The sequence below is a fragment of the Parasteatoda tepidariorum genome, chromosome 8 (assembly GCF_982258835.1).
Source record: "Parasteatoda tepidariorum strain Cologne lab strain chromosome 8, Ptep-v5.0, whole genome shotgun sequence".
Taxonomy (NCBI): Eukaryota; Metazoa; Arthropoda; class Arachnida; order Araneae; family Theridiidae; genus Parasteatoda; species Parasteatoda tepidariorum.
The window spans coordinates 27,441,322-27,505,687 of NC_141762.1; the positions used below are offsets into that span (position 1 = coordinate 27,441,322).

At 32.1% G+C, this 64,366-nt stretch overlaps 76 non-coding genes and 1 pseudogene across 77 annotated transcripts; 38 read left to right on the forward strand and 39 right to left on the reverse strand.

The window, feature by feature from the left end:
* Positions 1-10,163: 10,163 nt before the first annotated feature.
* Positions 10,164-10,236, forward strand: TRNAP-CGG (transfer RNA proline (anticodon CGG)). Its single transcript has one exon. It is a non-coding gene; the product is annotated as a tRNA-Pro (tRNA).
* Positions 10,237-12,465: 2,229 nt separating this feature from the next.
* On the forward strand, positions 12,466-12,538 carry TRNAT-CGU (transfer RNA threonine (anticodon CGU)). Its single transcript has one exon. It is a non-coding gene; the product is annotated as a tRNA-Thr (tRNA).
* A 240-nt stretch (positions 12,539-12,778) lies between these two features.
* On the forward strand, positions 12,779-12,851 carry TRNAT-CGU (transfer RNA threonine (anticodon CGU)). The gene has a single exon. It is a non-coding gene; the product is annotated as a tRNA-Thr (tRNA).
* Positions 12,852-13,090: 239 nt separating this feature from the next.
* On the forward strand, positions 13,091-13,163 carry TRNAT-CGU (transfer RNA threonine (anticodon CGU)). The gene has a single exon. It is a non-coding gene; the product is annotated as a tRNA-Thr (tRNA).
* Positions 13,164-13,403: 240 nt separating this feature from the next.
* On the forward strand, positions 13,404-13,476 carry TRNAT-CGU (transfer RNA threonine (anticodon CGU)). The gene has a single exon. It is a non-coding gene; the product is annotated as a tRNA-Thr (tRNA).
* Positions 13,477-13,716: 240 nt separating this feature from the next.
* TRNAT-CGU (transfer RNA threonine (anticodon CGU)) lies at positions 13,717-13,789 on the forward strand. Its single transcript has one exon. It is a non-coding gene; the product is annotated as a tRNA-Thr (tRNA).
* Positions 13,790-14,029: 240 nt separating this feature from the next.
* TRNAT-CGU (transfer RNA threonine (anticodon CGU)) lies at positions 14,030-14,102 on the forward strand. Its single transcript has one exon. It is a non-coding gene; the product is annotated as a tRNA-Thr (tRNA).
* Positions 14,103-14,341: 239 nt separating this feature from the next.
* Positions 14,342-14,414, forward strand: TRNAT-CGU (transfer RNA threonine (anticodon CGU)). Its single transcript has one exon. It is a non-coding gene; the product is annotated as a tRNA-Thr (tRNA).
* Positions 14,415-14,654: 240 nt separating this feature from the next.
* Positions 14,655-14,727, forward strand: TRNAT-CGU (transfer RNA threonine (anticodon CGU)). Its single transcript has one exon. It is a non-coding gene; the product is annotated as a tRNA-Thr (tRNA).
* Positions 14,728-14,966: 239 nt separating this feature from the next.
* TRNAT-CGU (transfer RNA threonine (anticodon CGU)) lies at positions 14,967-15,039 on the forward strand. Its single transcript has one exon. It is a non-coding gene; the product is annotated as a tRNA-Thr (tRNA).
* A 240-nt stretch (positions 15,040-15,279) lies between these two features.
* TRNAT-CGU (transfer RNA threonine (anticodon CGU)) lies at positions 15,280-15,352 on the forward strand. Its single transcript has one exon. It is a non-coding gene; the product is annotated as a tRNA-Thr (tRNA).
* A 240-nt stretch (positions 15,353-15,592) lies between these two features.
* Positions 15,593-15,665, forward strand: TRNAT-CGU (transfer RNA threonine (anticodon CGU)). Its single transcript has one exon. It is a non-coding gene; the product is annotated as a tRNA-Thr (tRNA).
* A 239-nt stretch (positions 15,666-15,904) lies between these two features.
* TRNAT-CGU (transfer RNA threonine (anticodon CGU)) lies at positions 15,905-15,977 on the forward strand. Its single transcript has one exon. It is a non-coding gene; the product is annotated as a tRNA-Thr (tRNA).
* A 240-nt stretch (positions 15,978-16,217) lies between these two features.
* Positions 16,218-16,290, forward strand: TRNAT-CGU (transfer RNA threonine (anticodon CGU)). The gene has a single exon. It is a non-coding gene; the product is annotated as a tRNA-Thr (tRNA).
* Positions 16,291-16,529: 239 nt separating this feature from the next.
* TRNAT-CGU (transfer RNA threonine (anticodon CGU)) lies at positions 16,530-16,602 on the forward strand. The gene has a single exon. It is a non-coding gene; the product is annotated as a tRNA-Thr (tRNA).
* A 240-nt stretch (positions 16,603-16,842) lies between these two features.
* Positions 16,843-16,915, forward strand: TRNAT-CGU (transfer RNA threonine (anticodon CGU)). The gene has a single exon. It is a non-coding gene; the product is annotated as a tRNA-Thr (tRNA).
* Positions 16,916-17,155: 240 nt separating this feature from the next.
* TRNAT-CGU (transfer RNA threonine (anticodon CGU)) lies at positions 17,156-17,228 on the forward strand. The gene has a single exon. It is a non-coding gene; the product is annotated as a tRNA-Thr (tRNA).
* Positions 17,229-17,467: 239 nt separating this feature from the next.
* Positions 17,468-17,540, forward strand: TRNAT-CGU (transfer RNA threonine (anticodon CGU)). The gene has a single exon. It is a non-coding gene; the product is annotated as a tRNA-Thr (tRNA).
* Positions 17,541-17,779: 239 nt separating this feature from the next.
* On the forward strand, positions 17,780-17,852 carry TRNAT-CGU (transfer RNA threonine (anticodon CGU)). The gene has a single exon. It is a non-coding gene; the product is annotated as a tRNA-Thr (tRNA).
* Positions 17,853-18,091: 239 nt separating this feature from the next.
* On the forward strand, positions 18,092-18,164 carry TRNAT-CGU (transfer RNA threonine (anticodon CGU)). Its single transcript has one exon. It is a non-coding gene; the product is annotated as a tRNA-Thr (tRNA).
* Positions 18,165-18,404: 240 nt separating this feature from the next.
* TRNAT-CGU (transfer RNA threonine (anticodon CGU)) lies at positions 18,405-18,477 on the forward strand. Its single transcript has one exon. It is a non-coding gene; the product is annotated as a tRNA-Thr (tRNA).
* A 240-nt stretch (positions 18,478-18,717) lies between these two features.
* On the forward strand, positions 18,718-18,790 carry TRNAT-CGU (transfer RNA threonine (anticodon CGU)). Its single transcript has one exon. It is a non-coding gene; the product is annotated as a tRNA-Thr (tRNA).
* Positions 18,791-19,029: 239 nt separating this feature from the next.
* On the forward strand, positions 19,030-19,102 carry TRNAT-CGU (transfer RNA threonine (anticodon CGU)). The gene has a single exon. It is a non-coding gene; the product is annotated as a tRNA-Thr (tRNA).
* Positions 19,103-19,342: 240 nt separating this feature from the next.
* Positions 19,343-19,415, forward strand: TRNAT-CGU (transfer RNA threonine (anticodon CGU)). The gene has a single exon. It is a non-coding gene; the product is annotated as a tRNA-Thr (tRNA).
* A 239-nt stretch (positions 19,416-19,654) lies between these two features.
* TRNAT-CGU (transfer RNA threonine (anticodon CGU)) lies at positions 19,655-19,727 on the forward strand. The gene has a single exon. It is a non-coding gene; the product is annotated as a tRNA-Thr (tRNA).
* A 240-nt stretch (positions 19,728-19,967) lies between these two features.
* Positions 19,968-20,040, forward strand: TRNAT-CGU (transfer RNA threonine (anticodon CGU)). Its single transcript has one exon. It is a non-coding gene; the product is annotated as a tRNA-Thr (tRNA).
* Positions 20,041-20,280: 240 nt separating this feature from the next.
* On the forward strand, positions 20,281-20,353 carry TRNAT-CGU (transfer RNA threonine (anticodon CGU)). Its single transcript has one exon. It is a non-coding gene; the product is annotated as a tRNA-Thr (tRNA).
* Positions 20,354-20,593: 240 nt separating this feature from the next.
* On the forward strand, positions 20,594-20,666 carry TRNAT-CGU (transfer RNA threonine (anticodon CGU)). Its single transcript has one exon. It is a non-coding gene; the product is annotated as a tRNA-Thr (tRNA).
* A 240-nt stretch (positions 20,667-20,906) lies between these two features.
* On the forward strand, positions 20,907-20,979 carry TRNAT-CGU (transfer RNA threonine (anticodon CGU)). Its single transcript has one exon. It is a non-coding gene; the product is annotated as a tRNA-Thr (tRNA).
* A 240-nt stretch (positions 20,980-21,219) lies between these two features.
* On the forward strand, positions 21,220-21,292 carry TRNAT-CGU (transfer RNA threonine (anticodon CGU)). Its single transcript has one exon. It is a non-coding gene; the product is annotated as a tRNA-Thr (tRNA).
* Positions 21,293-21,532: 240 nt separating this feature from the next.
* On the forward strand, positions 21,533-21,605 carry TRNAT-CGU (transfer RNA threonine (anticodon CGU)). The gene has a single exon. It is a non-coding gene; the product is annotated as a tRNA-Thr (tRNA).
* A 240-nt stretch (positions 21,606-21,845) lies between these two features.
* On the forward strand, positions 21,846-21,918 carry TRNAT-CGU (transfer RNA threonine (anticodon CGU)). Its single transcript has one exon. It is a non-coding gene; the product is annotated as a tRNA-Thr (tRNA).
* A 240-nt stretch (positions 21,919-22,158) lies between these two features.
* TRNAT-CGU (transfer RNA threonine (anticodon CGU)) lies at positions 22,159-22,231 on the forward strand. Its single transcript has one exon. It is a non-coding gene; the product is annotated as a tRNA-Thr (tRNA).
* A 240-nt stretch (positions 22,232-22,471) lies between these two features.
* TRNAT-CGU (transfer RNA threonine (anticodon CGU)) lies at positions 22,472-22,544 on the forward strand. Its single transcript has one exon. It is a non-coding gene; the product is annotated as a tRNA-Thr (tRNA).
* Positions 22,545-22,784: 240 nt separating this feature from the next.
* On the forward strand, positions 22,785-22,857 carry TRNAT-CGU (transfer RNA threonine (anticodon CGU)). Its single transcript has one exon. It is a non-coding gene; the product is annotated as a tRNA-Thr (tRNA).
* Positions 22,858-23,098: 241 nt separating this feature from the next.
* On the forward strand, positions 23,099-23,171 carry TRNAT-CGU (transfer RNA threonine (anticodon CGU)). The gene has a single exon. It is a non-coding gene; the product is annotated as a tRNA-Thr (tRNA).
* A 240-nt stretch (positions 23,172-23,411) lies between these two features.
* Positions 23,412-23,484, forward strand: TRNAT-CGU (transfer RNA threonine (anticodon CGU)). The gene has a single exon. It is a non-coding gene; the product is annotated as a tRNA-Thr (tRNA).
* Positions 23,485-24,993: 1,509 nt separating this feature from the next.
* Positions 24,994-25,066, reverse strand: TRNAT-CGU (transfer RNA threonine (anticodon CGU)). Its single transcript has one exon. It is a non-coding gene; the product is annotated as a tRNA-Thr (tRNA).
* A 1,171-nt stretch (positions 25,067-26,237) lies between these two features.
* On the reverse strand, positions 26,238-26,310 carry TRNAT-CGU (transfer RNA threonine (anticodon CGU)). The gene has a single exon. It is a non-coding gene; the product is annotated as a tRNA-Thr (tRNA).
* A 240-nt stretch (positions 26,311-26,550) lies between these two features.
* On the reverse strand, positions 26,551-26,623 carry TRNAT-CGU (transfer RNA threonine (anticodon CGU)). The gene has a single exon. It is a non-coding gene; the product is annotated as a tRNA-Thr (tRNA).
* A 240-nt stretch (positions 26,624-26,863) lies between these two features.
* On the reverse strand, positions 26,864-26,936 carry TRNAT-CGU (transfer RNA threonine (anticodon CGU)). The gene has a single exon. It is a non-coding gene; the product is annotated as a tRNA-Thr (tRNA).
* Positions 26,937-27,176: 240 nt separating this feature from the next.
* Positions 27,177-27,249, reverse strand: TRNAT-CGU (transfer RNA threonine (anticodon CGU)). The gene has a single exon. It is a non-coding gene; the product is annotated as a tRNA-Thr (tRNA).
* A 240-nt stretch (positions 27,250-27,489) lies between these two features.
* On the reverse strand, positions 27,490-27,562 carry TRNAT-CGU (transfer RNA threonine (anticodon CGU)). The gene has a single exon. It is a non-coding gene; the product is annotated as a tRNA-Thr (tRNA).
* A 240-nt stretch (positions 27,563-27,802) lies between these two features.
* On the reverse strand, positions 27,803-27,875 carry TRNAT-CGU (transfer RNA threonine (anticodon CGU)). The gene has a single exon. It is a non-coding gene; the product is annotated as a tRNA-Thr (tRNA).
* Positions 27,876-28,115: 240 nt separating this feature from the next.
* On the reverse strand, positions 28,116-28,188 carry TRNAT-CGU (transfer RNA threonine (anticodon CGU)). Its single transcript has one exon. It is a non-coding gene; the product is annotated as a tRNA-Thr (tRNA).
* A 242-nt stretch (positions 28,189-28,430) lies between these two features.
* TRNAT-CGU (transfer RNA threonine (anticodon CGU)) lies at positions 28,431-28,503 on the reverse strand. The gene has a single exon. It is a non-coding gene; the product is annotated as a tRNA-Thr (tRNA).
* A 240-nt stretch (positions 28,504-28,743) lies between these two features.
* TRNAT-CGU (transfer RNA threonine (anticodon CGU)) lies at positions 28,744-28,816 on the reverse strand. Its single transcript has one exon. It is a non-coding gene; the product is annotated as a tRNA-Thr (tRNA).
* A 240-nt stretch (positions 28,817-29,056) lies between these two features.
* On the reverse strand, positions 29,057-29,129 carry TRNAT-CGU (transfer RNA threonine (anticodon CGU)). Its single transcript has one exon. It is a non-coding gene; the product is annotated as a tRNA-Thr (tRNA).
* A 240-nt stretch (positions 29,130-29,369) lies between these two features.
* On the reverse strand, positions 29,370-29,442 carry TRNAT-CGU (transfer RNA threonine (anticodon CGU)). The gene has a single exon. It is a non-coding gene; the product is annotated as a tRNA-Thr (tRNA).
* Positions 29,443-29,682: 240 nt separating this feature from the next.
* On the reverse strand, positions 29,683-29,755 carry TRNAT-CGU (transfer RNA threonine (anticodon CGU)). The gene has a single exon. It is a non-coding gene; the product is annotated as a tRNA-Thr (tRNA).
* A 240-nt stretch (positions 29,756-29,995) lies between these two features.
* TRNAT-CGU (transfer RNA threonine (anticodon CGU)) lies at positions 29,996-30,068 on the reverse strand. The gene has a single exon. It is a non-coding gene; the product is annotated as a tRNA-Thr (tRNA).
* Positions 30,069-30,308: 240 nt separating this feature from the next.
* Positions 30,309-30,381, reverse strand: TRNAT-CGU (transfer RNA threonine (anticodon CGU)). Its single transcript has one exon. It is a non-coding gene; the product is annotated as a tRNA-Thr (tRNA).
* Positions 30,382-30,621: 240 nt separating this feature from the next.
* TRNAT-CGU (transfer RNA threonine (anticodon CGU)) lies at positions 30,622-30,694 on the reverse strand. The gene has a single exon. It is a non-coding gene; the product is annotated as a tRNA-Thr (tRNA).
* A 240-nt stretch (positions 30,695-30,934) lies between these two features.
* On the reverse strand, positions 30,935-31,007 carry TRNAT-CGU (transfer RNA threonine (anticodon CGU)). Its single transcript has one exon. It is a non-coding gene; the product is annotated as a tRNA-Thr (tRNA).
* A 240-nt stretch (positions 31,008-31,247) lies between these two features.
* TRNAT-CGU (transfer RNA threonine (anticodon CGU)) lies at positions 31,248-31,320 on the reverse strand. The gene has a single exon. It is a non-coding gene; the product is annotated as a tRNA-Thr (tRNA).
* A 240-nt stretch (positions 31,321-31,560) lies between these two features.
* Positions 31,561-31,633, reverse strand: TRNAT-CGU (transfer RNA threonine (anticodon CGU)). The gene has a single exon. It is a non-coding gene; the product is annotated as a tRNA-Thr (tRNA).
* Positions 31,634-31,873: 240 nt separating this feature from the next.
* Positions 31,874-31,946, reverse strand: TRNAT-CGU (transfer RNA threonine (anticodon CGU)). The gene has a single exon. It is a non-coding gene; the product is annotated as a tRNA-Thr (tRNA).
* Positions 31,947-32,186: 240 nt separating this feature from the next.
* TRNAT-CGU (transfer RNA threonine (anticodon CGU)) lies at positions 32,187-32,259 on the reverse strand. Its single transcript has one exon. It is a non-coding gene; the product is annotated as a tRNA-Thr (tRNA).
* A 240-nt stretch (positions 32,260-32,499) lies between these two features.
* TRNAT-CGU (transfer RNA threonine (anticodon CGU)) lies at positions 32,500-32,572 on the reverse strand. Its single transcript has one exon. It is a non-coding gene; the product is annotated as a tRNA-Thr (tRNA).
* Positions 32,573-32,812: 240 nt separating this feature from the next.
* On the reverse strand, positions 32,813-32,885 carry TRNAT-CGU (transfer RNA threonine (anticodon CGU)). Its single transcript has one exon. It is a non-coding gene; the product is annotated as a tRNA-Thr (tRNA).
* Positions 32,886-33,125: 240 nt separating this feature from the next.
* TRNAT-CGU (transfer RNA threonine (anticodon CGU)) lies at positions 33,126-33,198 on the reverse strand. The gene has a single exon. It is a non-coding gene; the product is annotated as a tRNA-Thr (tRNA).
* A 240-nt stretch (positions 33,199-33,438) lies between these two features.
* Positions 33,439-33,511, reverse strand: TRNAT-CGU (transfer RNA threonine (anticodon CGU)). The gene has a single exon. It is a non-coding gene; the product is annotated as a tRNA-Thr (tRNA).
* A 240-nt stretch (positions 33,512-33,751) lies between these two features.
* TRNAT-CGU (transfer RNA threonine (anticodon CGU)) lies at positions 33,752-33,824 on the reverse strand. The gene has a single exon. It is a non-coding gene; the product is annotated as a tRNA-Thr (tRNA).
* Positions 33,825-34,064: 240 nt separating this feature from the next.
* On the reverse strand, positions 34,065-34,137 carry TRNAT-CGU (transfer RNA threonine (anticodon CGU)). The gene has a single exon. It is a non-coding gene; the product is annotated as a tRNA-Thr (tRNA).
* Positions 34,138-34,377: 240 nt separating this feature from the next.
* On the reverse strand, positions 34,378-34,450 carry TRNAT-CGU (transfer RNA threonine (anticodon CGU)). The gene has a single exon. It is a non-coding gene; the product is annotated as a tRNA-Thr (tRNA).
* Positions 34,451-34,690: 240 nt separating this feature from the next.
* Positions 34,691-34,763, reverse strand: TRNAT-CGU (transfer RNA threonine (anticodon CGU)). Its single transcript has one exon. It is a non-coding gene; the product is annotated as a tRNA-Thr (tRNA).
* Positions 34,764-35,003: 240 nt separating this feature from the next.
* Positions 35,004-35,076, reverse strand: TRNAT-CGU (transfer RNA threonine (anticodon CGU)). Its single transcript has one exon. It is a non-coding gene; the product is annotated as a tRNA-Thr (tRNA).
* A 240-nt stretch (positions 35,077-35,316) lies between these two features.
* TRNAT-CGU (transfer RNA threonine (anticodon CGU)) lies at positions 35,317-35,389 on the reverse strand. The gene has a single exon. It is a non-coding gene; the product is annotated as a tRNA-Thr (tRNA).
* A 240-nt stretch (positions 35,390-35,629) lies between these two features.
* Positions 35,630-35,702, reverse strand: TRNAT-CGU (transfer RNA threonine (anticodon CGU)). Its single transcript has one exon. It is a non-coding gene; the product is annotated as a tRNA-Thr (tRNA).
* Positions 35,703-35,942: 240 nt separating this feature from the next.
* Positions 35,943-36,015, reverse strand: TRNAT-CGU (transfer RNA threonine (anticodon CGU)). Its single transcript has one exon. It is a non-coding gene; the product is annotated as a tRNA-Thr (tRNA).
* Positions 36,016-36,255: 240 nt separating this feature from the next.
* TRNAT-CGU (transfer RNA threonine (anticodon CGU)) lies at positions 36,256-36,328 on the reverse strand. Its single transcript has one exon. It is a non-coding gene; the product is annotated as a tRNA-Thr (tRNA).
* Positions 36,329-37,215: 887 nt separating this feature from the next.
* On the reverse strand, positions 37,216-37,288 carry TRNAT-CGU (transfer RNA threonine (anticodon CGU)). Its single transcript has one exon. It is a non-coding gene; the product is annotated as a tRNA-Thr (tRNA).
* Positions 37,289-37,524: 236 nt separating this feature from the next.
* TRNAT-CGU (transfer RNA threonine (anticodon CGU)) lies at positions 37,525-37,597 on the reverse strand. The gene has a single exon. It is a non-coding gene; the product is annotated as a tRNA-Thr (tRNA).
* A 236-nt stretch (positions 37,598-37,833) lies between these two features.
* TRNAT-CGU (transfer RNA threonine (anticodon CGU)) lies at positions 37,834-37,906 on the reverse strand. Its single transcript has one exon. It is a non-coding gene; the product is annotated as a tRNA-Thr (tRNA).
* Positions 37,907-38,142: 236 nt separating this feature from the next.
* Positions 38,143-38,215, reverse strand: TRNAT-CGU (transfer RNA threonine (anticodon CGU)). The gene has a single exon. It is a non-coding gene; the product is annotated as a tRNA-Thr (tRNA).
* Positions 38,216-38,452: 237 nt separating this feature from the next.
* Positions 38,453-38,525, reverse strand: TRNAT-CGU (transfer RNA threonine (anticodon CGU)). Its single transcript has one exon. It is a non-coding gene; the product is annotated as a tRNA-Thr (tRNA).
* A 14,671-nt stretch (positions 38,526-53,196) lies between these two features.
* On the forward strand, positions 53,197-54,255 carry LOC107454581 (V-type proton ATPase 16 kDa proteolipid subunit c pseudogene; annotated as a pseudogene). Its single transcript, XR_015428539.1, has one exon. The product of XR_015428539.1 is annotated as a V-type proton ATPase 16 kDa proteolipid subunit c pseudogene (transcript).
* Positions 54,256-64,366: the final 10,111 nt, after the last annotated feature.

Genomic DNA, 64,366 nt, shown 5'->3' on the forward strand with positions numbered 1-64,366 from the left:
AAATATCCGAAGAGAAGCTTACTGTGACATCATTTGAAAATAAATTGACTAATCAGAACAAAGACTGCTGTTTGTTTACTTTGATAGTGTGGTTAACGAAATCTATCAAAACAATGTTCTCACGAATTCCGTAGTTTGCCCATGAATGTTAGAAGAGAAGCTTACTGTGAGGTCATTTGAAGATGAATTGACTAATCAGAACAAAGAGTCCCTTCGTGAACTGATCATAAGACACAGATCTCACCAAAACATCGAAGTTAAGCATCAAAGGCTGAGGTCAGTGTGCGGGTAGGTGACCACTTTGATCAGGCTACGAAAGGAACCGAGTGTGTCCGGTATCAGTTCTTGTTTATACTGCCCCACCATAAAAATCTCGACTTCGCGTGCAAGTCGTTTGGCTACCAAAGAGAGGAGCCTCTGCGGAGGATCAAAATTGTGATGGCGTGTCTTTGGATAATTCTCGGGAATGTTTCCCAGCCCATTGTGTAACTCTAATACGACATAAATAAACAACTTCAGAACAAAGGCAGTTGTCTGTTTATTTCGATAGCGGTTGATCAAGCGTATCATGATCAGTAAGGAACTACATAATTTTCACAAATTCGGTATTTTGCCTTCGAATATCCGAAGAGATGAATATTGTGATGTCGGTTGAAGATAAATTGACCTTACAGAACAAAGTTCGCTGTCTTTTTACGAATATCATCTAAGAAAGCAAACAGCTGCCTTTCCTGTTTCTTTTGTGCTGAGACTCTTTACAATTTTTATATTTTAATTCAAAATATTCTAACAATTACTTAAGGATGTTTAAAGAGTTACTAAACACACCTGTTAGATTATCGAAATTGCAATTTCATTAAAATTTAAAATCCAAAAAAAGTAGCAGGAAAAAAAATCCTTCACATTCAAATATTTATCAATAAATGATTGTGTAAATTAAAGAAATTTAAGTAACTGCTTCTCTTAGATCTAAATAACTGCAGATAAGTGCAAAGTCAAAATTCATTATTTGGATGTAGAGCGTATTTTTTTTTGAAGGTTTGCCACTAACGCAGTAAAAGACACCAGTGTTTCATCCAGTATTTCATAACCATAAATTACTAAATGTAGTATATTTCACTTATTTTGACTTAAATTAATACAAAATACTGAAAATAAACTATGAAATAAAGCATGAAAATTCTGTTTAATTGAGACAAAGGGTAAAAAATAAGAATAAAAGCTATTAAACAATCGCAATAGTTTTATAATTGTTAACTTTTTTTACACTCAAATTCAAAAGTACCTTATATATTATTATCAGCAGTTAATATATATAAAAAATGTGACTACATATTTTTCTTTTATTACTCTTCGCACTACTTCTACAGTAATTTCTTTTTAGAGCTTTCCTGCGTTAAAAAAAGCTATAAAATAGGATTTATTGCAAAGAAAAGTAATTGAAACTATCAGACGCTTATAGAACAAAGTATATTCTGTTTTACTTTTAACACTCCTGCCATGTAATCTAAAGAACTGCAAAAATAAATTCTTTTTACTGCATTTTTTAAAAAATACCAACGTTGAAGAAACTTTAAGAAAAACTTAAATCTTTGTTTTTTAAGGTAGTTTAATGTCTTTAAATGCACCTCACGTTGAATTCTGGGTTAAAAAAAAATAGTAAAAAAGATGAATTCTACGAGGAATTTTGAAATTTGTTCCGTTTTTTTCATTATTGTTTCAGCAGCATTTATTGAAGTTGACATTGTATTTTTATGCTGTTTAATGCTCAAGTTATTTCAAGATGGGAAACATTTGTGTTTGCTTCAAAAATTTGAAATTTTATCTGTCTTTTTGAAGCCTGGGCTTTAAATAATGGCTGGAAATGCGATTTTTATTTAGGAATATGTATCTCAGTGGAAAGTAAAATGTTAAATGCGATAAAAAAATTTTAAAATGTTAAATTAATTAGCTTTTATTATCTTCAATTATTTCTAATTATTACATAAAAAATAGATTTTGTTCCGTTTTACACATTGAAGGATATTTTAGTCTTTGTTCATAACACAAGAGAACTAACTCAAATAATGGGTTAACTCAATTGATGGGACTAACTATCAAATAATAATATTCTCTGAGGATAAAAGTGTGGTCAAAACTACTAAAATATGGTAGTTTCTGACTCTATGGGAGCATCAAATAATCGAGTAATTTTTAACGAATAATTTTTTCAACGAATAATTTTTAACGAAGCACTTTAGTAATGATCTTGGTAAAATAGAATTTTATAATATGTGATGAAATTTGGTAAAATCTGGTAAGATACCTTAAAGCATGGCATTTATTTGGTTTACTTTTCAGCTTTGTATTTTTTTACTAAATATGTTGTGATAATAACTGTTATTTTGAAAACCATAATTTCTATTAAACCGTTACCATATGAACAGAAAATTTACGATTGTTAATTGTTTACCAGAATTGTTATTTTTCAACAAAAATTTCATTATTATACAGCTCGGTAATTTTACCAAATTCTATTGCTTCCATGTGCCATAACCTGCTGTAAAGATAACTTGAATCAAATTTCTTGCAGCTGCACTGTGGAACAAAAATCATTTTTCGAGGTCAAAAATAAAGAAAATGAAGTTATAAGGAAAAAAAATCTCAATATGGTTTTTTGTAGTAAAATGTCCAAGGAATATGACGGTGTATTCTGTTTTTTTCTTTTTTTTTTTTTTTTTTTTTTTTTTTGCTTCTTAATGGAAATAGCAATTAAATGGAAACAAAGTCGAAATAAAAAAAATTAATTTTTCAGTTAAATTTTTATTAATATGATAAATCTTTATAGCAAATAAAAATATTAAAAGTATGCATGATTTATATATAAATGTATTCCTAAGATATATATGAATTCATTATTATATATAAATACTATTAAGACCAGAGCCATTTCCCTATTTCTGCCCTGTACAATGAAATTGTAACTTTAGGGTGTTCTATTAAAAAAAAACTTACGTTGCCGAGGTAAAAAAAAAATGTATACATTTGTTTGGTACATATACTCAGGAACTAAAAAAAAAATTAGCTGCGAATATTTGCGAATTTGGCTGATATATCGATTTTTAAAGTTTGTGTCATTTTTATAATAATGATAAAATTAATGAAAAAATTATAAAAATAAACTTGAGATTATTATTTTTGTTATAACATTTTCAAAATTTTTGATATCTAGCAAAATAGATTCATTATTTTTTTTAAATTCGATAATCGAATTTGTAATTAACAATCTTAAATATTTTGATTCAATTTATGTAGTTAAATTTGTTTTGATAAATATTTGCGATTTTACATCCATTACTTTATTTATTAAAATTATTAAAAACAAATTTGTTATCAAAGATCTCAAAAACTACTAGTAAATAATTTTTATTTATTTATTTACAATTTTTTCAATAATCATCCGCCATTTTGTTTTCTTGAAAGTTTTACTTCATATTTGAAATCAGCGACCCAAAACACCTATAGGTGATCAATTTTTATAACATTGAAGTTAATTTTCTAATTTTGGCCGCATTTCTCTGATTTTGTCCCGCTGTGCGCTGTTTAAATTTTTATTTGTAATTAAATATTACGATCAACAAAAATAAAACAAATTGTATTTTTACATAAACAATCGTTTTTTTAAGAGAAGCAAACTAAAAAGAATCTTAAAACATTATTTTTAAGTAATACAATTAAACCAATAAAGTGTACCCCATATATTGGACGCTGCATCTCAGGTTTAAGTAACCTAAAATAAATTAAAAAGTTATTTATGAAATGGATGCAAATGTAATTGAATATAACCATTTCTTAATTCGTTATTTACAAGTTTAATGCAATCTCTAAGGATAATATTCTATATTTTTTTTATTTAAATTATATGTTAAAAAATCTCATTTATTTAAAATACTTAAACTTTGTAATGATTTGTCACAATTGTTGACATTTTTTACATTTCGTTGAAAGCTGTGTTTAGCATTTGTATATTCAACTAGTAGGGTCTACTATAAAGCACCATACGTGTTTCTAAATGTTCGTGTTTATTTATTTTAAATTGCTGAAATTAAACTCATTAAAAAGGACAAACAAATTATTTGTTTTATATTTAACAAGAGACTTACTGACTTGAAATTAAAGATTTACAAACATAAATTTTTCTTGTATAAAATGTTTTGTATTTTTAAGGATAAAAAGGCAAAGTATAATTAGTTAACAATCTTACAAAGAATGATGAAATATTTTTATAAGCAATTATCTGGTTCATGAAATTTTCTCTTCATACTATTAAGATGTTACACGATTTTAGTGGTTTTTAAGTGCTCATTACATCTAACTCATAGGTTCAACTCCGTAGCTATTGAATTTTGAACATAAGCCAGGTCTCAAGGGAGCTCCTGGATCAAGAATGGGGACAAAATAGCCTTTGTGGTGAATTTTTTGATCTAGTTAACCCATATTTGCGTTACAAAGAGAGAAAAACCACTAAAAACTCCCACGTCAAACAAGGCAGCAACGTGAATCCAACTAATGAACCGTCTATGATATTTTACGTTAGTATAGTCGGTGCGAGCCCGGAGCAGAAATCGTATCGACAAGTCTCTACTGCCTAGACACAGGTATGATTCTAACTTGGGTCACCTCATTGGGAGGCGACCCTTCTACCCTCTGAGCCACTGCGACTCAAAGAGAAACATTGTAAATAATATACAGTCTCAGTGATGGGAAGGAAAGGCATGAACCTTGCAATTGATTCAAATTCTAGATTGAAAACCTGCATTAGCACATAACTGCCATAGTACAGTTGTTCGGAAATATTTTATGAAATGAAATTAAAATAATATTTAAATTCGAAAGAATTTCAATAAAAAAAATTCTCCCATATTTGAGGACATAACTGTTTAAGTAATAAATCTTATTTTCTAATACTTGAATTACTGATTGGTTAACGTGGGTAAAACAAGCTTTAAAAGTTTTTAAAAATCCAAGATTTATACATTAAAACAACGAATGTTTCTGCCTCGAAGAAAATCTTTTTCCCTATGATACAAAAAGCTAGTCGTAATATTAATTAGTTTTTTTTTCATTCACTTTGATTAAAAACATAATCTTAAATTCAGATCTGAAAAAAAACATTTAAAAAAACGTAAGAATAAAGGATATATATTTTTAATAAGTAGGGGAGAGTGGGGTCAATTGTAACAGGGTACGATTGTAACAGAGCAAAAATTTCGAGTGTCGGGTTCTAGATTTGGTTCCTAGGTGGCACACAAGGTGTATTTAATAAATCTACATGTACACCCCTGATGGCAACCACTTTTATGTACTTTTGAAAGAGTTACATCACAAAAGATATTTTCACGCCACGCAAGTACTTTTTTTGGTATTAGAGTATTATATTGTAACAAAGTAATTTTGTTTAAACAAATAAAAATTAGTAACCGAATATGTAAGTGAACACTTTAATTAACATTTCAATAAAAAAAAGATTAGTTTTGCTAATTAACTAGCATTGTTTTTAAGAAATGAAGCTGAAATGGCGTCTTGGGGACAATTGTAACAATAAGTAAAGGGACGATTGTAACAGCTGAAAATAAATAATCTTATGTTTACAACCATTACTTAACTCTTTAAGAACCACCAATAGTTTCCTATATCATTTATATTATGTTGCATGTGCATTATTTTATTTGTCACCTTTCACAGCATAAATTAAAATTTTTAACCTTTTAAAGTTAAAAGTTTAACCCTTTAAGTTTCTGCTCATTATTATTTTTACACCTAAAATATCACTACTATTTTGATCAATAAAAAAATATATCACAACTATGATAATATGTATAATTAACTATGTTTTAGTTGAATTTATGAACTGTTACAATTGACCCCGTAAGTGGGGACAATTGTAACAACTGCACGACTGTCAAAAATTGTTAATAACTAATATAATAATATTTAAAATCAGGTATTTATTTTTTTTCTAGCAGAGGATAGTCTACTTTACTCGTCTGTCAATTAATACTAATAATATATTGGATTTTTTGTTAGTTAAAAATAGTTAAGTAAAAAATGTTACAATTGACCCCACTCTCCCCTATGCAAATTTCAAATTTAAACTGAAAAATACTTTTTTTTTAAATAATCACTGCGGTATTCTCCTATAATTTTATTTATCTGAAATAACCTAGGAATCACTCAGGTATCCTAAAAACAAATTACAAAACTAGACTCAACACCTTAAAATTTATTTGTTCGATATCAAATTTTTATGTTACATTTATCACCATTCTCTTGCAATTGCGCCCTCTACTGATTCAGCTACTTACAAGTTGCCATCTAGAATGGTAACTAAACCTTTTTACTATGCGATAATTTTATGAATCACCCAGTTTGACCCCTAACATATAAGGGACCATAAAGTCCAGATGTTTACCCTCTTTTAAAAGAGTTTATCGCATTTTTATGCATTTTTTCTTGGAGACCATAATCCAACAGTCCAAATATTCCACTCACGAAAGGGTATGCTACTCGTAACATGTTCTACGCTCGCAAGGCCACTGGCGACATAAAAATGCTATAATCTAATAATAGCAATGATCTGCCAAGACTTTTCTGAGAAAGTGCGAGAAAGAAGGAAGAACATAAATATACGAATCTGGAATTGGATGTCTATCTCTGTTTGTTTTGATTGGTTGGTAGAAAGTTGATGAAAAAAAATCTAAAATAAAAAGTTTAATTTTGGAGAAAAAATGGTAAAATGTCTCCTTTGGGCTTGATGAATTAGTATTTTGCTATATTTAGTCTTTGGTATTTATTAAAAAAACTTAAAATTACGCTTTTACAGATTTATTTTGTTTTAATGAATTCTTAATAAAGTACACTCCCATGAAAATCCCTCTTACGTTGAACCATAGTATCTGTATCGTAAACCGGTTCAAATTTACTAAATCCTCAATACTTACTAAATTAACCTTACTGGAACCTCAACAATCATTCATACGAAGTTCGATAGTATGGTTTAACTAAACACAATATTAAGAATGGAGCGAATTTGGATGATAATATGGTTCAAAATGCTTTAAAATTCCTAAAAATGTAGTTTAGCCAGAAAATCTTAAAGAAATTTAAAGGTCAAAATTTAAAAAAAGAAAACACTACTCTACTTTGCATTTTGCGATTAAATAAAACTTGACGAAGGTAGTGCTAATAAAGCTCCACTTGTCTATTCACCGCAAGAAGACGATTGGGTAACCTTACTTTGATCCGAAGTTTCATTGTGCTGCAGAATCGTCGATGGCACGAAGCTTTTCATCGCCAGTCATAAATTTCTTTAAACGAGTTACTTTGTTGTTGTTGTAGTTCATTTACGTCGCACTAGAGCTGCACAATGGGCTATTGGCGACTGTCTGGGAAACATCCCTTAGGATGATCCGAAGACATACCATCACAATTTTGATCCTCTGCAGAGGGGATGGCACCCCCGCTTCGGTAGCCCAACGACCTGCACGCGAAGTCGAGCACTTTACGGTAGCACAGTTTAACGAGGACCAATGCCGCACACCCTCGGTCCCTACGCAGACTGATCCAAGTGGTCACCCACCCTCACACTGACCGCAGCCAGTGATGCTTGACTTCAGTGATATGCTGGGAACCGTGTCTTAACGATCAGTCCACTACGGGACACGATTTACTTCGTAACCTTTGCTGAATGAATAGGCTCACAACAAAATTTGGCATTCAATTGTTTTCTTACTAGGTGGCCGAGCGGTCAGCGTGCCTGATTGTGAAGCCAATGGTTGCGGGTTCGTATCCCGCTCAGGGCAAGAATTTTTCTCCCTCTCTCTGTGTTGTCCATTGTTGTGTGATGTATGAATGTGGCACACCCAAAAACGAGTGTATCTGTGGCAGTGTTGCGTGGGTAATGTTGCTCGCTTCCGTGACATAGTTTCGCGGGTGCCCACTGCGATAAATGAGCAATACTTCCGGCATCTTCCGAGGTGAGAAACGAAAGTTCAATGCCAGCAGTAGAAAAAAATATGTTTTCTTACGATGGATGCATTATAAATGCCTAGTTTGATTATGCAATACTAAACAGAGAGTAGTTGTCAAAAAGTTGTATAAATTACTTTCTACGTACCTCTTCTTCTTCAGGAGCGCAACAGCCCTTTGCAGGCCTTGGCTGCCTCCACAGCACGCCTTCTCCAGCTCCCTCTGTCCATGGCAACTCCCCTCCAGTTCTTAAATTTTAGGACTTTGAGCTTGTTTTCGGTGTCTTTCTACGTACAGTCAGACAAAAAAATAATAACCGAATATGGAATTTTACGAAAGTCGTATATTTAAAATTCGATTTCACAGAAACTATTCCACCAAATTCTCTCTGATTTCGTAATATGGCGTGTAAAATTACATACTTTAAAATTATGCAAAAAAAATTCTATACCTTACAATTTAAAATTGTTCCGTCTATTAATAAATAAAATAATAATAAATATTATTTTTTGCAGGGAATTATCTTTGGATAAACGAATTTTATAATTGCGTGCGAAACTTTTCAATTCACTTAAAAAGTTCTAGAGATACGGTGAAAAACCCAAAGAAACGGATAGTTAACAGATAGGGTTCCAAATAATTGCTCTCCTCACCAAACGTTGGGGACCATATTTCCCTGATAGTGACTATACCCCCTATATTTTGGGAATCAGAAATCCGAATCCGTTGCAAAAAAGGTACGTTTATTCAGAGAAAGTACGTATTGTGTCCGATTTCTTACCTTAAAATACTGTCTGCACTAATTAAATATCATATTTGAGGCCAACTTCTCAAACCATTAAGAATAAATACTAGAACGTGAAGTTCAGATCATTAAATCAAAAGTTATTCAGAGTGGTCCATTTAATATATTTTTTTTTGACACACTGTACTTATTCTTCATATACCTCTAATAAATTTCTTAAAAATTTCTGTAAAAAAATTGAACTTCTTAATATAATTATAAACTGAAACTAATTGCTTCTTATTCTGCGTCTTGGCGTAATAATAATTACTCGTTTAAATTAGTTATGCAGAATAAAAATTAAAATAGGTTATAAATGTAGAGAGCTGTTTTAAATAACGTTGTTTCCAACCAACATTAAAAACGCATTACTATAAATCAATGTCCTTAATTTTAATCTGGACGGCGAGAAAAGAAAATGCTAATTTAAAAAGGAAAAGAGAAAGAAAATTAAAGTACTCGCAGAAGAAAAATAAATTTGTATACAAAAGATTTCAAGATATTTCATTTGAGGGTAAATATAAAATTAATATTCAAAAACGCATGATTTCTAAAAAAGTTTATCTAATTTTACTGAACTCTTAAATCTTTCTAAGTCAGTACGTTTTATATGAAGGTATGATAAATATACAACTGACATCTTGAAAGTAGTACTAAAATTATATAACATTGTATATAAATATAACTAAAATTATATAACATTTATATAAATATAACTAAAATTACATAATATTGTATATAAATATAACTAAAATTGCATACTAAAATTATATACTGAAATTATAAAAAAATAAAATTCAATTTTGAATTGTGTATTTGTTACTGCTATAGAATCTATGAAATGCCTAATAATTGAGGAGATGCGTATAATGTTTTGCGTATAATGCTTGGCATTCATAAGCAAAGTATGAATTATGAAAATTATGATATTATATACTTTACGTAGTCATTTTTTAAAATGTCTGTAGGTTTTACAGTAGTTATTTTATAGAATACCTTAACAGTGGAAAAAAATTAACCATTTCAAACTTTGCTGGTGGCTTTTAAAAATTGTATGTAGTAACTAACCATTCTAAAGAATGATGAGTTCATTCTTAATTTTTCCACTCTTAAACGCTTCACATGATTGTATGATAAATATACACCTGATATCGTATTTAATGGTACGAAAATTGTACAACTTAATATTCTTCAATTTTAAATTATATATGTGTTACAGTAGCTTTCCGAAATGCTTACATGCTTGTGAATAGCTTTATTGAAGATTATTATTCAAAGAATATTATTTTGGAATAATTATTAAGCGGATTAACGCGCAAAGGCATCTAAAAAATGATTGAAAGTTTGAAACAGTTTATCGAAAGGCCGTCACGCCATCATGGCTCAGTGGTTAGAGCACTAGTCTCGGAAACCAGGGGTCGTGAGTTCAATCCTTACTGATGGCTGGAGATTCGCAGAGGAGAACTGATTTTCGTAAGAAGAATGACAGTTTTTTTTTTTAAATTTGTGTAATTTTACATAACATAACAGTTGTATTTCGACATGCTTACATGCTTTCGAATAGCTTTAGTAAAAGATTATTATTCAAAGAATATTATTTCGGAATAATTATTAAATGTATTAAAGCGCAAAGGCATCTCAAAATTGATTGAAAGTTTAAAACAGTTTATTTAAAGGCCATCACGCCATCATAGCTCAGTGGTTAGAGCACTGGTCTCGTAAACCAGGGGTCGTGAGTAGTACTGGGCAATATTAGAAATTATATATCGTGATGCATCATCAGTTTTGCATCGCGATATAGCGATGTATCACGATATAGTATTTTTGAATTTCATTTACTTGTAAGGCACAGAAAGTCAGATTTCTATCAAAACTTCATACTCAGATTGATTTAAATCAATTTATAAATTTGAAGATATATATGTTTTGCTTAAGAAAGATATTAAATAAATTGACTACAATGTACAAATCTTACTTAAAATATTTATTGAAATGTTTGTTTAGAAATTCATAATACGCTTAAAACAAAGTGTTAAAAACTTTTTTTAAAGCGTTTTTTACAAATTAATATTTTCTTGTACTATTATGCGTAAATAATTACATAATTATTAAGTTCGAACTTAATGTTCAATTTCTAAATGAAAAAGTAAATGCAAGTTTTGTTACATTTTCTAAAAATGATAACGCTAATAAATGAAATATTTCTAAATTTAAAAATAAATAATAAAAAAATAAATAAAATTGAAATTTATCAATATATTTACCTAACAGTATAGAAAGAAAATTTAAAAAATAAGTCCGTTAAAAATTGTTTGTTTGTCCAAAACAACGTGCTAAATAAATTTTAGAGAAAAAAAAAACGCTTTTAGAACAGTATTTTTTATTGTTATTATTTCGAAAAAATAATTAAATTAAATTGAATAATGACCTAATTATTAACGAAAAACAAAGTAAGGTTTAATATCTTAAAAATAAAAACAAAAGAATTGTGATATTCGATAATATATTTAGCTAATTAACAAATAATATGAAAAGAATATTTAAAAAAAAATTATTATACTCTTTAATAAAACGAAGTGCTAAATGATTTAAAAAAATGAATAAAATACGCAAACCTTTCAAATTTTTTTGAATAAACAAAGTTGAGTGATTTATGTCCAAATCCAAATGACAAAAAATAAGTTTTGTTTTAACTTTATTTCTAAAAATAAAAGCAACAAGATTTATAAATTTAAAATCAGTAATAAAAGTCTATTAAATTATTAGGAGTTTTATCCAAAAAGTTTTTAATAAATGAAAAGAAAGTAAAAAAATAACTTAACAATTTTAATGCTTTATGGGCGCCTTAAATTAGATTTCCGATAATTTTCACATTTATAAATAAAAAAAAGTTTTGTTAAAAAAAACTTTTTTAATTAATAAAGAAATTCCTCTTTATATATTCTTTTCAATAATAGATTGCCTTCAGAACAAGGTAACATCGGCGATCACGAATTTAGTCCCACTGAAAATAATCTACAAGAAACGATATCAAGTCGCTACAAAAAAACAAAAAAAAAACTTAGAGGTGCGAAAACGAACATGCGAGATTACGATATATGTTCTCAAAACTCTGATTCTGATTCTACAGCTCACCAATCAAGGTCATTTCAACATAACGAAACGAGCATCGTCTTCCACAGCGCGAGTCAACATCGGAACGTAAGAGAGGAGTCTTATATCGCTATATCGTTTTCTGATATCCTCGCGTGTCTTATATCGCTATATCGTTTCGCGATCGTTGTCTTTACTCGAAGGCTTAAATCAGATTTCTGATGTATCGCCTTGAATGAAAGTCGCTGTATCGTCTTGCCGATATATGCGTTAAATCGATATGTCTCGATACATCGATTTATAGCCCAGTCCTAGTCGTGAGTTCAATCCTCACTGATGGCTGGAGATTCGCAGAGGAGAACTTATTTTCGTAAGTAGAATGACAGCTTTTTTTTTTAAATTTGTGTAATTTTACATTACGTAACAGTTGTATTCCGAGTTGCTTGCATGCTTGCGAATAGCTTTAACAAAAGATTATAATTCTAAGAGTATTATTTTGGAAAAATTATTAAACGGATTAAAGCGCAAAGGCATCTCAAAATTGATTGAAAGATTAAAACAGTTTATTCAAAGGCCATCACGCCATCATAGCTCAGTGGTTAGAGCACTGGTCTCGTAAACCAGGGGTCGTGAGTTCAATCCTTACTGATGGCTGGAGATTCGCAGACGAGAAATTATTTTCGTAAGTAGAATGACAGCTTTTTTTTTTTAAATTTGTGTAATTTTACATTACGTAACAGTTGTATTCCGAGTTGCTTGCATGCTTGCGAATAGCTTTAACAAAAGATTATAATTCTAAGAGTATTATTTTGGAATAATTATTAAACGGATTAAAGCGCAAAGGCATCTCAAAATTGATTGAAAGTTTAAAACAGTTTCTTCAAAGGTCATCACGCCATCATAGCTCAGTGGTTAGAGCGCGGTTCTCGTAAACCAGGGGTCGTGAGTTCAATCCTCACTGAAGGCTGGAGATTCGCAGAGGAGAACTTATTTTCGCAAATAGAATGACAGTTTTTTTTTTAAAATTTGTGCAATTTTACATTATATAACAGTTGTATTCCGAGTTGCTTGCATGCTTGCGAATAGCTTTAACAAAAGATTATAATTCTAAGAGTATTATTTTGGAATAATTATTAAACGGATTAAAGCGCAAAGGCATCTCAAAATTGATTGAAAGTTTAAAACAGTTTATTCAAAGGCCATCACGCCATCATAGCTCAGTGGTTAGAGCACTGGTCTCGTAAACCAGGGGTCGTGAGTTCAATCATCACTGATGGCTGGAGATTCGCAGAGGAGAACTTATTTTCGTAAGTAGAATGACAGCTTTTTTTTTTAAAATTTGTGTAATTTTACATTACGTAACAGTTGTATTCCGAGTTGCTTGCATGCTTGCGAATAGCTTTAACAAAAGATTATAATTCTAAGAGTATTATTTTGGAATAATTATTAAACGGATTAAAGCGCAAAGGCATCTCAAAATTGATTGAAAATTTAAAACAGTTTATTCAAAGGCCATCACGCCATCATAGCTCAGTGGCTAGAGCACTGGTCTCGTAAACCAGGGGTCGTGAGTTCAATCCTCACTGATGGCTGGAGATTCGCAGAGGAGAACTTATTTTCGTAAATAGAATGACAGTTTTTTTTTTTTAAATTTGTGCAATTTTACATTACATAACAGTTGTATTCCGAAATGCTTACATGCTTTTGAATAGCTTTATTAAAAGATTATTATTCTAAGAGTATTATTTTGGAATTTTTATTAAACGGATTAAAGCGCAAAGGCATCTCAAAATTGATTGAAAGTTTAAAACAGTTTATTCAAAGGCCATCACGCCATCATAGCTCAGTGGTTAGAGCACTGGTCTCGTAAACCAGGGGTCGTGAGTTCAATCCTCACTGATGGCTGGAGATTCGCAGAGGAGAACTTATTTTCGTAAGTAGAATGACAGCTTTTTTTTTAAAAATTTGTGTAATTTTACATTACGTAACAATTGTATTCCGACTTGCTTGCATGCTTGCGAAAAGCTTTAACAAAAGATTATAATTCTAAGAGTATTATTTTGGAATAATTATTAAACGGATTAAAGCGCAAAGGCATCTCAAAATTGATTGAAAGTTTAAAACAGTTTATTCAAAGGCCATCACGCCATCATAGCTCAGTGGTTAGAGCACTGGTCTCGTAAACCAGGGGTCGTGAGATCAATCCTCACTGATTGCTGGAGTTTGGCAGAGGAGAACTTATTTTTGTAAGTAGAATGACAGTTTATTTTTTAAAATTTGTGTAATTTTACATTACATAACAGTTACTTTCCGAAATGCTTACATGCTTGCGAAAAGCTTTATTAAAAGATTATTATTCAATGAATATTATTTTGGAATTTTTATTAAACGGATTAAAGCGCAAAGGCATCTCAAAATTGATTGAAAGTTTAAATCAGTTTATACAAAAGCCATCACGCCATCATAGCTCAGTGGTTAGAGCACTGGTCTCGTAAACCAGGGGTCGTGAGTTCAATCCTCACTGATGGCTGGAGATTCGCAGAGGCGAACTTATTTTCGTAAGTAGAATGACAGCTTTTTTTTTTAAAATTTGTGTAATTTTACATTACGTAACAATTGTATTCCGACTTGCTTGCATGCTTGCGAAAAGCTTTAACAAAATATTATAATTCTAAGAGTATTATTTTGGAATAATTATTAAACGGATTAAAGCGCAAAGGCATCTCAAAATTGATTGAAAGTTTAAAACAGTTTATTCAAAGGCCATCACGCCATCATAGCTCAGTGGTTAGAGCACTGGTCTCGTAAACCAGGGGTCGTGAGATCAATCCTCACTGATTGCTGGAGTTTGGCAGAGGAGAACTTATTTTTGTAAGTAGAATGACAGTTTATTTTTTAAAATTTGTGTAATTTTACATTACATAACAGTTACTTTCCGAAATGCTTACATGCTTGCGAAAAGCTTTAACAAAATATTATAATTCTAAGAGTATTATTTTGGAATTTTTATTAAACGGATTAAAGCGCAAAGGCATCTCAAAATTGATTGAAAGTTTAAAACAGTTTATTCAAAGGCCATCACGCCATCATAGCTCAGTGGTTAGAGCACTGGTCTCGTAAACCAGGGGTCGTGAGTTCAATCCTCACTGATGGCTGGAGATTCGCAGAGGCGAACTTATTTTCGTAAGTAGAATGACAGCTTTTTTTTTAAAAATTTGTGTAATTTTACATTACGTAACAATTGTATTCCGACTTGCTTGCATGCTTGCGAAAAGCTTTAACAAAAGATTATAATTCTAAGAGTATTATTTTGGAATAATTATTAAACGGATTAAAGCGCAAAGGCATCTCAAAATTGATTGAAAGTTTAAATCAGTTTATACAAAAGCCATCACGCCATCATAGCTCAGTGGTTAGAGCACTGGTCTCGTAAACCAGGGGTCGTGAGTTCAATCCTCACTGATGGCTGGAGATTCGCAGAGGCGAACTTATTTTCGTAAGTAGAATGACAGCTTTTTTTTTTAAAATTTGTGTAATTTTACATTACGTAACAATTGTATTCCGACTTGCTTGCATGCTTGCGAAAAGCTTTAACAAAATATTATAATTCTAAGAGTATTATTTTGGAATAATTATTAAACGGATTAAAGCGCAAAGGCATCTCAAAATTGATTGAAAGTTTAAAACAGTTTATTCAAAGGCCATCACGCCATCATAGCTCAGTGGTTAGAGCACTGGTCTCGTAAACCAGGGGTCGTGAGATCAATCCTCACTGATTGCTGGAGTTTGGCAGAGGAGAACTTATTTTTGTAAGTAGAATGACAGTTTATTTTTTAAAATTTGTGTAATTTTACATTACATAACAGTTACTTTCCGAAATGCTTACATGCTTGCGAAAAGCTTTAACAAAATATTATAATTCTAAGAGTATTATTTTGGAATTTTTATTAAACGGATTAAAGCGCAAAGGCATCTCAAAATTGATTGAAAGTTTAAAACAGTTTATTCAAAGGCCATCACGCCATCATAGCTCAGTGGTTAGAGCACTGGTCTCGTAAACCAGGGGTCGTGAGTTCAATCCTCACTGATGGCTGGAGATTCGCAGAGGCGAACTTATTTTCGTAAGTAGAATGACAGCTTTTTTTTTAAAAATTTGTGTAATTTTACATTACGTAACAATTGTATTCCGACTTGCTTGCATGCTTGCGAAAAGCTTTAACAAAAGATTATAATTCTAAGAGTATTATTTTGGAATAATTATTAAACGGATTAAAGCGCAAAGGCATCTCAAAATTGATTGAAAGTTTAAAACAGTTTATTCAAAGGCCATCACGCCATCATAGCTCAGTGGTTAGAGCACTGGTCTCGTAAACCAGGGGTCGTGAGATCAATCCTCACTGATTGCTGGAGTTTGGCAGAGGAGAACTTATTTTTGTAAGTAGAATGACAGTTTATTTTTTAAAATTTGTGTAATTTTACATTACATAACAGTTACTTTCCGAAATGCTTACATGCTTGCGAAAAGCTTTATTAAAAGATTATTATTCAATGAATATTATTTTGGAATTTTTATTAAACGGATTAAAGCGCAAAGGCATCTCAAAATTGATTGAAAGTTTAAATCAGTTTATACAAAAGCCATCACGCCATCATAGCTCAGTGGTTAGAGCACTGGTCTCGTAAACCAGGGGTCGTGAGTTCAATCCTCACTGATGGCTGGAGATTCGCAGAGGCGAACTTATTTTCGTAAGTAGAATGACAGCTTTTTTTTTTAAAATTTGTGTAATTTTACATTACGTAACAATTGTATTCCGACTTGCTTGCATGCTTGCGAAAAGCTTTAACAAAATATTATAATTCTAAGAGTATTATTTTGGAATAATTATTAAACGGATTAAAGCGCAAAGGCATCTCAAAATTGATTGAAAGTTTAAAACAGTTTATTCAAAGGCCATCACGCCATCATAGCTCAGTGGTTAGAGCACTGGTCTCGTAAACCAGGGGTCGTGAGTTCAATCCTCACTGATGGCTGGAGATTCGCAGAGGATAACTTATTTTCGTAAGTAGAATGACAGCTTTTTTTTTTAAAATTTGTGTAATTTTACATTACGTAACAATTGTATTCCGACTTGCTTGCATGCTTGCGAAAAGCTTTAACAAAATATTATAATTCTAAGAGTATTATTTTGGAATAATTATTAAACGGATTAAAGCGCAAAGGCATCTCAAAATTGATTGAAAGTTTAAAACAGTTTATTCAAAGGCCATCACGCCATCATAGCTCAGTGGTTAGAGCACTGGTCTCGTAAACCAGGGGTCGTGAGATCAATCCTCACTGATTGCTGGAGTTTGGCAGAGGAGAACTTATTTTTGTAAGTAGAATGACAGTTTATTTTTTAAAATTTGTGTAATTTTACATTACATAACAGTTACTTTCCGAAATGCTTACATGCTTGCGAAAAGCTTTATTAAAAGATTATTATTCAATGAATATTATTTTGGAATTTTTATTAAACGGATTAAAGCGCAAAGGCATCTCAAAATTGATTGAAAGTTTAAATCAGTTTATACAAAAGCCATCACGCCATCATAGCTCAGTGGTTAGAGCACTGGTCTCGTAAACCAGGGTTCGTGAGTTCAATCCTCACTGATGGCTGGAGATTCGCAGAGGCGAACTTATTTTCGTAAGTAGAATGACAGCTTTTTTTTTAAAATTTGTGTAATTTTACATTACGTAACAATTGTATTCCGACTTGCTTGCATGCTTGCGAAAAGCTTTAACAAAATATTATAATTCTAAGAGTATTATTTTGGAATAATTATTAAACGGATTAAAGCGCAAAGGCATCTCAAAATTGATTGAAAGTTTAAAACAGTTTATTCAAAGGCCATCACGCCATCATAGCTCAGTGGTTAGAGCACTGGTCTCGTAAACCAGGGGTCGTGAGATCAATCCTCACTGATTGCTGGAGTTTGGCAGAGGAGAACTTATTTTTGTAAGTAGAATGACAGTTTATTTTTTAAAATTTGTGTAATTTTACATTACATAACAGTTACTTTCCGAAATGCTTACATGCTTGCGAAAAGCTTTAACAAAATATTATAATTCTAAGAGTATTATTTTGGAATTTTTATTAAACGGATTAAAGCGCAAAGGCATCTCAAAATTGATTGAAAGTTTAAAACAGTTTATTCAAAGGCCATCACGCCATCATAGCTCAGTGGTTAGAGCACTGGTCTCGTAAACCAGGGGTCGTGAGTTCAATCCTCACTGATGGCTGGAGATTCGCAGAGGCGAACTTATTTTCGTAAGTAGAATGACAGCTTTTTTTTTAAAAATTTGTGTAATTTTACATTACGTAACAATTGTATTCCGACTTGCTTGCATGCTTGCGAAAAGCTTTAACAAAAGATTATAATTCTAAGAGTATTATTTTGGAATAATTATTAAACGGATTAAAGCGCAAAGGCATCTCAAAATTGATTGAAAGTTTAAATCAGTTTATACAAAAGCCATCACGCCATCATAGCTCAGTGGTTAGAGCACTGGTCTCGTAAACCAGGGGTCGTGAGTTCAATCCTCACTGATGGCTGGAGATTCGCAGAGGCGAACTTATTTTCGTAAGTAGAATGACAGCTTTTTTTTTTAAAATTTGTGTAATTTTACATTACGTAACAATTGTATTCCGACTTGCTTGCATGCTTGCGAAAAGCTTTAACAAAATATTATAATTCTAAGAGTATTATTTTGGAATAATTATTAAACGGATTAAAGCGCAAAGGCATCTCAAAATTGATTGAAAGTTTAAAACAGTTTATTCAAAGGCCATCACGCCATCATAGCTCAGTGGTTAGAGCACTGGTCTCGTAAACCAGGGGTCGTGAGATCAATCCTCACTGATTGCTGGAGTTTGGCAGAGGAGAACTTATTTTTGTAAGTAGAATGACAGTTTATTTTTTAAAATTTGTGTAATTTTACATTACATAACAGTTACTTTCCGAAATGCTTACATGCTTGCGAAAAGCTTTAACAAAATATTATAATTCTAAGAGTATTATTTTGGAATTTTTATTAAACGGATTAAAGCGCAAAGGCATCTCAAAATTGATTGAAAGTTTAAAACAGTTTATTCAAAGGCCATCACGCCATCATAGCTCAGTGGTTAGAGCACTGGTCTCGTAAACCAGGGGTCGTGAGTTCAATCCTCACTGATGGCTGGAGATTCGCAGAGGCGAACTTATTTTCGTAAGTAGAATGACAGCTTTTTTTTTAAAAATTTGTGTAATTTTACATTACGTAACAATTGTATTCCGACTTGCTTGCATGCTTGCGAAAAGCTTTAACAAAAGATTATAATTCTAAGAGTATTATTTTGGAATAATTATTAAACGGATTAAAGCGCAAAGGCATCTCAAAATTGATTGAAAGTTTAAAACAGTTTATTCAAAGGCCATCACGCCATCATAGCTCAGTGGTTAGAGCACTGGTCTCGTAAACCAGGGGTCGTGAGATCAATCCTCACTGATTGCTGGAGTTTGGCAGAGGAGAACTTATTTTTGTAAGTAGAATGACAGTTTATTTTTTAAAATTTGTGTAATTTTACATTACATAACAGTTACTTTCCGAAATGCTTACATGCTTGCGAAAAGCTTTATTAAAAGATTATTATTCAATGAATATTATTTTGGAATTTTTATTAAACGGATTAAAGCGCAAAGGCATCTCAAAATTGATTGAAAGTTTAAATCAGTTTATACAAAAGCCATCACGCCATCATAGCTCAGTGGTTAGAGCACTGGTCTCGTAAACCAGGGGTCGTGAGTTCAATCCTCACTAATGGCTGGAGATTCGCAGAGGCGAACTTATTTTCGTAAGTAGAATGACAGCTTTTTTTTTTAAAATTTGTGTAATTTTACATTACGTAACAATTGTATTCCGACTTGCTTGCATGCTTGCGAAAAGCTTTAACAAAATATTATAATTCTAAGAGTATTATTTTGGAATAATTATTAAACGGATTAAAGCGCAAAGGCATCTCAAAATTGATTGAAAGTTTAAAACAGTTTATTCAAAGGCCATCACGCCATCATAGCTCAGTGGTTAGAGCACTGGTCTCGTAAACCAGGGGTCGTGAGTTCAATCCTCACTGATGGCTGGAGATTCGCAGAGGATAACTTATTTTCGTAAGTAGAATGACAGCTTTTTTTTTTAAAATTTGTGTAATTTTACATTACGTAACAATTGTATTCCGACTTGCTTGCATGCTTGCGAAAAGCTTTAACAAAATATTATAATTCTAAGAGTATTATTTTGGAATAATTATTAAACGGATTAAAGCGCAAAGGCATCTCAAAATTGATTGAAAGTTTAAAACAGTTTATTCAAAGGCCATCACGCCATCATAGCTCAGTGGTTAGAGCACTGGTCTCGTAAACCAGGGGTCGTGAGTTCAATCCTCACTGATGGCTGGAGATTCGCAGAGGATAACTTATTTTCGTAAGTAGAATGACAGCTTTTTTTTTTAAAATTTGTGTAATTTTACATTACGTAACAATTGTATTCCGACTTGCTTGCATGCTTGCGAAAAGCTTTAACAAAATATTATAATTCTAAGAGTATTATTTTGGAATAATTATTAAACGGATTAAAGCGCAAAGGCATCTCAAAATTGATTGAAAGTTTAAAACAGTTTATTCAAAGGCCATCACGCCATCATAGCTCAGTGGTTAGAGCACTGGTCTCGTAAACCAGGGGTCGTGAGTTCAATCCTCACTGATGGCTGGAGATTCGCAGAGGATAACTTATTTTCGTAAGTAGAATGAAAGCTTTTTTTTTTAAAATTTGTGTAATTTTACATTACGTAACAATTGTATTTCGACTTGCTTGCATGCTTGCGAAAAGCTTTAACAAAATATTATAATTCTAAGAGTATTATTTTGGAATAATTATTAAACGGATTAAAGCGCAAAGGCATCTCAAAATTGATTGAAAGTTTAAAACAGTTTATTCAAAGGCCATCACGCCATCATAGCTCAGTGGTTAGAGCACTGGTCTCGTAAACCAGGGGTCGTGAGTTCAATCCTCACTGATGGCTGGAGATTCGCAGAGGATAACTTATTTTCGTAAGTAGAATGAAAGCTTTTTTTTTTAAAATTTGTGTAATTTTACATTACGTAACAATTGTATTCCGACTTGCTTGCATGCTTGCGAAAAGCTTTAACAAAATATTATAATTCTAAGAGTATTATTTTGGAATAATTATTAAACGGATTAAAGCGCAAAGGCATCTCAAAATTGATTGAAAGTTTAAAACAGTTTATTCAAAGGCCATCACGCCATCATAGCTCAGTGGTTAGAGCACTGGTCTCGTAAACCAGGGGTCGTGAGTTCAATCCTCACTGATGGCTGGAGATTCGCAGAGGATAACTTATTTTCGTAAGTAGAATGAAAGCTTTTTTTTTTAAAATTTGTGTAATTTTACATTACGTAACAATTGTATTCCGACTTGCTTGCATGCTTGCGAAAAGCTTTAACAAAATATTATAATTCTAAGAGTATTATTTTGGAATAATTATTAAACGGATTAAAGCGCAAAGGCATCTCAAAATTGATTGAAAGTTTAAAACAGTTTATTCAAAGGCCATCACGCCATCATAGCTCAGTGGTTAGAGCACTGGTCTCGTAAACCAGGGGTCGTGAGTTCAATCCTCACTGATGGCTGGAGATTCGCAGAGGATAACTTATTTTCGTAAGTAGAATGAAAGCTTTTTTTTTTAAAATTTGTGTAATTTTACATTACGTAACAATTGTATTCCGACTTGCTTGCATGCTTGCGAAAAGCTTTAACAAAATATTATAATTCTAAGAGTATTATTTTGGAATAATTATTAAACGGATTAAAGCGCAAAGGCATCTCAAAATTGATTGAAAGTTTAAAACAGTTTATTCAAAGGCCATCACGCCATCATAGCTCAGTGGTTAGAGCACTGGTCTCGTAAACCAGGGGTCGTGAGTTCAATCCTCACTGATGGCTGGAGATTCGCAGAGGATAACTTATTTTCGTAAGTAGAATGAAAGCTTTTTTTTTAAAAATTTGTGTAATTTTACATTACGTAACAATTGTATTCCGACTTGCTTGCATGCTTGCGAAAAGCTTTAACAAAATATTATAATTCTAAGAGTATTATTTTGGAATAATTATTAAACGGATTAAAGCGCAAAGGCATCTCAAAATTGATTGAAAGTTTAAAACAGTTTATTCAAAGGCCATCACGCCATCATAGCTCAGTGGTTAGAGCACTGGTCTCGTAAACCAGGGGTCGTGAGTTCAATCCTCACTGATGGCTGGAGATTCGCAGAGGATAACTTATTTTCGTAAGTAGAATGAAAGCTTTTTTTTTTAAAATTTGTGTAATTTTACATTACGTAACAATTGTATTCCGACTTGCTTGCATGCTTGCGAAAAGCTTTAACAAAATATTATAATTCTAAGAGTATTATTTTGGAATAATTATTAAACGGATTAAAGCGCAAAGGCATCTCAAAATTGATTGAAAGTTTAAAACAGTTTATTCAAAGGCCATCACGCCATCATAGCTCAGTGGTTAGAGCACTGGTCTCGTAAACCAGGGGTCGTGAGTTCAATCCTCACTGATGGCTGGAGATTCGCAGAGGATAACTTATTTTCGTAAGTAGAATGACAGCTTTTTTTTTTAAAATTTGTGTAATTTTACATTACGTAACAATTGTATTCCGACTTGCTTGCATGCTTGCGAAAAGCTTTAACAAAATATTATAATTCTAAGAGTATTATTTTGGATTAATTATTAAACGGATTAAAGCGCAAAGGCATCTCAAAATTGATTGAAAGTTTAAAACAGTTTATTCAAAGGCCATCACGCCATCATAGCTCAGTGGTTAGTGCACTGGTCTCGTAAACCAGGGGTCGTGAGTTCAATCCTCACTGATGGCTGGAGATTCGCAGAGGATAACTTATTTTCGTAAGTAGAATGACAGCTTTTTTTTTTTAAAATTTGTGTAATTTTACATTACGTAACAATTGTATTCCGACTTGCTTGCATGCTTGCGAAAAGCTTTAACAAAATATTATAATTCTAAGAGTATTATTTTGGAATAATTATTAAACGGATTAAAGCGCAAAGGCATCTCAAAATTGATTGAAAGTTTAAAACAGTTTATTCAAAGGCCATCACGCCATCATAGCTCAGTGGTTAGAGCACTGGTCTCGTAAACCAGGGGTCGTGAGTTCAATCCTCACTGATGGCTGGAGATTCCCAGAGGAGAACTTATTTTCGTAAGTAGAATGACAGCTTTTTTTTTAAAAATTTGTGTAATTTTACATTACGTAACAATTGTATTCCGACTTGCTTGCATGCTTGCGAAAAGCTTTAACAAAATATTATAATTCTAAGAGTATTATTTTGGAATAATTATTAAACGGATTAAAGCGCAAAGGCATCTCAAAATTGATTGAAAGTTTAAAACAGTTTATTCAAAGGCCATCACGCCATCATAGCTCAGTGGTTAGAGCACTGGTCTCGTAAACCAGGGGTCGTGAGTTCAATCCTCACTGATGGCTGGAGATTCGCAGAGGAGAACTTATTTTCGTAAGTAGAATGACAGTTTTTTTTTTTTTTAATTTGTGTAATTTTACATTACATAACAGTTTTATTCCGAAATGCTTACATGCTTGCGAATAGCTTTATTAAAAGATTATTATTCAAAGAATATTATTTTGGAATAATTATTAAACGGATTAAAGCGCAAAGGCATCTCAAAAGTTATTGAACGTTTAAAACAGTTTATAGAATGGCCATCAAGCCATCATAGCTCAGTGGTTAGAGCACTGGTCTCGTAAATCTCTCTCGTGCTCAATCCTCACTGACTTTTCGAAATATGTAGTCCAGTAATGAACATGTAGTACTTAATAATTTCCATTTTGTTTTAATAATTTTTGTCTTTCTTTCTTAGATTCGCGTCACGTAACATTTTATTTCTGTGAGGTTTACTTGTTTGAGAAAAGATTTAACAATTTTAATTTCTCTAAAGTAAACAATGGCTTCTCCAAAGTGATTGTATGTTAAATATGTAAATACCTTTTCATGAAGAACAATTAAGTAAAATGACAAACAAATTTGCTCATTGTTTAGTCTGTCACTAATTTATCGTGAGTAGTGTACAAAAATTGGATAACTCGCTTTTAAAAATTTATGAGTACCAGAAATGTTTTGCTTCATTTTAAGAGTAGTTTTGTTCAAATAGTTTCCCTTTAGTTGACCTTCTGTTAAAGAACAGAGCATAAAATATAAAAAAAAGCGTTTTTTTTCCAGAAAACTCTTGATCGAATAATACGGTCTTTATGTATTGTGACTCGCTATTTCAAGGGCCTCACCTTAAATATGCTAAATATTTGTTGCTGACATTTGTATGTAAAAAATCAGATGTCTCAACGTACCTTTCCTGTTTAAACAGATATCTTTCTGAGTTTTAAAGTACGAGGTTTTGGCGCAATCTGTAAAAAAAAGTTTCCAAGAATTTCATTAGGAGAACGACTGAAATTTTGGACCCATTTATATTAATTAAAATTTTTGCGAATTTTGCGGCATCTTAATTAGTTACGTACGACAAAAAATATTTATAACACAATATTAAAATTAGTTCATCCAATGATAATTCGAAGTAAAATTATTATTTAAAATATTTTTTCTCATTATCTTTAATAGTGATCGAAATATTTGAAATGCAAGTTTATGCATCATTTTAAAGTACGCAATTTTTAATGAAAGACTACAAAATTTAATCGAAATTTGTCGAAGTTGTAGTCACTGAATTAATAAAGCTTAGAAAATTGTATATTTAATTGTTTCCTATGTTTAAATATCTCACCTCATTCTAGACCATGACTATGCAAAATACAACAATTATGAGAATTCGTGCTGCTCCTATAAACGCTAAATATAGTTCCTTAGCACTCTATAGAGTAATGGCGTTTCATACTGACGTGGTAACATGTAATGTAAAATTACACAAATTTTTAAAAAAAACTGTCATTCTACTTACGAAAACATGCTCTCCTCTGCGAATATCCAGCCATCAGAGAGGATTGAACTCATGACCGCTGCTTTACGAGACCAGTGCTCTAACCACTGAGCTATAATGGCAAGATTGACCTTGTATAAACTGTTTCAAACTTTCAATCACTTTTGAGATGCCTTTGCGCTTTAATCCGTTTAATAATTATTACAAAATATTATTTTTTGAATAATAATTCTTTAATAAATCTATTCGCAAGCATGTAAGCATTCCGGTATACAACTGCTATTTAATGTAAAATTACACAAAATTTTAAAAAAAACTGTCATTCTACTTACGAAAATAAGTTCTCCTCTGCTAATCTCCAGCCATCAGTGAGGATTGAAGTCACGACCCCTGGTTTGCGAGACTAGGGCTCTAACCACTGAGCTATGATGTCGTGATGGCCTATCGATAAACTGTTTTAAACTTTCAATCAATTTTGAGATGCCTTTGCGCTTTAATCCGTTTAATAATTATTCCAAAATAATATTCTTTGAATAATAATCTTTTAAGAAAGCTATTCAAAAGCATGTAAGCATTTCGGAATACAACTGTTACGTAATCTGAAATTACACAAATTTTTAAAATAACTGTCTTTCTACTTACGAAAATAAGTTCTCCTCTGCGAATCTCCAGCCAACAGTGATGATTGAACTAACGACCACTGGTTTACGAGACCAGTGCTCTAACCACTGAGCTATTAAGGCGTGATTGCCTTTGTATAAACTGCTTTAAACTTTCAATCACTTTTGAGATGCCTTTGCGCTTTAATCCGTTTAATAATTATTCCCAAATAATATTCTTTGAATAATAATCTTTTAATAAAGCTATTCAAAAGCATGTAAGCATTTCGGAATACAACTGTTACGTAATCTGAAATTACACAAATTTTTAAAAAAACTGTCTTTCTACTTACGAAAATAAGTTCTCCTCTGCGAATCTCCAGCCAACAGTGATGATTGAACTAACGACCACTGGTTTACGAGATCAGTGCTCTAACCACTGAGCTATTAAGGCGTGATTGCCTTTGTATAAACTGCTTTAAACTTTCAATCACTTTTGAGATGCCTTTGCGCTTTAATCCGCTTAATAATTATTCCCAAATAATATTTTTTAAGTAATAATCTTTTAATAAAGCTATTCGCAAGCATATAAGCATTTCGGAATAAAACTGTTATGTGATGTAAAATTACACAAATTTTTTTAAAAAAAACTGTCATTCTTTTTACGAAATTAAGTTCTCCTCTGCGATTCTCCAGCCATCAGAGAGGATTGAACTCACAATCCCTGGTTTACGAGACCAGTGCTCTAACCACTGAGCTATAAAGGCGTGATGGCCTATCAGTAAACTGTTTTAAACTTTCAATCACTTTTGAGATGCCTTTGCGCTTTAATCCGTTTAATAATTATTCCAAAATAATACTCTTCGAATAATAATCTTTTAATAAAGCTATTCGCAAGCATGTAAGCATTTCGGAATAAAACTGTTATGTGATGTAAAATTACACAAATTTTTTTAAAAAAAACAGTCATTCTTTTTACGAAAATAAGTTCTCCTCTGCGATTCTCCAGCCATCAGAGAGGATTGAACTCACAATCCCTGGTTTACGAGACCAGTGCTCTAACCACTGAGCTATGAAGGCGTGATGGCCTATCAGTAAACTGTTTTAAACTTTCAATCACTTTTGAGATGCCTTTGCGCTTTAATCCGTTTAATAATTATTCCAAAATAATATTTTTTAAGTAATAATCTTTTAATAAAGCTATTCGCAAGCATATAAGCATTTCGGAATAAAACTGTTATGTGATGTAAAATTACACAAATTTTTTTAAAAAAAACTGTCATTCTTTTTACGAAATTAAGTTCTCCTCTGCGATTCTCCAGCCATCAGAGAGGATTGAACTCACAATCCCTGGTTTACGAGACCAGTGCTCTAACCACTGAGCTATAAAGGCGTGATGGCCTATCAGTAAACTGTTTTAAACTTTCAATCACTTTTGAGATGCCTTTGCGCTTTAATCCGTTTAATAATTATTCCAAAATAATACTCTTCGAATAATAATCTTTTAATAAAGCTATTCGCAAGCATGTAAGCATTTCGGAATAAAACTGTTATGTGATGTAAAATTACACAAATTTTTTTAAAAAAAACAGTCATTCTTTTTACGAAAATAAGTTCTCCTCTGCGATTCTCCAGCCATCAGAGAGGATTGAACTCACAATCCCTGGTTTACGAGACCAGTGCTCTAACCACTGAGCTATGAAGGCGTGATGGCCTATCAGTAAACTGTTTTAAACTTTCAATCACTTTTGAGATGCCTTTGCGCTTTAATCCGTTTAATAATTATTCCAAAATAATACTCTTCGAATAATAATCTTCTAATAAAGCTATTCGCAAGCATGTAAGCATTTCGGAATAAAACTGTTATGTGATGTAAAATTACACAAATTTTTTTAAAAAAAACTGTCATTCTTTTTACGAAAATAAGTTCTCCTCTGCGATTCTCCAGCCATCAGAGAGGATTGAACTCACAATCCCTGGTTTACGAGACCAGTGCTCTAACCACTGAGCTATAAAGGCGTGATGGCCTATCAGTAAACTGTTTTAAACTTTCAATCACTTTTGAGATGCCTTTGCGCTTTAATCCGTTTAATAATTATTCCAAAATAATACTCTTCGAATAATAATCTTTTAATAAAGCTATTCGCAAGCATGTAAGCATTTCGGAATAAAACTGTTATGTGATGTAAAATTACACAAATTTTTTTAAAAAAAACTGTCATTCTTTTTACGAAAATAAGCTCTCCTCTGCGATTCTCCAGCCATCAGAGAGGATTGAACTCACAATCCCTGGTTTACGAGACCAGTGCTCTAACCACTGAGCTATAAAGGCGTGATGGCCTATCAGTAAACTGTTTTAAACTTTCAATCACTTTTGAGATGCCTTTGCGCTTTAATCCGTTTAATAATTATTCCAAAATAATACTCTTCGAATAATAATCTTCTAATAAAGCTATTCGCAAGCATGTAGGCATTTCGGAATAAAACTGTTATGTGATGTAAAATTACACAAATTTTTTTAAAAAAAACTGTCATTCTTTTTACGAAAATAAGTTCTCCTCTGCGATTCTCCAGCCATCAGAGAGGATTGAACTCACAATCCCTGGTTTACGAGACCAGTGCTCTAACCACTGAGCTATAAAGGCGTGATGGCCTATCAGTAAACTGTTTTAAACTTTCAATCACTTTTGAGATGCCTTTGCGCTTTAATCCGTTTAATAATTATTCCAAAATAATACTCTTCGAATAATAATCTTTTAATAAAGCTATTCGCAAGCATGTAAGCATTTCGGAATAAAACTGTTATGTGATGTAAAATTACACAAATTTAAAAAAAAAAAAAACTGTCATTCTACTTACGAAAATAAGTTCTCCTCTGCGAATCTCCAGCCATCAGTGAGGATTGAACTCACAATCCCTGGTTTACGAGACCAGTGCTCTAACCACTGAGCTATAAAGGCGTGATGGCCTATCAGTAAACTGTTTTAAACTTTCAATCACTTTTGAGATGCCTTTGCGCTTTAATCCGTTTAATAATTATTCCAAAATAATACTCTTCGAATAATAATCTTTTAATAAAGCTATTCGCAAGCATGTAAGCATTTCGGAATAAAACTGTTATGTGATGTAAAATTACACAAATTTTTTTAAAAAAAACAGTCATTCTTTTTACGAAAATAAGTTCTCCTCTGCGATTCTCCAGCCATCAGAGAGGATTGAACTCACAATCCCTGGTTTACGAGACCAGTGCTCTAACCACTGAGCTATGAAGGCGTGATGGCCTATCAGTAAACTGTTTTAAACTTTCAATCACTTTTGAGATGCCTTTGCGCTTTAATCCGTTTAATAATTATTCCAAAATAATACTCTTCGAATAATAATCTTCTAATAAAGCTATTCGCAAGCATGTAAGCATTTCGGAATAAAACTGTTATGTGATGTAAAATTACACAAATTTTTTTAAAAAAAACTGTCATTCTTTTTACGAAAATAAGTTCTCCTCTGCGATTCTCCAGCCATCAGAGAGGATTGAACTCACAATCCCTGGTTTACGAGACCAGTGCTCTAACCACTGAGCTATAAAGGCGTGATGGCCTATCAGTAAACTGTTTTAAACTTTCAATCACTTTTGAGATGCCTTTGCGCTTTAATCCGTTTAATAATTATTCCAAAATAATACTCTTCGAATAATAATCTTTTAATAAAGCTATTCGCAAGCATGTAAGCATTTCGGAATAAAACTGTTATGTGATGTAAAATTACACAAATTTTTTTAAAAAAAACTGTCATTCTTTTTACGAAAATAAGTTCTCCTCTGCGATTCTCCAGCCATCAGAGAGGATTGAACTCACAATCCCTGGTTTACGAGACCAGTGCTCTAACCACTGAGCTATAAAGGCGTGATGGCCTATCAGTAAACTGTTTTAAACTTTCAATCACTTTTGAGATGCCTTTGCGCTTTAATCCGTTTAATAATTATTCCAAAATAATACTCTTCGAATAATAATCTTCTAATAAAGCTATTCGCAAGCATGTAGGCATTTCGGAATAAAACTGTTATGTGATGTAAAATTACACAAATTTTTTTAAAAAAAACTGTCATTCTTTTTACGAAAATAAGTTCTCCTCTGCGATTCTCCAGCCATCAGAGAGGATTGAACTCACAATCCCTGGTTTACGAGACCAGTGCTCTAACCACTGAGCTATAAAGGCGTGATGGCCTATCAGTAAACTGTTTTAAACTTTCAATCACTTTTGAGATGCCTTTGCGCTTTAATCCGTTTAATAATTATTCCAAAATAATACTCTTCGAATAATAATCTTTTAATAAAGCTATTCGCAAGCATGTAAGCATTTCGGAATAAAACTGTTATGTGATGTAAAATTACACAAATTTTTTTAAAAAAAACTGTCATTCTTTTTACGAAAATAAGTTCTCCTCTGCGATTCTCCAGCCATCAGAGAGGATTGAACTCACAATCCCTGGTTTACGAGACCAGTGCTCTAACCACTGAGCTATAAAGGCGTGATGGCCTATCAGTAAACTGTTTTAAACTTTCAATCACTTTTGAGATGCCTTTGCGCTTTAATCCGTTTAATAATTATTCCAAAATAATACTCTTCGAATAATAATCTTCTAATAAAGCTATTCGCAAGCATGTAAGCATTTCGGAATAAAACTGTTATGTGATGTAAAATTACACAAATTTTTTTAAAGAAAACTGTCATTCTTTTTACGAAAATAAGTTCTCCTCTGCGTTTCTCCAGCCATCAGAGAGGATTGAACTCACAATCCCTGGTTTACGAGACCAGTGCTCTAACCACTGAGCTATAAAGGCGTGATGGCCTATCAGTAAACTGTTTTAAACTTTCAATCACTTTTGAGATGCCTTTGCGCTTTAATCCGTTTAATAATTATTCCAAAATAATACTCTTCGAATAATAATCTTCTAATAAAGCTATTCGCAAGCATGTAAGCATTTCGGAATAAAACTGTTATGTGATGTAAAATTACACAAATTTTTTTAAAGAAAACTGTCATTCTTTTTACGAAAATAAGTTCTCCTCTGCGATTCTCCAGCCATCAGAGAGGATTGAACTCACAATCCCTGGTTTACGAGACCAGTGCTCTAACCACTGAGCTATAAAGGCGTGATGGCCTATCAGTAAACTGTTTTAAACTTTCAATCACTTTTGAGATGCCTTTGCGCTTTAATCCGTTTAATAATTATTCCAAAATAATACTCTTCGAATAATAATCTTCTAATAAAGCTATTCGCAAGCATGTAAGCATTTCGGAATAAAACTGTTATGTGATGTAAAATTACACAAATTTTTTTAAAGAAAACTGTCATTCTTTTTACGAAAATAAGTTCTCCTCTGCGATTCTCCAGCCATCAGAGAGGATTGAACTCACAATCCCTGGTTTACGAGACCAGTGCTCTAACCACTGAGCTATAAAGGCGTGATGGCCTATCAGTAAACTGTTTTAAACTTTCAATCACTTTTGAGATGCCTTTGCGCTTTAATCCGTTTAATAATTATTCCAAAATAATACTCTTCGAATAATAATCTTCTAATAAAGCTATTCGCAAGCATGTAAGCATTTCGGAATAAAACTGTTATGTGATGTAAAATTACACAAATTTTTTTAAAGAAAACTGTCATTCTTTTTACGAAAATAAGTTCTCCTCTGCGATTCTCCAGCCATCAGAGAGGATTGAACTCACAATCCCTGGTTTACGAGACCAGTGCTCTAACCACTGAGCTATAAAGGCGTGATGGCCTATCAGTAAACTGTTTTAAACTTTCAATCACTTTTGAGATGCCTTTGCGCTTTAATCCGTTTAATAATTATTCCAAAATAATACTCTTCGAATAATAATCTTCTAATAAAGCTATTCGCAAGCATGTAAGCATTTCGGAATAAAACTGTTATGTGATGTAAAATTACACAAATTTTTTTAAAGAAAACTGTCATTCTTTTTACGAAAATAAGTTCTCCTCTGCGATTCTCCAGCCATCAGAGAGGATTGAACTCACAATCCCTGGTTTACGAGACCAGTGCTCTAACCACTGAGCTATAAAGGCGTGATGGCCTATCAGTAAACTGTTTTAAACTTTCAATCACTTTTGAGATGCCTTTGCGCTTTAATCCGTTTAATAATTATTCCAAAATAATACTCTTCGAATAATAATCTTCTAATAAAGCTATTCGCAAGCATGTAAGCATTTCGGAATAAAACTGTTATGTGATGTAAAATTACACAAATTTTTTTAAAGAAAACTGTCATTCTTTTTACGAAAATAAGTTCTCCTCTGCGATTCTCCAGCCATCAGAGAGGATTGAACTCACAATCCCTGGTTTACGAGACCAGTGCTCTAACCACTGAGCTATAAAGGCGTGATGGCCTATCAGTAAACTGTTTTAAACTTTCAATCACTTTTGAGATGCCTTTGCGCTTTAATCCGTTTAATAATTATTCCAAAATAATACTCTTCGAATAATAATCTTCTAATAAAGCTATTCGCAAGCATGTAAGCATTTCGGAATAAAACTGTTATGTGATGTAAAATTACACAAATTTTTTTAAAGAAAACTGTCATTCTTTTTACGAAAATAAGTTCTCCTCTGCGATTCTCCAGCCATCAGAGAGGATTGAACTCACAATCCCTGGTTTACGAGACCAGTGCTCTAACCACTGAGCTATAAAGGCGTGATGGCCTATCAGTAAACTGTTTTAAACTTTCAATCACTTTTGAGATGCCTTTGCGCTTTAATCCGTTTAATAATTATTCCAAAATAATACTCTTCGAATAATAATCTTCTAATAAAGCTATTCGCAAGCATGTAAGCATTTCGGAATAAAACTGTTATGTGATGTAAAATTACACAAATTTTTTTAAAGAAAACTGTCATTCTTTTTACGAAAATAAGTTCTCCTCTGCGATTCTCCAGCCATCAGAGAGGATTGAACTCACAATCCCTGGTTTACGAGACCAGTGCTCTAACCACTGAGCTATAAAGGCGTGATGGCCTATCAGTAAACTGTTTTAAACTTTCAATCACTTTTGAGATGCCTTTGCGCTTTAATCCGTTTAATAATTATTCCAAAATAATACTCTTCGAATAATAATCTTCTAATAAAGCTATTCGCAAGCATGTAAGCATTTCGGAATAAAACTGTTATGTGATGTAAAATTACACAAATTTTTTTAAAGAAAACTGTCATTCTTTTTACGAAAATAAGTTCTCCTCTGCGATTCTCCAGCCATCAGAGAGGATTGAACTCACAATCCCTGGTTTACGAGACCAGTGCTCTAACCACTGAGCTATAAAGGCGTGATGGCCTATCAGTAAACTGTTTTAAACTTTCAATCACTTTTGAGATGCCTTTGCGCTTTAATCCGTTTAATAATTATTCCAAAATAATACTCTTCGAATAATAATCTTCTAATAAAGCTATTCGCAAGCATGTAAGCATTTCGGAATAAAACTGTTATGTGATGTAAAATTACACAAATTTTTTTAAAGAAAACTGTCATTCTTTTTACGAAAATAAGTTCTCCTCTGCGATTCTCCAGCCATCAGAGAGGATTGAACTCACAATCCCTGGTTTACGAGACCAGTGCTCTAACCACTGAGCTATAAAGGCGTGATGGCCTATCAGTAAACTGTTTTAAACTTTCAATCACTTTTGAGATGCCTTTGCGCTTTAATCCGTTTAATAATTATTCCAAAATAATACTCTTCGAATAATAATCTTCTAATAAAGCTATTCGCAAGCATGTAAGCATTTCGGAATAAAACTGTTATGTGATGTAAAATTACACAAATTTTTTTAAAGAAAACTGTCATTCTTTTTACGAAAATAAGTTCTCCTCTGCGATTCTCCAGCCATCAGAGAGGATTGAACTCACAATCCCTGGTTTACGAGACCAGTGCTCTAACCACTGAGCTATAAAGGCGTGATGGCCTATCAGTAAACTGTTTTAAACTTTCAATCACTTTTGAGATGCCTTTGCGCTTTAATCCGTTTAATAATTATTCCAAAATAATACTCTTCGAATAATAATCTTCTAATAAAGCTATTCGCAAGCATGTAAGCATTTCGGAATAAAACTGTTATGTGATGTAAAATTACACAAATTTTTTTAAAGAAAACTGTCATTCTTTTTACGAAAATAAGTTCTCCTCTGCGATTCTCCAGCCATCAGAGAGGATTGAACTCACAATCCCTGGTTTACGAGACCAGTGCTCTAACCACTGAGCTATAAAGGCGTGATGGCCTATCAGTAAACTGTTTTAAACTTTCAATCACTTTTGAGATGCCTTTGCGCTTTAATCCGTTTAATAATTATTCCAAAATAATACTCTTCGAATAATAATCTTCTAATAAAGCTATTCGCAAGCATGTAAGCATTTCGGAATAAAACTGTTATGTGATGTAAAATTACACAAATTTTTTTAAAGAAAACTGTCATTCTTTTTACGAAAATAAGTTCTCCTCTGCGATTCTCCAGCCATCAGAGAGGATTGAACTCACAATCCCTGGTTTACGAGACCAGTGCTCTAACCACTGAGCTATAAAGGCGTGATGGCCTATCAGTAAACTGTTTTAAACTTTCAATCACTTTTGAGATGCCTTTGCGCTTTAATCCGTTTAATAATTATTCCAAAATAATACTCTTCGAATAATAATCTTCTAATAAAGCTATTTGCAAGCATGTAAGCATTTCGGAATAAAACTGTTATGTGATGTAAAATTACACAAATTTTTTTAAAGAAAACTGTCATTCTTTTTACGAAAATAAGTTCTCCTCTGCGATTCTCCAGCCATCAGAGAGGATTGAACTCACAATCCCTGGTTTACGAGACCAGTGCTCTAACCACTGAGCTATAAAGGCGTGATGGCCTATCAGTAAACTGTTTTAAACTTTCAATCACTTTTGAGATGCCTTTGCGCTTTAATCCGTTTAATAATTATTCCAAAATAATACTCTTCGAATAATAATCTTCTAATAAAGCTATTCGCAAGCATGTAAGCATTTCGGAATAAAACTGTTATGTGATGTAAAATTACACAAATTTTTTTAAAGAAAACTGTCATTCTTTTTACGAAAATAAGTTCTCCTCTGCGATTCTCCAGCCATCAGAGAGGATTGAACTCACAATCCCTGGTTTACGAGACCAGTGCTCTAACCACTGAGCTATAAAGGCGTGATGGCCTATCAGTAAACTGTTTTAAACTTTCAATCACTTTTGAGATGCCTTTGCGCTTTAATCCGTTTAATAATTATTCCAAAATAATACTCTTCGAATAATAATCTTCTAATAAAGCTATTCGCAAGCATGTAAGCATTTCGGAATAAAACTGTTATGTGATGTAAAATTACACAAATTTTTTTAAAGAAAACTGTCATTCTTTTTACGAAAATAAGTTCTCCTCTGCGATTCTCCAGCCATCAGAGAGGATTGAACTCACAATCCCTGGTTTACGAGACCAGTGCTCTAACCACTGAGCTATAAAGGCGTGATGGCCTATCAGTAAACTGTTTTAAACTTTCAATCACTTTTGAGATGCCTTTGCGCTTTAATCCGTTTAATAATTATTCCAAAATAATACTCTTCGAATAATAATCTTCTAATAAAGCTATTCGCAAGCATGTAAGCATTTCGGAATAAAACTGTTATGTGATGTAAAATTACACAAATTTTTTTAAAGAAAACTGTCATTCTTTTTACGAAAATAAGTTCTCCTCTGCGATTCTCCAGCCATCAGAGAGGATTGAACTCACAATCCCTGGTTTACGAGACCAGTGCTCTAACCACTGAGCTATAAAGGCGTGATGGCCTATCAGTAAACTGTTTTAAACTTTCAATCACTTTTGAGATGCCTTTGCGCTTTAATCCGTTTAATAATTATTCCAAAATAATACTCTTCGAATAATAATCTTCTAATAAAGCTATTCGCAAGCATGTAAGCATTTCGGAATAAAACTGTTATGTGATGTAAAATTACACAAATTTTTTTAAAGAAAACTGTCATTCTTTTTACGAAAATAAGTTCTCCTCTGCGATTCTCCAGCCATCAGAGAGGATTGAACTCACAATCCCTGGTTTACGAGACCAGTGCTCTAACCACTGAGCTATAAAGGCGTGATGGCCTATCAGTAAACTGTTTTAAACTTTCAATCACTTTTGAGATGCCTTTGCGCTTTAATCCGTTTAATAATTATTCCAAAATAATACTCTTCGAATAATAATCTTCTAATAAAGCTATTCGCAAGCATGTAAGCATTTCGGAATAAAACTGTTATGTGATGTAAAATTACACAAATTTTTTTAAAGAAAACTGTCATTCTTTTTACGAAAATAAGTTCTCCTCTGCGATTCTCCAGCCATCAGAGAGGATTGAACTCACAATCCCTGGTTTACGAGACCAGTGCTCTAACCACTGAGCTATAAAGGCGTGATGGCCTATCAGTAAACTGTTTTAAACTTTCAATCACTTTTGAGATGCCTTTGCGCTTTAATCCGTTTAATAATTATTCCAAAATAATACTCTTCGAATAATAATCTTCTAATAAAGCTATTCGCAAGCATGTAAGCATTTCGGAATAAAACTGTTATGTGATGTAAAATTACACAAATTTTTTTAAAAAAAACTGTCATTCTTTTTACGAAAATAAGTTCTCCTCTGCGATTCTCCAGCCATCAGAGAGGATTGAACTCACAATCCCTGGTTTACGAGACCAGTGCTCTAACCACTGAGCTATAAAGGCGTGATGGCGTGGTTTTTTATTGCTTTTAATAAAACTTCAAAGTATTTCAAATGTACAAAAAAAAATTCATCTCCCTATCTACATTTTTAAAAAAGTTACGAATGATTTCAAATTGTTCTAATACAGAAACTTGCTCAGCAGTCTAACTTTAAAGTGCTTTTTCGCATAGATGATAATTTTGTGTCTTAATCTTAATTAAATCCCTAAGGAATTTTTTCTATTTAAGATAAAGCTTTGAAGTAAACTTTTTTAACTTAAGTGTAATACACTTATTTAAACTGTGCATGGAATAAGCATTTAATGAGGTATTACAATTTTTCGGCTTGTTATATATACCTAACAGGAATTTTTACCCTTTTTTTTCTACTTTTTTAGAAAATAATCTATAAAAAAATTTCTAATTGAAAAATCAACAAATGAATGCACAAAATTATTAAGATAAATATTCCAAGCACTACGAAAAAAACTTTTCTTGAAAATATGTTAAAATAAAAAAGCCTTAGGGATTTAAAAATTTAGAATTTTTTCAACTTTTTTTAAAATTTTAAAAAAATTAAACAGATTAATTTTTGAAGATAAATTATTGATTATAACTTAAATGAGCATGTAAAGCATCCTCAAAATGAATTATTATACCTTTATTTTAAAAAATTGTTGCAAAGGTACTGTGACCCCTTAAACCTTCAATCACTTTTGAGATGCCTTTGCGCCTTAATCCGTTTAATAATTATTCCAAAATAATATTCTTTGAATAATAATCTTTTAATAAAGCTTTTCGCAAGCATGTAAGCAATTTGGAATACAACTGTTATGTGCGTAAAATTACACGTTTTAAAAAAAAAACTGTTATTCTACTTACGAAGATAAGTTCTCCTCTGCGAATCTGCAGCCATCAGTGAGGATTGAACTCACGTCCCCTGGCTTACGAGACCAGTGCTCTAACCTCCGAGCTATGACGGCGTGAAGGCCTTTGTATAAACTGTTTTAAACTTTCAATCACTTTTGAGATTACTTTGCGCCTTAATCCGTTTAATAATTATTCCAAAATAATATTCTTCGAATAATAATCTTTTAATAAAGCTTTTCGCAAGCATGTAAGCAATTTGGAATACAACTGTTATGTAATGTAAAATTACACGTTTTAAAAAAAAACTGTCATTCTACTTACGAAGATAAGTTCTCCTCTGCGAATCTGCAGCCATCAGTGAGGATTGAACTCACGTCCCCTGGCTTACGAGACCAGTGCTCTAACCTCCGAGCTATGACGGCGTGAAGGCCTTTGTATAAACTGTTTTAAACTTTCAATCACTTTTGAGATGCCTTTGCGCCTTAATCCGTTTAATAATTATTCCAAAATAATATTCTTTTAATAATAATCTTTTAATAAAGCTTTTCGCAAGCATGTAAGCAATTTGGAATACAACTGTTATGTAATGTAAAATTACACGTTTTAAAAAAAAACTGTCATTCTACTTACGAAGATAAGTTCTCCTCTGCGAATCTGCAGCCATCAGTGAGGATTGAACTCACGTCCCCTGGCTTACGAGACCAGTGCTCTAACCTCCGAGCTATGACGGCGTGAAGGCCTTTGTATAAACTGTTTTAAACTTTCAATCACTTTTGAGATGCCTTTGCGCCTTAATCCGTTTAATAATTATTCCAAAATAATATTCTTTGAATAATAATCTTTTAATAAAGCTTTTCGCAAGCATGTAAGCAATTTGGAATACAACTGTTATGTAATGTAAAATTACACGTTTTAAAAAAAAACTGTCATTCTACTTACGAAGATAAGTTCTCCTCTGCGAATCTGCAGCCATCAGTGAGGATTGAACTCACGTCCCCTGGCTTACGAGACCAGTGCTCTAACCTCCGAGCTATGACGGCGTGAAGGCCTTTGTATAAACTGTTTTAAACTTTCAATCACTTTTGAGATGCCTTTGCGCCTTAATCCGTTTAATAATTATTCCAAAATAATATTCTTCGAATAATAATCTTCTAATAAAGCTATTCGCAAGCATGTAAGCATATCGGAAAGCAACTGTTATGAAATGTAAAATTACATAAATTTTTAAAAAAACTGTCATTCTACTTACGAAGATAAGTTCTCCTCTGCGAATCTGCAGCCATCAGTGAGGATTGAACTCACGTCCCCTGGCTTACGACACCAGTGCTCTAACCACCGAGCTATGATGGCGTGATGGCCTTTGTATAAACTGTTTTAAACTTTCAATCACTTTTGAGATTACTTTGCGCTTTAATCCGTTCAATAATTATTCCAAAATAATATTCTTTTAATAAATCCATTCGCAGACATGTAACCATTGCGGAATACAACTGATATATATATATATATATATATATATATATATATTTGATATATATATATATATTTTAGGGTTGGCAGGTTTTTGACATGTGACAGTTTTTGACGGTTTAAACCATGGTTTAATCCGTCACGTCAAAAACCTCACTATCAAAAATGTCGAAAATGTCAAAAACTTATATTCATATGTGAAATTTAATTAATACATAAAATTTATGTATCTTTTATAAAGGATAGTGTTTCTAAATATGTTCTAGAAAAAATAAATTTAAAATTTTGAAGAAACAATTATATTTTTTGAATAGTGACCAAAATCTTGTTCTTTTGAAAGCTTATATCTTTTGTAATATTATGTATTCATTTTCATGTGTTATTGAAAATCTGCAGTGATATTATTAAGAAATTTATTTATAACCAAATTTAGTGTATTGTATAGATTATACTAAAAATTAGACATTTTTAAAGATAAACATTAGCAGTTTTGTTCATTAGACATCTTTTAAAGAAAAATCTTTTTAATATTCTTTTAAATCTTCTTAATAATTTTTTTAACATAAGACAATACAAATTTAAGTGCTTTCTGTTAAATACACAGAGTAGTTAGTGTCGATTTACAGTATATTCAGCCTATTCATTTACTATGCTGAAACTTTAGTTTATCCAAATACTTGTGAATTTCATTTTGCTGAATACTATATAGTTTTGTTGAATATTTAAATATTCAGCTGTTGAATAATTACTTCTTGCTTTCAAGATGTGCATTATTTGTATTCTTAATACAAGTGGAGAAAAAAAATTAAGAGGTAAAAATTGTTTCAAAATGATAAGTGTAATAATTATAAATAAATATAATAAACAATATGAATTATATTTATCATTATTCACAAATATAACTACTTTTAAATTCAAATTAACATACTGGATAATAAAGATATTCGGTATAACATTAAAAAATTTCTTTACACACTTGTATCAAGTTTGCATGAGGGTTGCTATTTATATTTCTGGCCTTAGCAACAGTAAGTGTTGCTAGGTGACCGCAGACGATTTTAATCGAAAGTCTGATATTTTTAAACATAAATTCAGCAGACGATTTACCATTATAGCTTTATTTGTGTTGTTGACAGTAAATTGAAAAGTTCTTCTCTTTCAAAAAATGGAATTGAATCGTGAACATTTTCGTGCCAATATTTTTCATAACTTTCGACGTGGATTGTCAAGACATGAGTGCTTCGATGAACTTAATTCTTTATTCAGCGATAAAGCGCCATCCTACAGCACTGTAAAAAATTGGTATAACGAATTTAATCGTGGTCGATGTTCGATCCAGGATGAATCCCGTGCAGGTCGTCCAAAATCCGTTGTTGTGCCATAAAAGATCGATGCTGTGCGTGAACTGATAAAGCAAGATCGTCATGTGATCTTGCTTTACGTACCGTGAGATAGAGGCGTCTTTGGACATTACTATGACTAGCATCAATAAAATATTGCATGAACATTTGAGCGTAAAAGAAATTTGTTCGCGTTGGATCCCGCATAATCTGACAAACGCTCAAAAAAAGGTTCGTGTCGATTGGTGCAAGGAAATGTTGGAAAACAACAGTGGCGTTAGAGCAACACAGGACGGTCAATTCTGAATGGTAAACGACCATTTGTTTGCCAGAAGTCATCGGAGAAATTCGAAAAAAGCAGAAGAACAGGTGAATCATTCTTCATCATGACAATGCGACTTCTCACACATCGACTCAAACAAAGGCATTTCTGACGGAGCGAAAGATCGAACTGGTGGGTCATCCGCCGTACAGCCCTGATTTGGCACCCAATGACTTCTTCTTATTCCCACACATCAAAAATAAATTACGTGGACAACGATTTTCGACCTCCGAAGAAGCGGTTGATGCATTCAAAACGCTTGTTTTGGAGTTACCTCAATCGGACTGGAAAAAGTGCTTTGAAAATTGGTTCAAGTGCATGCAAAAGTGTATTGATCCTCATGGAGAATATTTTTAAAAACAATAAAACCAATTTCGATCCTACATATTTGTTTTTTCATTATTAGGCCAGAAATATAAATAGCAACCCTCGTATTTATACAACATAACTTGTAAGTTCCTTATAAATATTAGTTCCTTATATGTCAAAAATGCATAGTAATAAACTTTTAATTTTCTTAAGTATCAAAAGAAATTTTTTTTTCAAAATATAAATATTTAAAAAAAATTTTTGCAAAATTTTTCTGCACATGCATTTGAATATAAATTTTTGAGATTTTAAATCTGTTATTTTACCTTAATTTTAGTTAAAAAATATTTTAAAACCTGCTGATTACCTATAGTATAATTAAATTTCAATATAATGTATGGCAACTGTTGGTAGTTTTGAAGTTTATATATTTTCTTGGCAAACTTCAGTTTTTGATGGTTTAAACCAGTATTATACCCTTGTCAAGTCAAAAACCCTACCCTGGTATATATATATATATATATATATATATATATATATATATATATATACGTCATATTTGATAATTATAATGCACAAATCCAGTCTCGGGCCTATCTTCCGAGGTAACTGTCAAATAAACCTCTATTTACTATATCTTCTTTGTCCTCTATTTACAATTTTATTTTTATATTTTGTAATCTAGCGAGCTTGTTAAGAAAATATTTAAAATAATATTCGCAAGATGTGTGTAGGTGTAAAGGCATTTGAATTTACCCATTACTTTATATTTTACATTTCGTGTTTTCTGTATTTTTCTTGAATTTTTATTTTCAATTTCTTCTTTTAATGTTAGGTTTTAATTTGTATTTTTTGCTGAATTCATTTAATTTGTTTTAATTTTTTGGTGCTCATCACACTAATAAATTGGTATATTTTGCTTTTGCTACAGTATTATAATATTAGGAGGCACGTTTCATGCACATATAATCGGTTGAGCTGATTATGAGATTATATGTTTTCCTTATTTTTTTTTTCTTGCTCTTTTCTTTTTAAATTTTTAAGAATAATTTTTTAGTAATATTTTTTATTCTTCTCTCAAAAAATATTTTTTTTGTTGCTTTCTTTGTATTTGCATATTTTATTTTATGTGCATTGTTTACTTGTGTTATATATATATATATATATATATATATATATATATATATATATATATATATATATATATTCAAAGATTAAAGGAAAAACGTTCATTGCAAGAGATATTTGCTCTCATTCTTTCATAAAATAAGTAATAACATTTTTAATATAATCGGATAGCAGTAAATGTTGTTTCTATGTTTAAAAATGAATTCATCGTGATATTTTAGAGAATAAGCATTATTGAGAAAAATATGCTTTAAAATAGCAAGAACATACCTGTTTCCATTAACATTTTAAAGTGATTTATTCTCTTTGTAAATATCGTACCGAAACTTCTATTCCAAATTAATTCTCAAATGCTCAAGCTATTTGCTCTGAAGAATTTAAATAGATTACCAAAGATAAAAGAAATTGAATATTTGATTTTCAAGATGCACTTTGGAAATGCAAGTTTCACGTGCATTTTTGATTCTTTCTTTAAAGCTTATTTTCTTTTGATTCAAGGAAGAGAGAATTATTTAATGTTTATTGAATTAAAAACAAAATGGGGATATTTCCTTTAGTTCCTTTAAAAACAATTCCTTCTGTTCTTTGTTTAAAATATCATCAAAGATATGTTTATTGCTGATAATGGCATTGTTATAAAATTAAACAATGTAGGACTGACAATGTGAACTGATTGTTGAAGTGTAACTTAAAATAGATTTTTTTTTTTTTTTTTTTGCAAATCTTCATGTGACCCGAGCTTTAAATAATGGATGCAAGTTTTTTCGGACATTAGCTTGCGTGAGAATAAACTCATACATGTAATAATTGTTTTAAAGGCTTAATTAATTAATTGTAATTTAAGTTTCTTTTTATCTATTTCCAATTATGACAGAAAAAATTATAAATTTTAATTTTTAGCATTTCCTTCCCACTATAGGATATTTTTATAGTGTATTTCGTCACATTTTGGACCTGAAGCAAAAGGTATTTATTATATTTACTAAGGTATTTATTATAATAAAATATCTATATAATAATATAATTAGATTATAATAAGATATTGATGTGCCACAAAACTGTCCAACTGAATCAATTTTTTTACTATTCTTACAATTTAACCATTAATTAAAAATTCCGAGTGAAGAAAATTAGTTACAAATAGATTTTTTTATGGACAATGACTTCTCAAAAGCATAAAAGTTGAAAAAAAATCCTTAATATACCATTTCTATTAAAGCATTCTCTCCACAGCCCACAACGGGCTGTGGCGGGAATGCTCTATTTTGCATTTGCAATATAATTCATCGTAATATTTAGATTTTATAAAAACGCTGTGCTATTCGTTTGGTCTTTTTTCCACATGATTTTCCCCGTAAGCGGTTAATTTTAGTACTAAAAGTAAGATTTTCTACGAGATTTTGTACAAAAAGTAAGAAGTACTGGGCAAAATCTCACGGGATATAGTTTATGCGGATAAAATCTCATAAACAAAATTATGCCGATACAATAATACATATACTTATATATATATACGAAAATTTCGATAGAATCGTTAGTTACTTTATTATTTAGTGCATGTAAGAACTTGTATCAAATAGTATAGGGATAAAATTGTTATTAGTTTTATAATTTGTGGCGTGCATAAGAACTTCGATGAAATATTTCAACGATAAAACTGTTATTTACTTTATTATTTGATTTTATTCCCTTTATTATTTGGCGCTTATGAGAACATCTATGAAGTAGTGAATGGAAAAAACCATTATTCATTTTATTATCTGGGGCGTATAAGAACTTGCATGAAATATTTTGGGGAAAAAATTGCTATTAAATTTTTTAAATGGTGTGTAAAAAAGTTTGAGCGACATGTTGCAAGGTCAAAATCGTTATTAATTTTATTATTTGGTGAGTATAAGAACTTGTACAAATAACATTTTATCTTCAAGAAAGATAAAAAATTTATCTTCACAGGAACTTTTCCTGAGTAGTTTTGAACATAAGATTCTCTCCCTGAACTGTAGTAAAAATAAAATTTACTTTTATGCAAAAACACAGTTTCGTACATTCATTTAGACAATTTGTGTTGCGTATACTTGCCCAAGTAACTTATATGTTACGTATACTTGTTTCGTATCCTGTACTATTGTAATATTGCTTCGTACAAGCAAGGTTTATTCCGTGAGAATTTGTTCACATGAGCTTTTTTCTAACAGTTTTTGAATAAAAAATTTTGTTCTTGGATTCCAGAAAATAAAAACTTAGAATTACTTTGACGATTTGCGTACGAATAAGATTTCAATTCTTTATTCACGCACCTTTATATGGTGCGTACCATAGTTCATGGCATCAATATTTTATTATTAGAAAGATTTAGTTCACAAGAGATTTTTCTGCCGAAATTATACTTTAGCACGTAAGGAAACAAATTAAAAGATTTGCATTTAACTGCGTTTTTGAAGAAAATAAAAAAGCCTGAATTTAAATACCTCACATTTGAGACAAAGCTATTACTTCAAACTATATACACCATCTTGCCGTAAGAAATTATCTCGACTTTAGAGCGGACAAATAACTTAAATATTTTGAAATTTACTGAATTTCGTTAAAAATAACTAATTTGGTGAAATTTGTCCACCTATATGAAAATTGTTAAATTTAATTAAGAAGTCTCAATTTTTTAAATTTTTTATCAGCAAAAATAATGCAGCGTTGTAGTAGCTTTTTAAACATTAAGAAGGATAGACGACAAACGCTCTTCCTTTTCACAAGACAGCGTCTTTCTTTTAGATAGTCGCATTGTGCCATTTTCAGAATTAACTTAGCTGACGCTGGCAAAAGGAAAAAGCCAAACTAGATCAAACAGTCATGATTAACAGATGCAAACTCACAGCAGTTATTAAAACAGCATGTTATTCGCAAGAGTATTATTTCATATGACTAAAGAGCAACTTTGACTAAACAGCTGTATTATAAGAATACATTTTTATACATCTGTTGATGCCATTTTGTTTTATACATTAAAGATATTGGCAAACAATATTTTTTTTTTTGATTTAGATTTTGCGAGCATGAACTTAATCCCAAAACGTTTTGAACACAAAACTCTATCTTTGTACTTCAGAAAATAAAAAAAAATATTCACTTTTAATGTAAGAATATGTTTTTTAAATTATAAATATTGAAATTAAAAATAAAAATAAAAGTTTCGATAGAAACCATAAAGTTAAGTAAAGAAATACAAATCCATTCCCTTTACAAAAACTAATGGATAATAATAATTTCATTTTAGAAATCAGCATACTTCTTATAATAAACTACTTTGGCCCTGAAAAAGAAATGTTCGTACATACTTTTAAAATTTGAAAGTCGCAAAACAAAAACTAATAAGAAATCATTCACCAGGTCCAAGATATAGGAAGGAAATGTACCTTTCAGAAAAAGCATCAGACTCTCTGAAAGGGAAAGAAATTCACTCTTTTTTTCAAGATTTCTTTTTTTGAAGAAAAAAGAACAGCATAAAAATGAAATTTTTAAAATAAGAAAAGACGTTTTGAATCATAAATACTAGAACAAAAAAAAATTCTCAGAGCAAACTAAAAAGTTAAGTAAACAAACGCATATGCATTCTCATTACAGAAATGAAAAAAAAAATCCCTTTCTTTGTAGAAATCAGCATTACTACTTTTATCAAACTAACTTTGTCATGAGAAAAAAAAATTTCCGAATATTACTTTCAAAGATTAAAAGCGACAAAACAAAACTTAATAGGAAATATTTCACCAGGTTTCTTTCGAAGACAAGGCATCCGACGCTCATGAAGTGAAAGAAATTTCCGAAAAAGAATGCGACATTTCCTCCATAATGAATCCTAGAATCCCAGTCCTTAACCCTGGTTTATGAAGACAAATGTTAAAGGAGCTTAGATCTCCTGCCGTGTTCAAATAAAAGACCGACATGGCTTTAATGGAGATGTTCAAATGTCTGATCATTATTCATGGAAGTGCTGGTGTGATGGGCGTAATTATTCCTTTTCTGTGTTTTTAAGAGCAATTTTCAATAACTCAACTTTAAATGGAATTGAAATTCCGGAAAATGGTATTGGACCACTTCTTTCTCGCTCACTGGGGCATTGGTTGGGATTTTTATTTATTACGAGAAAGTTTCTTGTTCTGAGTATTATTCGAAATATTTATTTAGTAACGACATTGATTTGAAAAAAGTATTATTTTTGTTTAGTGATTTATTAGTGTTAAACACTAAGAAATCTATTTATTACTAATAATAAAAGTAAATTTGCTAAATTAGTTTTTCAATATTTTTGTATACTGATGAGAAATAGTTTGTAGCCTACGATTAACAATATACACTCTATAACAAAAAAATCGACGCACCAAGAAGCAATCATCCGATTGCTTCGAAATTTCGTATGCATGAATGTTTGAACAGATATGGCTGGAATGATGCCGACTTGGGACGTATAGTCATTAGCGACGAATCCCGCTTCCAACTGTGTCCTGACGATCATCGAAAACGTGTTTGGAGACGCACAGGGCAGAAGGGGGATCCTGCCTTCACTATTGCGCGCCACACCAACTCTCAACAAGGCATTATGGTCTTTGGTGCTATTTCCTTTGACAGCCGGACCCGTCATGAGGTACACTTACTGCACAGCGGTACGTCGACGACATCCTAAGACCTGTTTTGCTACCGTTCCTCTTGCAGCGCCCTGGGATGGTTTTAAAACAGGACAATGCCAGACCACATACGGCACGTGTTGCTATGAACTGTCTGCAAGCTTGGGATATGATGGGAAGGCGATTGCATCTGGCACGGAATGTTAATGACCTCGTTCGACAATTGGATCGAATTTGGCAGGAAATACCGCAAGAGACCATCCGGGAGCTTTATCGGTCTATACCACGCCGTGTGGCAGCTTGTATCCAGGCTAGAGGCGGGTGAACACCTTATTGAACTTGTTACTGGAACTCTGCAATAAATTACTCTATTGTTCATAAATTTTAATCATTTACTATTCTGTCCATTGTCTTCCTATCCACCAATTTTCGTTTCAATCGCACAACTCCAACTATGCAATTTTGATGAGTATAACAATATATTCTCGCTCGGCTAACCACTCACCCGAAACATTTACTCCTGCATCACAGTCAAGAAAACTGGTTCAGGCTCAGTAGGACAAGGCCCTCCATAGGCTGTCACGCCAATGAGTTTAGCTTTTTTTTTAAATATATTAATCAAAAAATAAGGCATATAATTAAGGAGTTAAGTAATGACGTTTTGAGTCCTCTAATATAGAATAGGGATCCCTTTTGGTTTGGCGATAATTTTCGTAACGTTTTGCGGAAATCCCATTTCTGGCTACCACTTTGCGGTCTACGCTTTCAATGTTGTCATCTTCAGGTTACCGTAATTTTTGCTTACCTTAATGGTGTTGGTTCTTGGGCCAATATCGTAATGGTAATGGTATTGGTTCAATGGGATTGGTTCTTGGTTTATTTGCATATATATTCGCTTATTTGCGAATCAGAATCACCAAAAATGAGAGGGGCTCCAAATTTGAAACCATTAACTTGAATCCTTATCTAATTTTTAAATTTGAACTACTGAGTAAGGGTGAGCTAAAACATGTTGAGTAATTTTTTTGTTGTATAACCAATAACTACATACTAAAAAATTGCATGTTTCTCAAGCCTTGAAAGCTCATTTTACGATTTTTCTTACATAAATAACATGAATGTAGATTTTTAATCAAACAGTTTTGTAAGTGCATTTGAATGTCTGTCTAATTTTCAAACGTAAACTTTTGTGTTGCGTTAAACTAAGACATGTTGAGGCAATTAACTTTGACTGTAACCAAATATTTCATACTTATATATTGCAGCTTGCTCAGACCTAGAAAGCTCATTAGAAGATTTTTATAATATAAGTAGATTTTTTTAGTTAAACAGCTTCATAAAAGGTGACTATTTGAAAACTTTTTCCAATTTTTAATCTTATACTGTTCAGTAAAATAATATAATTTTAGCACATTTTTTGGGGAAACTAATTTTTATTAAACCTTAAATTGCACCGCGTTCCAACTTTGAAAGCTTATTTTGCGAAAATTTCTACGTAGATACCATGGATGTTAAATTGTCCCCCCTTATTGCTTACTACATGTTTTACAATAGTAAACTAGGCTAATATCTATAAAGTATCCTATAAGCCTGCGGTCACTAACCTCTGATCAATGAATCAAATGGTACCGTTCCAGTCAAGGATCATTCAATTATCTCCCTTTTATTTATTGTAATGTATTTCTCTTGGGTATGTGTTGCTTTCTATGGACAAGAGCAAAACTGGGAGCTAAGATAAACTTAAAACTAAATTCCATCAACTAAACCACGTATGTAGCTGTATTTTACTTTGAAAGTAAGTATAAGTACAATTAAATTAAAATTATCAAATCAAAGCTATCTAAAATGCAAGAAATCAATGGCCGCATTAAAATTATCAAATTTTGACCGGTCTAACGCGTTTTGAGAGCACTACTATAGACTGACGGTTTTTAAAAAATTTTAAATTGGAAAACTGTTTAGTTAAAAAATATCTTGCAAACACGTGTGACAGTCATGGTGGCTCAGGGGATAGATCGTTCGCCTTCCAATAAGGTACACTTTGTTCCAGTCCCAGCAATGGCTGTTCCATATGAATTCAGCACCCGGCTCGCACCTACGACAGTGCTGACATAAAATATTCTCAAAGGTGGACGGATCATGGTTTAGAGTCCTGTTGCCGTTAGGCTAACCGTGGGATATTTACGTGGTTTTCCGCTGCATGCAACGCAAATGCAGGTTAGTTCCCTCTAAAAGTTCACTACGAGGGCAAAATTCTTCCAATACTTGATCCTGGAGTTCCATCGTCTTCTGGATTGGGTTCAAAATTACAAGGTTCCGGATTTGAACAGTAGTAGAAGTAAACCCAAAATTGGATCGGCAGTTCAAAGATGGTTATAAAATAAAAAACAAGTGACGCAGCTTAAGCTTTTTCCTAAAACTTTTTTGTTTTTAGGTCAAAAAACGTTCAACAGATGGCGCTACATTTAACAAACTTGTAAATCAAAGGACAACTACTTTAACTCACATACCAATTTCTCGAAATCTTTCATTTAATTAGAATCACATTGCGGCATTTTCAGAAATGGCGGTGTTAACCATGTGCAATCATGGAAAAAAATTAACATATTAAAAATCAGCCCCTGAAAAGCTAGAAGAGACTTACATCGCCTTCTGCCGCAATTATCTTAGATGAAAACCAGAAAAAATGGGGCGGGGGGTATCATCCCTTATCACATGAATATGTTACAAGAATTGTACTTTTAACTACTCAAGTATGAACTTTAAGTATGAATTTTATATATGAATACTGAATATATACAGATTAATACACATTTATACGGATATTTATTTGACATTTGATATTTATCGATGCTTTTATGACAAATGAGATCTGTACGAACATTTTTCATAGCCTTGGATATTTAATGGATATTTTTTTCTGTCATTTGGAAATTCTAAAGATATTTTTTATTCAATATGATACTTTATGACATTTGATACTTTAATAATGTTTTTATTAGATTTAATTTTTACGGCATTTTGTATTTTATTGTTATTTACAGGAAATTTGATACTTTTAAAGACATTTCTATGATATTTCATATTTGATGAATATTCTTATAACATTTGATATGTTATAGATATTAAGACATTTGACGTTTTTACAAGTAATTTGAGGGCGTAAATAACTTTAACAAAAGTTAACTAATGATCAAATGAATTAAAAAATAGGTAATTTATAAGGCTATTAAAACTTTGCAACGGATAAAAAACTTAGCTAAAAATGGTTAATATTGTATTCGAAGTCTAGTTAATGTCTAATAACTGATTTTATTGTCAAGGCAATAAACATTGGAAATTAACACACAAAATGCTTCAATAAGATATATAATTTTGCATAAAAAGTTTTTTGGGTGAGAAAGGCATTAAATTGTTTTGCATTTCTTTTTAAATTCTGTAAATATAATATAGAAGCCTCTTAAAACTTATCCCGCTAATGAAATGCTAATTTCAACTTTAATAGTTCCCATTCAAAATTTAAAACTTATTTTCCCCAAAAAAATATTCCAGGATGTTCTTAGGTATTCAAAAAAGTATTCAAGTAATATTGCTTGATTCTATTGTTGTATGATTTATGGGATCATTTACAAGAATGAGAAGATAAAAAATTTGAAGAGGGTTAGAAAAGATAAATAATTCAGAGACAAACCAGAGAAAAACTTACGAGAAAAAACGATTGCAAAAGACGCGTTAAATTAATTTAAATTCACATATTCTTAAAATTTCTTTAATTCTCTTTGATATTTAAGCTTTTATGAAATAAGTTATTTTTAAATTAGGACTCATTTTAAAATAACTCATTAAAAAACTTTGAAGCAGAGGAAACTAGTTATTTAATCTATCTTCATTAAGTATTCAAAATACAAAAACACGTCTATGATGCATAACTTTTTAGAAAAGAGGAAATGGTATAAAATCTTTTTCTTCTTCCCCTTTTTATCATGAAATTTTCCTTATTATATATTTATAAGGATAAAGGTAATGAAAAAAAATTATATCGTCTCAGACGCTGAGATGTTCAAAACAAGAGTTTTAGTTTTCATTTTAAAATTTTGTATGCTTATCTTTAAACTATTTCTGCCTGTCTGAGTATTTGATTAAGTTTCTTTAACTGCAAAATATATAATGAATGAGTTTCTTTTTCGAAATTTAACCACTTCAACTTCTATTTTCCAATGCTCGTCTGGAGAATGACCTTTTGTCATACAGGCATCTGAAGGGCAGATTTGTTGGCCACTTTTTCAGAGGCACCATATTAGGTGGGCCAACGTTGCTCCCACAGTAAGGACAGATAGTACAGAGAATGAAAGAACATCCATACCTTGCCCCGGATTCAAAACCAGAACCTTTCTGACCCCTACACAGGCCGCTCAACAACTACTTCTAGTTACGACAACTTTAAATCTTGCTCACATATTTAAGAATTTTTGAATCAATGATTAATATAAATTTGCATATTCTCGAAGAATTAATTTTTCAATAATTATTTTGGAAATTGGTAATGGCTATACGTTTCAGACATAAGTTTTACGGATTATTGACTTAATAATTTTACCATTGAAATAATTGGTACAAAAGCTTTGTATATTTTCCGTAATATTACCGGAATGGATTTTTCCAACTATACTTTTCTGCGTATATTCGCTTGCTTTCTGTATTTTACGAAAGATTGACGAAAAAAATTACCATTTAGATTTAATAAAAATGAATCTGTGTATTTCTACGTATTATTGACGAAGCAAATTTACCATTTAAATTTCAGTAAGAAACTTTTCGTGCATTTTATGTAATAATGTTGATGTATATTTTACAGTTCAGATTTTGGTAAAAAGGCTTCCGTATATAGTACGTAATATTGACAAAAAAATTCACCATTTTATTTCAGTAAGAATACTTTTTCTACATTAAACATAATATTGACAAAATGAATTCACTATTAAGGTTTGGTAACTGTGAATTAACAAATTGATGAAGCATATTTACCGTTTAAACTTAGGTAAAAAAGCTTTTGTTTATTTTACGTAATAGCGATGTAAATTTTGCTTAATAATGTGGGTAACAAGGCTTCCGTTTATTGTACGTAATATTGACAAAACAAAGGTAACATTTCTTTGATTAGAATGTTTTCGTATATTTTATGAAATTTCATTAAAAATAAAATTTACCATTTTAAAAACATTAACACCAAGTAAGATTTTGTGATGACTGAATTCTCCACCCTCTTGCTCGCATACATTATTAACAGTTCACCAAGGAGAGTTCATTTCAAGGTTTCATTAAATTATTTTTTTATCAATTTTTAGTTTAAAAACTTAATTGCCCTTTTTTTATTTCCAAAGTCAATAGGTTTACTATAACTATAAGAGAGAGCGAGATCTTTTCATTTAACACTGAATGATAGTCAATAGGCGCCATATAATCTCGTATTCCATTCATTCGATTGCCGCAAAATTTGGCACACAAATAATTTGTAATACAAGGGAAGTCACTATTAACAATAAAATATTCTACTCCGAGCCGTTTCATCGAGATGGGTTAAAAACGCATTTTTCACATAATTACCAATGTGCGATATACGTCTTTCATTTAAAAGATACAATTCAAGAGTTCTTATAGCTACATTAATCAGAAATGAGTTTTACAGAAAGTTCATTGCAAATTTTTAATAATTAATCATCTTTCGCTCTGAAAATCAAATGAACTCATTTAAAAAAATATGCATAGGATTCTATAGGAAAGGATAATGTAGTAGGATAAATTAGTACTTTCCGGGTTCATGCTATATACGTGCTCGTAAGATCCGTGGAATCGAAAGTCCTGCGTTCAGTCGCTGAGCAATACCAAGTATTCCGGGACTATAAAGCAATTTCTTTTCAGATCTATGTCTAAATTGTAGAAGTGACCTTTCGCGTGAGTGGTGCTGTCATCTATCCGCGGGATTAGGAACCAAGACGCACTTTCACCCTTCCGGAATTCTCCCTTCGAAGAGAACGGAGCATTTTCTTGACTTATTTCTCAAAAGACCAATGACTGACTTGACTTGTTCAAGTATCATTAAAAGTAACAACAAATTTAGAATCGCTTTTTTATAATGTTTAAAGTTACGTTTATGTTAGGTGATTCTCTAAACCTAAGTACTGTAATTGCAATTTATTACTTTCACGTTACTTTAAGTGTATAAAGTCGTATGATATCAATGGCGTGCAGCGTAGGGGGGAAGGGGCAGTGGTCCCAAACATCCAGTCAAAAAAGAACATCTAATTGACCACTAACTACACTAAAACTTGAAATCCGTTACGAGATTACAATCATTACTTTTATTAGAAAGTTAAAAAAAATTTATTAGTTGAATACTTGGCTTAAGATGCCCCTAATGCCACTTATGAAGAATTGAATATGAATTTTAAACTAATTTGAAAATTAAGTTTTAGGCTATTGTAATTTAAACATTTGTCTTCTACACTGAAAAATATTCTATTTATAAAAAGTGTTCTTTTGTGTTCTTAAGTGAGAGTTCTAAAAAAGCAAAAGAAAATCATTCAACACAAAACATGCGATTTTCTTTTTTTTTTTTTTTAATATTTAGCATTTCTATTTTAACCTACTAGGTATTCGTAACCTCATACTTTTATTTTATCCTTTCAATGCTGAGAAAACTTAACACATTTTTTGTCATCGAAATATCTTTTCCCTCATAGTTCTCGCACAGCTTTTTGTAGTTCGCATAAGCACGATAAAACTTGTGTGGAAAACCACACAGACGAAGTGTGTTATAGTTAAAACGAAAATAAGGTAAAGTTTACATTGTTTGTACTAAATTAAACCAATTTTGTTGGATCGCTTTAGATGCAATAAAGTTTAATTTTATACGATTTATGAAAAAAAATGGCTCAAAACGAGGAAATAGTTGAATATTCTGCTTTTTTTGGCGTTATGGGAAGTGCATCAGCTGCAACATTCACAGCACTTGGAGCTGCCTATGGAACAGCAAAATCAGGAATTGGCATATCAGCAATGGCCATTAGGAAACCAGAACTGATAATGAAATCTATTATCCCCGTAGTAATGGCAGGAATCATTGCTATTTATGGTCTTGTGGTAGCTGTACTCATCGCCAACAACATAAAATCACCAAAAGAAGGATATACATTGTATAAAGGATTCTTGCACTTTGGCGCAGGTTTATCTGTAGGCTTCAGTGGATTGGCAGCTGGATTTGCAATAGGTATAGTAGGAGACGCTGGTGTTCGAGGAACAGCACAACAAGCGAAACTTTTTGTAGGAATGATTCTTATCCTTATCTTCGCTGAAGTTTTGGGGCTATACGGACTAATTGTGGCACTTATACTTACCACTAAGGGCTGAAACTCTTACCTAGAGATTAGCCTAACTAATTGGATGAGTTTTGAATAATACAAGAAGTTGATACTCAAACATTATTAATTTGATACTGCATATTCGCTTATGCTATTTACGAAGTATCAGTTAAAAAACCAGCATGGTGAAAAACAATTGTCATGCTCACCCTTTTTTTAATGTGTTAGGAATTATAATAGCTATACAGCGGTTATAATTCAACATGTAACTTTATTAAAAGCATATAATATGCAGTAATTACTTAGAGGGGGTTAGTCTTTTTCTTAATAATGCATACAAATTTATTATTTATTGGAAGCACAAAAGTCTGCATTATCAATTGATATTATGTTTATGTATGCTGTACTGTTATTTCTTGATAAAAAGTTTGCAAATTATCCATTTAAGGAGATCGTAAAAAATATCAACGCAGTAACAATAGGTACCTATATCAGGCACCTATATTTTATAGTCGGTACCTATCACCACAGCATCAATTACCACAATACCAGTAGTACCTTTTACCACAATTAATTAAGCTTCTCTTGCATCAATAATATTTGTGCCGTTTTTTACAGCTCTCCGGAATGGATACGTAACAAAAGTTTATATCATCACATTTCTTATGACTATGGCGAAATTTGGACAGTGGAAATAAGTATGAGAAAAAAATTAGCCAAAAAACGATGGCAAAAAACGTAGCACAGCATTTTAGTAAAAAGTGCTACGTTTAATTATTCACTCTACGAATAGAAGTAGAAAAAATAGAGCTTTTAGTTTGGCTAATTTATTTAATTCTAAATATATTTTTTTTAATTATGATTTCAATGAATATTATTTTAGCCGTGAATATTTATGGAGTATTGTCGTAACGATGATATTGGCGATGATGACTTAAATTTTTTCTTTATAGAAAAATTTAAAACAGAAAAAGAATTTAAAATTTTAAAATATAATTTTAAATTATAAAATAGTTTATTACTTCCAGAACCAATGTAAATTATATCTTTGTCTTCTTCTTCTTTGTTAGCGCAAAAGTCCCTTACAGGCCTTGGCTGCCTCAACAGCTCCAATGCATGGCAACGCAATGCAGTCCAATGCAATGCAGCGCCTCCAATGCATGGCAACTCCCTTCCAATTTCTAATCTTTAGGGTTTCTAATCTTTAATATTAATATCTTTGTTTATATTTTAAATTTGTTACTTTACTTAATTCATTTTACAAAACACATTTATGACCTTCAAAAATAGTAGTAAATTTTTCAGATATTATTATCAAAATTTTTTTATTCGCTGTCTTTGCTACTGATTAATATTTGCTAGTACTATTTTTTAATAGCATATGACTTGTTGGTTACATCCCTGTTAACTTAAAGTATTTTCAATAGGCAGTATAAATTGTTTTGCTTTCTTACGGCTGTATTTTAGTTATGATTTGAATGAATTCTTTGAATTGAGGAAACCGGAATGCCAGAAATAAAAGAACTGAATAAGAAACCAGAGTCGGTACAGAGAAAAGTACGGAGGGATTACTTTTCATTTTACTGGAATTGACTTTTCAGAGTAGAAGAGAAACAGCAGAATTTAAAATCGTTATCAGTTCCAAAAAAAAAAACAGACTACTAAAAAGATTTATTTTTCAACGTAAAGAATTAATTAGAATTAAAAGCGTGTTTAATCTTGCTGTTAATAAAATTTACTATTGAATTACAATTGAAGCAATTTTTTTTATATACAGGAATATCAGACGACGATATATTCCTGTTAATAAACTTCTGCGAAAAAGTTCCTTTCCCTTCTGTTAATAAACCTCTTAAAATTATTACATGGAAGTCAGCTAAGGACGTAGACCAATTCCTCTAAATTTGATCCAGGAAACCTTTTTAAAGATTAGTTTCTATTAATAATTTTTCAGTTACAATTTTCAATTATAATTTTTCTTAATTTTGCTTGCTGTATTTAACCAATTGCATGTGGAAGTTGGCTTTATGAAGAAATTCTTAATTTTCCGTAAGATCTATTTGGAGTAAAAATTCTGTTGTTAAGCGAGGAAAAACTCGCCACTTCATAATTTAAACGTATTTTTTATCCAAAGAATTATTCTGCGTATGGTTTATCTTAGCCAATTAATACAAAAATGAATGTCCCTTATTAATATAACGCCAATGCAATATGACAGTATGGTGAATTGGATTTATTTATTTTGTTTTTATACTTATTTGTTGTTGCACATAAGCATGCAGTCTTGGGAGCACCTTAGAGTACGGCTTCTAAGGTCTACGCACTTTCAATCTGTAAAACAAATAGCACAAGTTAGAGAAGGGATAACACAAAGATATATTTACGGTGGATTCGAAGTCACTAGCTAAACTAGTGTTAGGTGGAATGGCGAGATCACTCGACTAGTTTAGAGTATAATTCATTTTATTCATGAATTATATTCATATTTAATGAATTCAGCTCTGACGAAAAGTCAGTGGAATTTAGAAAGATGAATGACGTAGTTTGCAGAAGATATCAATGAGAATGATAAAAAGTAGTGTCTTTGGTTATGGAGAGAATTGAGTCCGGAAAAAAAATTCTTTTCTAGTCCAAAACTAGAGAAGAGTATAAATCATTTCATGCATTCAAATCTCTGTACATAAAAATTCATTTTATGAATTCAGATCTGAAAACGATGGTAAGACTGTGGAAATTTGAAAGAGGAATGACCTAGTTTGCAGAAGATATCACAAAGAATGATGGAAATTTGTGTCTTGGGTTATAGAGAGGATTGAACCCTCAACCTCCGTGTTTCAGAATGAGTAACTAAAAGACAATACTTCCTTTTTTTAATCCGTCATTAGGGATATAACCATATCGCGTGGAATTCTTGAAGAAGCTTTCAGTTCAGAACTACAACACCACAATTCGGTTTTAAACACAGCATCCAGTCTGCTCATTGTTTCAAAATCTTGTATGTTATAACTTAGTCATTGAAACACTTAATAGAAGAAAAAAATATCAAGTAACAATTTGAAAAGTGGGATATTCGGAACTTCTAGCTCCTCTACTGAGGATCAAAATTGTGATGGCATGTCTTCGGATCATCTTCAGGGATGTTTCCCAGACAGTCGCCAACAGCCCATTGTACAGCTCTAGGGTGACGTAAATGAATTACTACTACCACTACTGCTCCGTTAGCATGCATTTTCTGAAAGTGATGTTTCTAAATTTGCAAAAAATGTTCCAAAGTTACCAAAATGTTTCCAAATGCTCTAAAAATTCTAAATGTTCCAAATATTTCCGAAATGGTTTTAAATGTTCCAAAAGTTCCCGAAATGGTTCTGAATGTTCAAAAATTTTCAAAATTGTTCTAAATTATCCGAAAATTTCCGAAATGGTTCCAAATATTCCGAAAATTCCCCAAATGCTTTCAAAAACCCTTCTTCCACCGAGTTTTCAACTATGAAATTGGTTCTACTACAATCAAGCACGTGCATGGTAGTAAACCACTTGTATGTATTTTAAGCTTCTAGATTGTTCAGTTAAACCAGGACACTGATGTGTGACCTTTGATTTCGAAGTTTGAGTTGTTCTAGCTTATGTTGTATGTTATAGGTATTATTTCACATGATGGTTACATCGTAGTGAAGAAAAAATGTTTTACTTTCTTAGGCGTCAACCAAGCCGTTTGATAACAATAGAATTTACATGGAGCATTAGCAGCATTGAATATTCCTTTAGGTCATAAAAAATATGTAGTCGGAAACGTGTAGATATTATTAATTTTATGAAGTAAAAAAAAAGAAAACAGAATGTCTCCATAAACATATTTTTATCAGAACGCACAATTTTATTATAAATCTTTTCTAACTTCCTTAACATTTGCCTGCTACAAGTAAGTCAAACTACTCCTTAGTCTTTATCTGTGTTTTCATTTATTTTATTTTTAATAATATTATTTATTGTAAGAGGCTGTAGTTCCGTTTTGAAAAATTTACTTCTTTTTGAAAGATATTATTTTCTAACCATCCTCACTAAAGTTAACCACGAGTTAATAAATGTTGTGAGTGCCAAGTAGTCATAGACGCTTGTCTAAACGTAAAGAATTTGCAATTCTGTGATCCTAAAAGTAAATTGATAAAAAGTTGATTCCAAGCGTCACTTCTATGGTTTGAAAGATATGCTGGTTAAATCAAAATGTTTTTTCAGTATTCTAGGATTTTTGCAGACGAATGTAAATGCTTGGTGTTATTTCTATTGTCTGAACAACTTTTTACTTTTAAAGGGTAATTTTTGCAGAATATCAGATTTTCGGATAGTAAAAAAAGGTTTCTTCTTACTATTAAATATCACTTCTAAATGTTCAGACGTAAAAATTACTGTAATGTTCTTTTGCTCAATGCTATTGTTTAAATGTAACTTGATTTTAAATGTTCTTGTATAAAATATAAACCCTTGTATAAATATAAACCCTGTAAGCAGATCAGCAGACTGCAGGAAACTAAAGAGTTGAAATTTGACGAGATGAAAAAGCTGTTTTCATTGGTAAACATAACGCGAATTTTTTTTTCTTTTTTTTTCTTCAAAATGCCAATTTGCGCCGTGGTGGCTCAGGGAATTGAACGTTCGCCTTCCAATCACATGAACCGGGTCCAAATCCCAACGATTTCTGGTCGATACAAATTCCGTATCCGGCTTTCACCGATCACAGTGCTGATTTAAATTATCCTCAGTATTAGACGGATCATAGGTTAGAGTCCCCTTGACGTTAGGCTATCCGTTAGAGGTTTTCGTAGTTTTCCTCTCCATGTAACGCAAACGCGGGTTAGTTCCATCAAAAAGTCCTCCACGAAGGCAAATTTCTCCCTAAACTTGATCCAGGAATCCCTTGTGCCCTGGATCGTGTTACAAAATTACAGGGCTAAGGAGTTGAACATTAGCTACTGCAATTTAAGTGCTTTTTTGGCTGATTTTTCGCTCAATTTTTTGTTTAAATAATGTCTTATTTATACATTGCTGTAACAAAAGAAATTTATAACTCTCGCAATCTTTATTTCAGATGCTCGTGCTCAAGTTTAAGTCAAAAGTAACAAAAAAGGAATAAAATAAAAGTACCATATATAAAATTACTGGGAGCGAAAGAGAACTGTGGGTTGGATCCCTCTAGTTTTTAATATTTAATCCAATTAAGTTTCCAATAGCACATTCAATAATAAAAGAAAATAATTTTTCATACTTTTTTGTGTTCTTGTCATAAAACCTAACAAAAAAGCTCTTTTAATAAATTACATCTCAACATATTTTTCAAAACATCGGCAATTTCACTAAAAACCAATTCAAATCATTCTTTTATTCAGAACCGTTATTTATTTACAATTGAAAAGAAATACACTGATTCATTAATCAATGGAAACTATGTCACGCATTAAATATTTTCCCGATAAAAAGTTAAATTACACAGAGAACAGAAATCTCTCTTTAAATGCCTCAGAATTTTTGTCTTTGGCGAGTATCATTTATTACGATGAGTCCAAATTCTTTGCGTGACCAGTTACTGTAGTCGCCAACCTAAAATTACAAGAGGATTTATTGTTGAAGAAAAGGGCATTCTCACTTTCTAAGATCTTTCTCAAATACTCGTAAGAGAAATTACAGTGTTTAGCTGCAACTGATAATTTTCATTTGTTTCTTTAATAGTCCCTTGATGTTACCCAAATTTGTGCTTCATTCAATTGAAAAGGATTTTTCATTCATATTATCACATCACGTTAATCATTCAAAAAGAATTAGGAGAAATAACATTTTAACATAAACCAGTGTACCCCATCCCCTGCTCGCTGAATCTCCCCAACCCCCGAAGATTGCCAAGCTATCTTACAGGATTGCTCCCTTCTAACGTTGCTAAGTTAAACAAATTTAGCCTAAAGTCTTAAGAATTTAAATCATTTCTTAAAACCTGTAAAATTAATTTCAATTTAAAAATTAAAATTCTCAGTTAATAATAAGTATAGAAATAAAACATTTTAAATCAAAATGCTGCTGAAAAGCGCAAAAACAAAACAATAATCATATTTTTAAAGTTCGTTAGTTTTTAAAGTTAATAATTATGTTCGGATCATCCTCCGGGATGTTTCCCAGACCGTCGCCAATAGCCCATTATGCAGCTCTAGTGCGACGTAACATAACAACAACAACAACAAGGAGCATATTTGATGTCACTTCTCCTACGCATTCTTTTTTTATTATTATTACTTTCAATGACCACCTGTGTTGACATTTCGCCAATTCAGGCATTTACAGAGTAGATTTGTAGGCCTCTCTTTCAGGGGCATCATATTAGGTGGGCCAACGTTGCTCCTTCAGCAAGAACAGATAGAATCCTTGCGGATTATCCGAAGACATATAATCGCAAATTTAATCCTCTGCAGAGGGGATGGTTCCCTGCTTTGGTAGCCCGACGACATGAGCGCGAAGTCGAGTATTTAACGGTAGAACAGTTTAACGAGGACCAATACAGTAGCACTCTCGGTCCCTACGAAGGCTGATAGAAGTGATCACCCACCCGCTTACTGACTGCAGCCAGTGATGCTTGATTTTGATTTTCTAATGGGAACTTGTCTTTACAATCAGTCCACTGGGGGACCGTTTGTTTTGAAATGGCATTAATACTTTTCTAAATTGGGATTGATTTAATTTGATTTGTTCATTTACGTCGCACTAGAGCTGCACAATGGGATATTGGTGACGGTCTGGGAAACATCCCTGAGGATGATCCGAAGATATGCCATCACAATTTTGATCCTCCGCAGAGGGGATGGCACCCCTGCTTCGGTAGCCCGACGACCTACGCGCGAAGTCGAGCACTTTACGGCAGCACAGTTTAACGAGAACCAATACCGCACACCCTCGGTCCCTACGCAGACTGATCCAAGTGGTCACCCACCCGCACACTGACCGCAGTCAGTGATTTTCTAAAATAGGAAGATAATTTTCAAAAAACATGGATCAGAATAGGAGTTGTATTTTTATAAAGTCTAACAATCACAGCTCAGTCCTTAAATTATAAATAAAATTTAATATCATGCATTTATTGTTTAAAAAATACTTTGACTGAATATTTTTTTTAATTTTTTTGTGAAAAATGTTATAATCCTATATTTATCCCTAGGGAAAATGCTGTTCAATTTACTGAAATCTCTAAGGAGCAATCAGCGATAAAAAATAGTTTAACTTAACGAGATTAAAAAGTGCTTAAGTATTTCAAATTTTTTTATTGCCAGTAGTTTTTAAAATCTTAAATGTTTTAATCGAGAGTATATAAAGTTAAAATTAAATGGCGGCTTTTTTACGAAAATAAATGAGCTAGACTGTTTTTGTTTTATTTCTGTATGAGAAGCGAAAATTCTGAACGGTGATGGAAATAAATGAAATTAACATTCTAGCTTTAAAAATCCATTTGTTTAAATAAAACGAAACATTTATGAGTAATAAGTACCCGATTGGGAACTTAAAATGTGTGAAACTTAAAGATAATGTCTATTAAGTCGATGAAATTGAAAATAATTTCGTAAAACCAATGTTTTTCCCTAATATTTACCATTTGAGCTCGTAGTAGTTTAAAAAATTAAATGAGTGTATTACTTTAAAATAATTACAAAGCATTACGCAATTGTAATTTACTTTTAACATAAGAGTTACGTTTATCGTTCATGAAATACAGGGACTATTAATTATAAAGATGTAAAATGTTGCGCACTTTTGCAAAAGCCAGTTTGTTAGCCATTGGTCATGGAGGTTAATTCTTAACAATTTCGAAACTGGTGGAATAACGAGGACAAAGGAATCAGAATTGCCCCACGATCACCTTTACTTCCTACACAAGCTGATACTCATCAATCTGGAGCTGGAAGTATTTCACACGGCTAATAAGTATAGAACTTCAGCCCTTCCTGCAAGAATACACCTAGTTGTTTCTGTTGTCGTAGACCATTAACGCAAGGGGTGCGATTGTTCTTGTTTTCCAGTGGCGCCATCTATTGTTAAGAATTCGACTTCTACCACACGCATACGTCGCACCCGTTTATATTGCGGACCCATTCATTCATCCGCATATCGTAATTTTGACCTGAACCAGAGATTGATCAATCTCCAATTCAGTACCCCCAAAAATATAATTTGCTATGTGAACATGGAGGACTTTGTGACACGACGGATTTAACGCGCGCCAGTCACTATTTACTACACAGGGAGTCTTCCGCTGGCAGGATTTGAAATCCCGACCTCTTGGTCATGGGCCCAACGTCCTGACAACCGGGCTATCTCGGCCCAATTAGCCTGGAATAATCTATCAAATTATCTACAAAAATCAGCGGAATCGAAGCAATATCAGTAAATAAATAAAATATTACATTCATAGTTTTTGATAGTTTGACAGGTTTTCCCACCATTAACTATTAAAAATACTCTAACAAGACGAGGCAATAACCTATTTTCAGCTGATTGGTGATCTGATAACCTAAATTAATGCTCATTAATGGATTCGGTTAATACTTAACTAATTCGATAAATAATGACTAAGAATATACTGCAACCGTGCAAACACCAAAGAATAGAGAGATTAGAAGAAGTCCATATCTTTGAATACGTAACTAACGCGGGGAACTGCTCGGTTTGGTACGCTATACCAGAAATACAACTTACTGGCTGAAAAACATACTCAGATTTAAAACAGCGTCATTTGAATTAAGATCCAGCTCAAGTGCATAAGAAGCAAAATGACGGTCAGGAGGTACGTCACCTGTAAACAGGTTGTTGGGCAACTCCATCTCCATGGTTGGTTGCGCTGCTTCCCGTCAACTGCCATTTTATTCTTTCTATGTCAAAATGTGTTAGCACGTTTACTTAGCATGAATGATATAAATATGTTCTCAAGGAAATATCCGAATTAATAGTAATATTACAGCATTTCAATAGTGTAAAAATGCAGAGCAAACCAGCAATAAATACGCACAGCCCTCCCCAACACCAGTAGTGATAGGAAGGAGAGGACCCTTTTCAAGAACCTCTGCCGCTGTACCCCTAAATGTTGTCTTTACCTTTATACACAGAAACAGCACGAAACCTTGGGGGACTGGTTTAGATTATATCTAAGGAAGTTAATCTTCTTCACCTACGTATATTCTTTATCTTGAGGGACTAGTTTACATTGTGTCCATGAGAGCTAGACTTCTTCCCCTAGGTATAATCTTTGCTGCCACTGCTATACTATACACTGCTATATTATACACTGCTATATTATACACTGCTATATTATACACTGCTATAATATACACTGCTATAGCTTCCACGAGAGAGCTGGCTTTACAACCTGGTCTGCTGCGACCATCGAGATACAGGTTCCCTTTTCTTATATCACAAACATTTATTGCCATTTCCTTTAAATATGTATTAAACTCAAAGGCCAAGATAACTCTTTCGTACTATTATTTAGCTAACTAATAAATAAAATGTCGTCCCGCAGTGGACTGATCGTTAAGACACGGTTCCCAGCAGATCACCGAAGTCAAGCATCACTGGCTACGGTCAGTGTGCGGGTGGGTGACCACTTGGATTAGTCTGCGTAGGGACCGAGGGTGTGCGGTATTGGTCCTCGTTAAACTGTGCTACCGTAAAGTGCTCGACTTCGCGCGCAGGTCGTTGGGCTACCGAAGCGGGGGTGCCATCCCCTCCGCAGAGGATCAAAATTGTGAAGACATGTTTTCGGATCATCCTCCGGGATGTTTCCAAGACCGTCGCCAATAGCCCATTGTGCAGCTCTAGTGTGACGTAAATTGACAACAACAACAAATGAAATGTCCAATAAAACTCACTTTTGTTGAGGGCTTTATGAGTAACGCTACTTGCATTTACTTTTTGTTTAATGGAGAACCACAAAAGCTCTCCATGGAGAACAAGTATAAATAAACACAAAATAAAATTTTTAACTAAATGTTAATGCTTAAGATTGTGCAAAAATTGTTTTTTTAACCTAGAAAAATACTTTGAAATCAAACAAAGTAAATAAGGAGTGCTATCAAATTTCAGTTAAATGCATAAACGAAAAATAGGTAAACATTTATATAACAAAGAAACAGAACTTTGTAGCTGTTTAGTTTCAAAATAAATTTTTTGTAAGCAAACATGAAAAGTAAATGAATAAAAAATACAAAACAAATTTCAGTGAAATGTATGAGCAAACATTTACTCAACAAAGTAACAAAACTTTGTAACAGTAACTTTGGTTTCTAAATAAATACTTTAAAAACAAACATTAGAAGCAAATAAATAAAAATTGCAAAGTGAATTTCAGTAAATTGTGGGAAATAAAAATAGGGAAACTTACAAATAGGCGAACCAATACAAGCAATCCAAAAAGTTACAAAATTTAGTAACATTAACTTTCGTTACACAAAAAATATTTCATAATCACTCAGAAATAAGGCATACAAGCAAATTTCAGTAGAACAAATTCAGTAGTGCACGAAATAGAAATAGATAAACGTCTATCCAAAAATGTAACAAACTTTGTAAAAGCAACTTTGGTTACAAAATAAATATTTTGTATCCAAAGATAAAAACAAGAAAA